Genomic DNA, 72,089 nt, shown 5'->3' with positions numbered 1-72,089 from the left:
CATGCTCCCATAAAGCTCTGTTTAACACCAAAGATCAAGTCAACATGACTACTTGCACTTGAAAACACCTACAACGTAAAAGTTCGACAAAAATAATAAAATGTACTGAAATGAACAGAAACAAAAATCTAAACAACCAATAATGTAGATAATCCTAACTAAAATGCTTCCTAATTAAAGACTAAATGCAATGCATCAAACAACCCCAAGGAGACGGGATTCTACTATTACATATGAATATGATCCCATCACTTGAAACTGATTTAACACCATTCTTCTTCCAAGAGAAAGAAGAGCAAGAACATCGCTTATTCTGCAACAACCTTCCTTTATGTTGGTTGTGGGGCACTCACAAGGTACTCAATGGTTACATGGCTGCTTGTGACCTCCCCTTATTTTTACACCTTTGATGTAAGGAATAAATGTTAGCAATTTTAGGTCATATATATATAATTAAATGAGTTAGATTCATTATTTTATTAGTCAAAATATTAAAATGGTCTAATCAATATATATAATTATGGCTAAGGACATATATGTTATAAAAGATTAATTGTGTAGATATCATTAATAAAGAGATGTGATACAAGAGGTTATGGTTGAGAAGTGATAGAACTTATAATTTTGAATTCTTTTTCTCTTTATCCCAACAGAAGAAAAAATTCAAAGAAGAACATAAAATTCTCTACATTTGAAAGATCATAAAACCAATTCCATCATGACTAATTCAGGTACCCTTCTGCATTTAATTTTCATTATGATTTTGACCATGAAAATACAATGAAGAAAAAACATGTGGTTAGAATTGATGATCGACTGTTAGAATCAAATTAATTTAATTGATTGAATCCCTATAATAAAACCTTTACACCCGAGATATATAGATATATGAGATCCATCTATATAAATATGATTATCTACATCCATAAAGCCATAGACATACCAATCTCATTTACCTCTCTTTCTTCTCTTGGATTTGCTTGTCCTCAAGCAATTACCATGAGCAAAAGCTTTTAGTCAAATGATTCATCAGACAAGCACATCATTATTCACATACAAGTCATCACTCCCAGCTCAGGGCTACTTGACACAAACTAGTAATAAGACAAAATGAAAATAATGTTCATAATAAAACAGGAAAATGCATGAACTTAAGGTTAGGCAACCCCAAACTTAAATCTTACATTGTCCCCAATGTAAATCAATAAGTAAGGGATTTGAACAAAGAACCTATCACTAAGGTGTAGGGGGGGGGGGGGGGGGGGGGGGGGGGAGCCCCGGGGGGGATTCCCTTTTGGGGGGGGACCCAAAAATTAAAAAATGGGGGGTTCCCCTTTTTAAAAAGGTTTGGAAGGGGGGGTTTTTCATCAGGAAATGATTCTCCTGCTTTTCTTCCATTACAGGATAAAAGCCTGAAGTTCTGCAAAGGTCACTTCCAAGTTTGGTGTAATAAGAGGAGTCTCTACCGCTTCTGGTATAATATCACCACCTTCTTCAGGGAACTTCCAAGTCTCATGATCTGGCAAAGAATATTCTCGCTTTGGCAACTGGTGAAGAATAAGCATCACCTCTTTGCCAATGGGAATGGCAAAGTAAAATAGTGCTTTGTCTTCCGCATATAGGGGCTTGACCCACTTGATGCAGCCCATGGAACGAACCGTGGCAAGGTCAATGGTGGTAGGGCCAGGTAGAGGCTTAAGCTAGTCTAGAAAGTGGTGATCATCATAAAACCTCGCAATAGAGATAATGAGACCTCCTTGCACAATGACAATGCTGGAACTATTAGCAAGTACTTGGAGGCGTCGAATAAGAAATGTGGTAGTGCCAATCTGGTCATCCGGGTGGGAGTAAGGAGTCAGCAAACCCCATAGTAGAACAAGATCAAGTGTAGAAATTTTACCATCATACCCACCAGTGTCAAGAATGGTTGATGAGATCAGATGATGCATGATCTGTATGGAAGGATGGAGAAAAGAAGAAGAGTTGCACCGAGATGTTTGCCACATAGGTCCCTACTTGTTTTGCCTATCCTTAGCCAAAATGTTTCAACATGATAACTAGGTGGATGTTCATGTCTCTTGCCTCCTAATTGTTTTAGTTGCACCATTTTATGACCATTCTCCAGTGAATTCCGCATAGGTGTGCTAGTGATGGGCATGCTCGTGCCACTTGCGTCACTTTTCACAATTTTGGTTTTTGTACCCCCTTTAATATCTTTAATTACTCCTTTATTCCAATAGTTCTTTTTTTTGGAAGAAGAAGAGTCTTGTTGCTGCACCTTCACTCCATGCAAAGTTACCTAGTGATAAAATAACAAGAAAAGAATAAAATAGAACTAGAAAAATAATAAAACAAAAACTAAATAACACATGTAAAACTCCAGTGATTGGGTTGTCTCCCAACAAGCGCTCTTTTAATGTCCTAAGCTGGACGTTGGATGACTCAGCTGCTTGATGTAGGGTTCAAAAGGACAACAACCGTTGCCTTCTCAATTTGCTCTTTGTTGAAGTACAACTTCAACATTGATTGTTAACCTTGAATAAGCTAGTTTCTTGGCTTCCAATCTCCACAACTCCATAAGGAAACACCTTCTGAACCTTAAAAGATCCAGACCACCTTGACTTTAACTTTCTAGGAAACAGTTTCAACAAGGTTTCCTTCTTTGAATTCCCTTTGGTGAATGTCAGTTATGCCATCTCTTGGTCTGCTCCTTGTAAATTCTGGCATTTTCATATGCATTCAAGATATTTTCATCTAATTCATTCAAATCAAGCTTCCACCTCTCACCAGCTGCTTTCAAGTCATAATTGAGAAGCTTCACTACCAACAAATCCTTGTGCTCAAGCTCAATTGGAAGACAACAAACTTACCATAAACCAATCAAAAGGGAGACATTATCAGAGTTTTGTAAGCTATGCAGTAACTGCATAAAGCATCACCAAGCTTCAAGGACCAATCTTTTCTTAATCAAAAAATAATCTTTTCAAGAATGGCCTTGATCTCTCTATTTGAGACTTCCACTTGCCCGCTTGTCTGAGGATGGTAAGGTGTAGTGTGAGTGACTCCATAATTCTTCAATATAAATTCAATTTGCCTCTCAATGAAATGAGAACCACCATTACTAATCACAGCTCGTGGGACCCCAAACATTGGTGAAATTATCTACTTGAACAGCTGGATCACAGTCTTTGCATCACAAGTTTGGGAGGGAATTTCCTCCATCCATTTTGACACATAATCAACTGCCACAAGTATATATTTAGATCCATAAGAAGGTGGGAAGGGTCCCATGCAGTCAATGCTCCAAACATCAAAAAGTTCCACCTCAAGAATTCCATTAAGGGGCATCTCATGCTTTTGTGATATGTTTCTAGTTGTCTGACATCTACCACAAGTAGTGGCAAACTTCCAAGTATCTCTAAACAAATCAGGCCAGTAGAAACTAACCTATAAAATCTTAGCAGCAGTCTAGGAGGTACCAACATGTCCTCCATAAGCATAACAATAGCATATTCAAGAATGAGGGACTTCTTCTTCAACAATGCACCTTCTATAAAATGCCATCATGACATCTCATATATAACCTTGGCTCATCCCAAACTACGTGCTTCAAGTCAGAGAAAAAAATTCTTCTTTTGTTGGTAAGAAAAGTCAGGATGGACAATCCACTAACAAGATAATTGACAAAGTCATCATACCATGGTGAGTTCTTTATAGACACAACTAGCAATTATTTATTTGGGAAGGAATCATCAACAAACAAGTCTTCTTTCGCACAACTAACAACTAAGTTTTCAGTCCCTTTTCTATTAAGAATTTGAAGGTCAAAGTAACTCTTGTAGGAGGAGAATCCACCTGAGGTGTTTACGATTTGCATCCTTTTTTCTTAGGAAATGCTTCAGTACAAAGTGATCAATATAAACAATCACTTTAAATAGAGTTTTTCTAACTTGTTGGTTCACTTGTTGGTTCACCTTTCAGTAACATGTATGAATTGTGGTAAAAGAGGAATCAAAAGACAAAATTAAAGAAAACCTTAAAATAATTAAATTAACATAGAACGGTTAACAAGGGTTAAGCCCTAATCCCAACATAAAGAGAACTACTCGCACATAATCATGAGCAATCCCAAAGAAAATATAAAAGAAAAGGAAAGAGTACCTATCAGAAAAGAGAAAAAATCTAAGAAAACTCGAAAGCTCTCCTAAGCTGTCAATACTCAAAGATGAAACCCTTCTATAAAGTTTTTCTAAGCTATTTAAAGATAACCCAAATACAATTAAAACGTAAAAACAAAAATAAAAACATAAGCTAATTGACACGTCTGGGCCAGATGTGGTAGCAAACTGGTAAAAAAAATAAGGGACTTGACAAGCCCGTGCATCAACTCAAAATTGCACTCTTTTCCTTCTAAAGAGGTCCCTGAAGGTCAAGTCTAATCTTAAAAGTCTAGCATGCAACAAAAAAAAAACTCTATTAAACACAAAAAATAATCAGCATGACTCTTGTACATTTGAAAATACCCACAATGTAACAAGTTGGATAAAAAAATAAAATGCAATGGAATGAACGAAACAAAGACCTAAAAACCATTAATGCAAATAATCCTAACTAAAATGTTTCCACTGAATGCAATGCATCATCTACCTTTGCAATTCAAATAAGTACGTACCGGTGCCTATGATAAATACAATCATGTAATTAGACATTTGTTATGCTTTATAAATTAAAAAGATCTTTACATATTTTTTTTAATTGAGATAGTGTTACACTTTTAATTATATTTTTATTTATTATTTTTCACGACTAATTTTAAAATCAAAGAAATATTTAGTTTTGTTAATTTTTTTATACAAATAATGACTTATAAAATATTTTATTTAGATTAAGTATAAGTGACGAGTATATATATATATATATTGGTACAGAAGTAAGTAGAGTATTTTTTTTTTTTTGGTAATGCAAGTACTTAGAGTATGATATAAATGCCAATGTTAGATAGGTGTGGTTACTAGTACAAATCCTTTTGGAGAAAGTAGCTGTGACTACAAGTGTTTTAAATATTGATTTAATTAAGTTTTTTAAATCTGTAATATATAGACTGGTTTTAGATTACTATTTAATTATGTTTTAAAAAAATTTAAGTAAATATTTGACAAAATATGAATGTTAGATAGTAATTTGAAAATAGCAATATTTCATGTATGAAAAATTTAATTAAGTCTTAAATATTCTACTAATTTATTCTCATTAGTCATTATTTCATTTCTAATTAGCACAATGACCACGTATTTTTCACAATATTTTTTATTTGAGACACTTGATATCTAAAATTTATTTTGGTCTTAGTTAATATTTGTAAAATCTCATTGAATTAGTCAATGGTTCAAAATTAAAAAAGTTCAACTGTAGTATCATTACTTCAGTGAATTTTACTAGATAATATTACGTTACAGTAGTTTCTCTACCAGGTGAAGTAATGCTACTTCAAATAAAAAATAAAAAAAGATGTAGTAATGCTACTCCATGAGTTATGTGAACAGTGAGCTTTGAATGAGAAAAAAAGAAGAAAAAAAGGTTATTTCAGTAAATTTATTTAAGAAAAGAAAAGAGGAAAGTCTATTTAGGGATGAATGGGCGATTAAGGTTACCATGTTGCGTTTTAGGTTACGGCCCAAATTTCTCGTAGGCGAAACAAAAATACAAAATAAAAAGTTATATTATGGCCCATGCAGGTCTCGAACCTGCGACCTTCGCGTTATTAGCACGACGCTCTAACCAACTGAGCTAATAGGCCAATTGATATTTAAGCTCTTGGTTATTATATGTATTGTAAAACAAATGGAAGTGACGATTAAAGGAACATATGAGACAGAAGAGTGAAGTAGCTGGTCTCGGAGTGGGTGCCGTGCTCCTCTGTGCCACCGTTGCTGCCACCAAAGTCGATGCTTTCTTCTCTTCTTCTCAGCGCAGGTTCTCTCTCTCTCCTCTTTTCTTTTTATTTATTATTTTTTACTTTATTCATTTTTCTTTTAGGGCCTTGCAAACACCGGTATCTTTAGGAGGTTAGTTAATAAGCTAAAAAGGAAAAATATTTATTATGTAAATTATAGAAGAGGTAAAAAAAATCCTGAGTAGCTTAATTTTTCGTTCCCGATAAAAACATTTCTTAAAGCAATGACAGTGGTTAAACTTTGTCTTTTTTTAAGTCTTGTGAGTTGTGACCCCCATTAGACATTGTTGGGTGATATGTGTTTCTTTGGCATTATTTTCACTCGCCCATGTATCAACTTGTCTCAAATGTTACCCAAATGCAATCAAAGCTGTTATAAGTTCAGCATTTTAATATCTATCTCACACTGATACTATTTATTATGACCATTCCTATGCAATATGCATCACTAGGTACTAAAGAATCTGCACCTTGTTTTAACTTTGCTTATCAAATGTTATGTCTATTTAATCTTTGGTCCATGGTGCATAAGCTAATAATCAAGCATGCCTAATCAAACTTGTTTCATGTTGCATGCTTTTTATGACTTATTCATTCTTTTTCTTTTTCATAACATCAAAGCAGGATGCAAAACATAAGTCCAGAACCTGCTTATTTCCCTACTTTCCCATTTCTGAAGGTTTTTTTTTATTCAGTGTATTAGGCCCTAGACCTACCTTTAGAGGGTAGAATTTGATTCACAAAATGTCAATTGCCAGAGAATCAACCTCTGCAAATTGTTACAACTTCTACAATTCAATGAATACATTTTCTAGTAATTGGTCATTTTGAGACATATTTGTCATATTTTCTCATTTAAAACCAATCTCCAAGGCCACCCTCTGAAATCAGATGTAATAGCTAGTGTTTTAATTCCAGGTTCTTTAATCTTTTGGGGTCAATAATTTTTTATCCCAAATAAATATCATGTGGTTTCTGAGTGCTAGAAGGGTCAATTTACTGTTAGTGATCTTCTTTCTTATCACAACTTAATGAAATAGTAAAGTTTCTCATTCCATTCCATCACAAAAGCAAAGAGGCAAAATGACAACTTTCTAACAAAAAATGCTGAATGGGCAAAATATAACAACATTATCCATCCAACAATGCTAAACCTCTGCCCTTGGATCCAAATATTTGGCCAGTCACTTGTAAGATTTTCCCACTACCCTGTTGATCTACCTGCATAAGAGGAGAATTTATGGTTTTACAGATTGATATTAATCATTTAATTTTATGAACTTTTGGATGTCATTGTTTTGTTTCAAATACTTGCAAGCTAATTTTACTTTTGAATATGCTAGCAAGGTTATGGAGAAGCACTTGTATACTTGTAAATTGAAATTTTGGCAAAATTGTGAAAAGTATGATCATAATTGTCATGGTTGACTAGTTATGTCTTCCATATGGTTAGGACTTGAGAGAATAACTCTAGCACTCTTTTATATCTTCTGTGCATGATTTCATCTCATCCTCAAGATGTTGGTGTTTTTTTGTTGTATGTACTTCAAATTCTGTATTTTTACTGGCTAGTAATTGAGTGCAATTTCAGCATCTTGTATTATCCTGTCTCTTTAAGTCCCCTTTATAACATTTCACTTGGTATTATTAAAAATCATGTGAAGATTCATCTGGGGCATGATGTTTTTAGTCTTTGTGCATTCTGCTTGCATATATTTATACCCAGCAAGTTATCAATATTGGTAAACTGCTTCAGTATTTGATTGTATGTCTTGGTGATATTGAACCTTTCACAGATCCTTGAATTATAATGCACTCATTATGAAGGGAAATGTGGTGGCTAGATTTTTACGCACAAAATGGTAGTTGTTGAAGAATAAAGAATTTATGATATTAAGATAAATACAACACTGTAGATTCTGTACATCACTTGTTTGCCTAAGATAAAAATAATTTGACAGTTGCATAACTGACCATATGTAAAGGGCCTCTAAAATTTTTTAAACATACTTTTTTAAATTTCTTTTATAAAGCTGAAAAAAATAAATTTCTTCTAATATTTAGCTTCACATTATCAGGTTAAAATGTCAATTACCCTCCTTTGTAATACTTAGGGTGTGTTTGGATTTCAGGTGAGGTGGTCCAAAAGTATATTTAAAAGTAAAATCAGTTTGGAGTCATATTTGATTACTTTTCAAAATTATGTTTGAGATTAAAATTGTCTGAAAATTCAGTTTTGAAAAAGCAAGATTTGGAATTCTTTTACAAACTTAAGTTTGACCAAAATTTAGATTTGTAAACTTTAATCAAAACATGTACTTACTTTGCATACCAAAACAATAACATTTGGTAACTTGCATGACTAGAATTTTTTATATGTAAAATTGTTACTTACATAAATACCTAACAAGTCGTCTCTAGACTCTAGTAGTTGTCGTGCATTGATTAATATACATTTGCTTAATAATAAAAACTAATATAAGCAAATCCCTTCAAATTTGTTCTCATAAGTAGAAGCTAATTATCAAGGGTCAAGAGTAAAAAGAAATGAAACTCACCCAAAACTTATATTGCTTATAAAGAAAAAAACATTAGTATTGCAATTTTCATACTACTAAGTAGCAAGCGATACAAAAAAATGATTCTTTTAGTATTCACTATAAAACACACTTCAATAACACGGTTTTCTTATTTTGTAACAAAAAAGATCAAAATAACTCTGGAACATGAAAGTACTGCACTCTCCAACGGGGAAACTCTCGTCACATTTAAGACCATCACCTCTCTTGATTTTGTAACCTGGGTAAAGATGTGGATAAAACTCTGCTTTAACCAACACCAAACTTTGACGTTTAGCCAACTTCTTGATGTTCTTCTTACTGAAAGGATGAGATGTCTTGTGGGTAATATGAATTTTTCCACCTTTATGAAGCATGTACTTAGCATTGTACAAAAATTCACTCACTAAATTCTTGTGAAGCATTTGATTGTAACATATGTATAATGTAGTGTGATATTGACTAAAAAAAAACTATATGTATAGATTACGACACATTTTTTCCATAATGGCGTGAATTTTTTTTCCATAACTATATATATAGATTACGAAACATTTTTTATCACGGCCTGGCGTGAATTTTTTTTCCATAACTATATATATAGATTACGAAACATTTTTTATCACGGCCTGGCGTGAAATTTTCAAAATTTTTGGCTTTTTTGGATCAAAGTCATGATTATTTTATCACAGTTTAGTGTCGTATTCAACGCCTATACCCATCACGACCGTGATGGATCTTCGTGGCCGTGATCAGCCCTGCAGTGCAATTTTTTATGAAACTTGAGCAAAGGTAAGTTTAAATGCAGTGCTACATGTCTAAAATAAAATGAATGCGATGCAAAAATAAAAGGATAATAACAATAGGTTGCCTCCTAGAAAGCGTTTGTTTTAGTCCTGAGCCTCACGTGTGAAACAAGAAATAAATCAACTAACCTCAAATGGGTTGATGATCCCTTTTGCGAAATGATCCTCTAGTATGATCATCCACTTCACAGCCAAGAACTTGAATAGTGCCGCCATCTCTCATATTCTTATCTCTTATACCCCTCCCATGGTGATCCTCTATGAAGTCTAAATAGGAGATACGATGCGGATATGATATGACACAGATACGGAGATACAGTAAATTTTTAAAATTAAAGATATGATACGTCTTGAATATGTTAATAAAATATATAAAAAGTTATATATAGTTTGAGCTTCCATTATTACATCTGTTCTTCCATTAATACCTCGGTAAGGTCTTTCTCCAAATTTACAGAAGTATCTTTGATCGTTAAGTGGCAAGGTACCTTATCAAATTTTAAGGGAAATTAATCCAATTATATGTATGCTTTACTGATTTTTTTTTTTTTTGTAGAATATAAGCTTAATTTTTGTAAAGTGAGAGGAGACTACGTCAATCATCTAGTAGTTAGTTACAAAACTCCTAAAACCCCATTAACATTTTTTAACATGTTGTTACAAATATCATCCATCCTTGCATTTGTTAGAAAAATCAGTTTTTAACTTTTTATTAAAAGAAAATAAATTTTATAATATATATTTCAACATAAATAATATAAATATAGATATAATGAGATATTATATAAAACATTAATTAAGTCAAAGTATATATTAAATTTTAAACTAGATTAAAACGAGTCAAAATATAATCCGAAAGAATCCACCTGTAAAATAAATCAAGCGTAATAATTTCTAAATCTAAAACTTGTGAGAGTGGATTAGCAGAACAGGTCCTTTGGAAGCAACACTCGAACAGAACAAAACAGTTCCTTCCTCACCAACGCACCTATCAAAATTACCACAGAGAGAAAATAATTGCTGTTACAGAAGGAGTTGAGTTGTGATTGGTGAAGAGGTAAGTTTTATTATGTTATAACACTTTCAACTTGGTATAGTGTTTTGCCAAGTAGTGTGGAGAAGAAAAGAAAATGGGTTTGAGCTTCGTAAGCGTGGAGAAGAAGAGAAGCAAATGGGTTTTGTGAAATAATAAAGCTTCTGCGTTTAAAAAATCATAAAAAAAGGGGTTAAACGTTGTAGCCGTATCCGAGCCGTATTGGAGTCGTGTCTAGCCTTAGAAAGTCGTATCTAAGCCGTATCCCAGCCGTATCTTGTATTTTAAAAAAAATAAAAAAAATTGGATACTCCTAGGATACGTATCCGTGGAGTATCGGTGTCGGATACGGGTACGACACCGATACTTTTCCTTTTTTCACGTATCCGGGCTTCACAGGTGATCCTTTAGAATGATGTTCCTTTTCAGAGGACCTTCCTTCCCCATAGTTGGACAAGGCTTGGCCACAATTGTCTTCATCTTGTTGGTGGCTTGCACAAAATTACAAGTAAGGGAAGATGAATTATTTGAATAACCAAACACACTGAAATTTTGCTCCTCATCACCTAGCCTCCAAATTAGTTTCCCTTGCTGGCATCAAACAAAGCTCCTCATGTATAGAGGAAGGGCCTTCCCAAAATAATTGGAATCTCTTCATCATCCTCCATGTACAGAATCACAAAATCAATTTGAAAAATGAATTTTCCAACTTTAACCATCAATTTCTCCACTATTCCTCACGGATAAGTAAGAGTTTTGTTTGCAAGCAAAAGAGAAATGTTAGTGGGTTGTGTGCTTGTAACCCCAACTTATAAACAGAATAAGGCATCGAATTAATGCTTGCACCCAGATCACATAAAGCTCTATCTATTTGCAAGCTGCTAATAGTATAAGGGACTGAAAAACTCCCAGGAACTTTAAGCTTAGGTGACAACTTCCTTAAAACCATAGTAGAGCACTCTTTGTTAAGGCCAATTGTAGCGAAGTTTGCCTGCCAACTTTCCTTTATTTGAAAAAATTTCTTTTAAATATTTGATGTACTTTGGAATTTGAGCAATTGTCTCAGTGAAAGGGATATTGATGTGCACCTTTTTAAGCATTTCAACAAATCTAGCTAACTTTCAATCCTCACTCTTGTTTTTCAAACTTTGTGGAAGGGAACACTTAAGGAGGTGTCAGTACCTCTTGGCTCTCTTCAGTAAGAGCCTTTTTTTTCTGGTGGTGGAGTGGTTTCTTCTTCTTCTTTTTAAACTTTGCCATAGGCCTTCCACTCTTAGTACTCACAACATTCACTTCCTCCTTAGGATTAGCTTTAGTCTGGGAAGGAAGTGTGCAAAAAGCTCTTTTAGATAGAAGGGCTTGTATGTTGGAGAGCTAAGTCACCATAAGCTTCATCTGTTGATCATTCTTAGTGATGTATTGCATCAACGTCTCTTGCATGTTGGGTCGCTTCTCCTCTTATAGATTTTGCAAGTGTGATGGCCAATACAAGTTTTGTTTTTTACCTTGCCTATAATTCTGCCCTTGATTGTAGGTGTTGTTGGAGTATTACTTATAACCTTTGTTTTTGCCTCCCACAAAGTTAAAATGGATAGAGATGCAAGACCAAACTAGAACAATCTCAGATTTTGTATAAAGCTAAAATGGATGCTTAGTCATGGCTCAAAGGTTTAAATAATGATTATAATTTTTCTGGAAATTAGTGTATACAATCAGATAAAGGGTTGAACACTTGTCAAAACACAAAACATAAACAATATATATCTATAAAAAAAAACTCACATTGTAATAGTTTTTATATTACCTTTTTTATTCTTAACTTCAACACTCTCCTTCAATAAACTCATTCAAGAGCTTTTACACCAAGTTTCAACAAGTTGAAAGCAATGCATTAAAATGAAACTCGCAAATTATAAAAATGCAAAATAAAAAATAAAAAAAAATCTTGAAAGTAGCAAAGAGCTACTAGAGAGACAAAAGAGGATGACATTCTTCTGTGAGATAAATGAACATAGACAAATTTAAATAGAGTCTAAGCAAATGGTAGTTAATAACCCATTAATTGCATAAAAAACAATCTAGTTTGATTCATATCATTTGGAATAAAATAGCCAACTCCTTTTTCTCTCCCAAATGTTACGAAAAAAGGTTGCATTAGTTGAGATGTGGTTGTAATCGGTGGGTGACAAAAATCAAGTTTGGGTGAAGAGACTTTAATTTGAAGAAAATCAAAGATCCAAATGTAAAACTCGTTGTGTGACAGAAATCAGGTTTGGGTGAAAGGCAGATAAGAGAAATCAAAGACCTATAAGTAAAAATTGATTTTACATGTACGTGGAAGCTACCCCTATCCTGATGGAGTGAATCGCATCCACTGGAGAAGCCAAACATCACGGCCAACTGAGTTTTCTACATTTGACCACGAAATACGCGCATTCAAAGGGTTTCGATGCAGTTTCAAACATGCACTAAGTAAATGTTAAAGTTACTAGAATGATTCACATTTAATTGTGACTAATTTTTTTTCAAAAGTAGAGCCTACCTAGCTTCTTCACCTCTGCTTATTCTTTATACAACTTTGGTTACTGGTTATTCTTTAAAAGTTTTACCTCTGCTTTTCTTTGGTTACTGGTTATTCAGCACTAATTTAGGCATTACTTTTTTTTGCAAAACACTGAACCTTGCTTATTGTATAATAGAAAGCTTAATCAGAATATTATGACTACTTATTCACCTAGGCATAGAAACAGTAAAGCCATAAAAAGCCAAAGAAAAGTATAGCCTTACTTATTCACCTACCTAGCTTCTACTTCTACCAAAGCAATAATCAAAACACTAACAGCATACAAACACTGTATTAACAAGACCAAGATTGATCAATGAAATACTCAGGGTTGTGAAATACCAACTTACTATTTGGTTGTAAAGGTTTATCTTCACCAGAAAAGCAATTCCCGTGGAATTAGCACTAGCAAGCAGTATTTACCTCTGCGTCACTTCATTTCTCCTACTTGCCTAAAAATAACACAAAGTAGTTTGTGTTATTTTCACTCCAAAATAGTTCGAATATAAAATAATCAGCTTCACGAACATCCAATTTTCGTAATTTCAACAAACATCACACAAAGTACTTTGTTTGCTTGTTTGTCTATTTTGAAAAAAAAAATAATGAAAAGCGAAAATAGGTAAAATCGTAAAAGAGGGACCAAAAAGAAATCTTACAACAAACTTAATTTGGTCGCGCAAGAATGGTGAGTCACGACAAGCTACGAGTGCGCCGCCGCGGACGGTGGGAGCTGAGTGATGATGCAAACTCAGGAAGGGAGACCTCAGTGACTGAGGAAGGTCTTCAGAGGTGTTGTTTGAGGCTAGATAGGGCGTGCGAGAGTCTTTTTCGAGGCTAGCTATGGCGCGTGAGAGTGTTGTTGGAGGGTATAGTGACGAAGGCTAGGGTTCGATGCACGTGAGTGTTGCTTGTAGCACATGAGTATAATGCTGTGCCAACCACGTCGTGTTGACAACACGAACGTCGTCGAAGATATGATTCACGAATTCAAAGATGGGTTTCTACATCACCATCTTTGTTTGCTATCTTTATAATTATCGAATTGCCACCGCTTATTATACAACATTGTTCTAGGCAGACCGAAGTTGTTAGTGTGTTAAAAAAACCAATATTTTTAGTAGTGTACGAATCAGTTAAGTAATGATTATTCACTTAAGTAACATATGTTGGAAGTGCACGTTCACCTCCACGTTCTTTTAATTAATTAATTTTATTATTTTTGAAAAAATTAGTTATTTTGAATCTGGTCCATTTTCCATCCACATTCATCCCATATCTTTGCAAAATATATTTGCAACCACCTTCAGTAACAAATCACGTACCCATCATCTCACGTACTGATAACTTCTTATCTCACGTCTGATAACTTCCTATCTCACGCTCTGATAACAAGTTGAGAGAGCTCTGTGATGGACAAACTCTATAAATAGGATGGGGTGCTCTCAGTTTTGTATCACCAAACCCACTTCTCTATTCAGAAAAAAATACACCATCTATTCAGAGTGAGTAAGGGTCTGGAAGAACAAAACTGTCTTTCAGGTTCATGTGTGAGCCGCTTCCCGTTCGATTTGCAATGGCTGGAGGTACGCTTGTAATTCCTTTTAATTTCCGCTGTTTGATCTAAATATGCTATTTAAATTTATTTGCATGTTTAGATCAGTGTATGTATATTTTTACATTTGGTATCAGAGCCTATTTGTACCTCTGTCTTGCTTATTGGGTCGTTCCTATGTGGAGTTTATTTTCTGAGTATATGGGTGTTATGTTTTAAGCCTCCTTAATTCAAAATAACATCAAAATTAGGAATGATGTGAGTTTTCTAATTTTTCTATGATTTAAAACGTATTTTTGGGTGTCTAAAATGCATATAATGTGTGGGTTTTTCGAAATTGAGGTAATAATATTTTTTTTTTTTTACCACTGCTGGAGGTTGAAGACGAAGTTGTGGGTTTTGTTTACTGTGTTGGAATTTTTAATATACATTTTAAATTAACAATATTAAACAAAGCATGACTTGGTCTAGTGGTAGATGTGATGTGTATTACCTCATTGTTTTGGGTTCGAATCTCGTTGCTGCCTTTGTTGTTTGTTTTCGTTTTAATTAATTAAAAGGAAGTATAAATGAAACGAAAACGCCTTATGCTGGTTTTGAACACTCACCCTACAAGCATGAAAGGACTCCCTTTGCCGCTAAGCTACTGCAATTTAATTGTTTATTAATTGCAGTTCACGTGTATTTATAACTTCTGAAGGATAAATCATTTATGCACAAACTGTTTAAAAATTGTTTGTCTCTTAAGTTATGTTGAACATGCAATATTATGTTAAATACTGGTATGCATTGGATTTAATCCTTTAAAGTTTATTACATGTTTAATGAATATACGTGCAATGTTATTTTGAATTGGTATACATGTAATTTTTTATGATTCAATATTGAGCACATTTGCATTATTAAGTATGTTTATGCAAGGATTATTTTTAATGTTAAGTGATTAATATAATTTTATTAAATTAGAGAATAGCCACAGCATCTTTAATTGAGTAAAATTATATACTAAATTTATAATCACATTAGAAATATTAATTGTGATTAATCATATGTAATGTGATGAAATCTACCCACAGGAATTTTGTTATATTTGTATGATTAATTAGGATAAAATATTAAATTATATTTCTTAATTTACCCACAGGAATTAAGGAAAAGAACATGATTTAATAGTTTTATCATAAAGTTGCATGATGAATCTAATTGAGTAGGACTTTAGCCCACAGGCAAGTTTTGTGTCACTAGATTCATATATTGAGACATAATTTGCATTGGCAAAACATGACATTTGTTTAGTCTCAAATTTTCTTAATGAGCATGTGTGTTTGTTTGCAGTTTCACAATCTATGAATATTTCTTGTGACCTTCCCATTTTGAAAGGTGATAATTATAAGGTTTGGAAGGAAAGAGTTCTCCTTCATTTGGGCTGGATGGATATTGACTATGCTATAAGGAAGGATGAGCCACCGGCTATTACTGAAACTAGCGAACCTGATGCTGTTGATCTTTATGAAAAGTGGGAGAGATCTAATCGTCTCTCCGTTATGTTCATAAAAACCAACATATCCGCTAGTATCCGGGGTTCAGTTGACCAGTATGATAAGGTCAGAGATCTGTTGAAAGCCATTGATGAACAGTTTACAACCTCTGAGAAGTCACTTGCTAGCACACTCATTATGCAATTCTCTTCCATTAAGCTTACTGGAACGAGAGGTGTGCGTGAACATATCATGCGCTTAAGGGACATAGTGGCTCAGTTGAAAACCTTGGAAGTTACCATGTCTGAATCCTTCCTGGTACATTTCATTTTGTGCACCCTACCTCAACAGTATACACCCTTCAAAATCTCCTACAACACACATAAGGATAAATGGTCTATTAATGAATTGATGACCATGTGTGTTCAAGAAGAGGAGAGATTGATAATGGAAGAGGGTGAGAAGGTAAATTTGACTACTTCTAATTCTGGAAAGGATAGGAAGAAGTCTGTAGGCACCAATAAAGGAAAGATTCCGACTCAACCAACAATTAAAAAGGAGTCAAAGTGTTTCTTCTGTAAAAAGAAAGGACACATGAAGAAGGACTGCCCCAAATTTAAAAGTTGGTTTGAGAAGAAAGGTACACCATTTGCCTTTGTTTGTTATGAATCTAATATGATTAATGTGAATCATAATACATGGTGGATTGACTCTGGTTCTACAATCCATGTTTCTAATACCTTGCAGGGTATGGAAAGCCTAAGGGAGCCAGTGGGAAGTGAGCAGTGCATCTACTCAGGGAGTAGGATGAGCTCACATGTAGAGGCCATTGGAACGTGCGTCTTAGTCTTAAGTAGTGGCTTTAAATTACATTTGGAGAAAGTTTTTTATGTTCCTAGTTTCTGTAAAAACTTAATTTCTGTTTCTAAACTTGCACCTTTGGGATTTTATTTTAATTTTACAAACTTTGGTTTTAATTTACTAAATAAATATGAAATTATTGGTTGTGGTCAATTGGTTGATGGTCTTTATTCGATTGAATTGCAAAATGACGCTACTTCTATGCACGTTTCTGTTGGGTTAAAACGATGTATTGTGAATGAAGAATCCTCTATGTTGTGGCACCAGAGATTAGGACATATCTCTATTGAAAGAATCAAGCGATTAGTAAATGAAGGAGTACTTAGTACTTTGGATTTCGCTGATTTTGAGACTTGTGTAGATTGCATTAAGGGTAAGCAAACTAACAAGTCTAAAAAGGGTGCAAAGAGGAGTTCTAATTTATTAGAAATCATACATACAGACATATGTTGTCCAGACATGGATGCAAATAGTCTGAAATACTTCATAACCTTTATAGATGATTATTCACGATATATGTATCTCTACTTACTTCATTCTAAGAATGAAGCTTTAGATGCCTTTAAAGTTTTTAAGGCTGAAGTTGAGAAACAATGTGGAAAACAAATTAAGATCGTGAGATCAGATAGAGGTGGGGAGTACTATGGTAGATACACAGAGGATGGACAAGCACCAGGTTCATTTGCGAAATTTCTTCAAGAACATGGGATTGTTGCCCAATACACTATGCCTGGTTCTCCGGATCAGAATGGTGTGGCAGAACGAAGAAATCGAACCTTATTAGACATGGTGAGAAGCATGAGGAGTAATGTAAAGCTTCCTCAATTTTTGTGGATTGATGCTCTTAAGACGGCTGCGTATATATTAAACCGAGTTCCAACCAAGGCTGTCTCAAAGACACCTTTTGAATTATTCAAGGGTTGGAAACCAAGTTTGCGACATATACGCGTTTGGGGATGCCCGTCTGAAGTAAGAATCTATAATCCACAAGAGAAGAAACTAGACCCTAAGACTATTACTGGGTATTTCATTGGATATGCTGAAAGGTCTAAAGGGTATAGGTTCTATTGTCCATCCCACAACACTAGGATTGTGGAATCAAGGAATGCAAAGTTTCTTGAAAATGACTTGATCAGTGGGAGTGATCAATTTCAGAACATTTCTTCTGAAAGGGATCACTGTGAAGCTGAACCTTCTGGGACAAGTAATAGGTTGGTAGTCATTCCCACCCCTCAAGTTAAAATGGGTGTTAGACAACCAGTGATTGAAGTTCCACAAGCTGTTGAAAGTGATCATGTAGATCGAGTTGTTTGTGAAGAACAACATGATGATATTGAACAAACTGGTGAAGAACCAGTTGAACAAGTTCCTCAGCAAGATGACCAAACAACATTAAGAAGATCTACTAGAATAAAAAAGACAGCAATTCCTAGTGATTATGTAGTGTACCTACAAGAATCAGACTACAACATTGGAGCCGAAAATGATCCTGAGACGTTTTCACAAGCCATGAGTTCTAAGGAATCAAATTTGTGGTATAATGCTATGAGGGATGAGATGGATTCTATGGCATCTAACCAAGTTTGGGATCTCGTTGAGTTGCCTGTTGGTGTAAAAGCCATCGGATGTAGATGGGTCTTCAAAACAAAGAAAGACTCAGAAGGCAACATTGAGAGACATAAGGCAAGACTTGTTGCTAAAGGATTCACTCAAAGAGAAGGAATCGATTATAGAGAGACCTTTTCCCCTGTATCTAAGAAAGACTCTCTTCGAGTAATTCTGGCATTAGTAGCTCATTTTGATCTTGAGCTGCATCAAATGGATGTGAAAACGGCGTTCCTGAATGGTGATCTAGAAGAAGAGGTTTACATGAAACAACCTGAGGGATTCTTATCTAGTGTTGGTGAGCACTTAGTCTGCAAGCTTAATAAGTCCATCTATGGATTGAAACAAGCCTCCCGCCAATGGTATTTAAAATTTCATGAGGTCATTTCTTCATTTAGCTTTGAAGAGAATGTCATGGATCACTGTATATACCAGAAGGTCAGTGGGAGTAAGATTTGTTTCCTTGTATTATACGTAGATGACATTCTGCTTGCGACTAATGATAAGGGTATGCTATATGAGGTGAAACAATTTCTCTCAAAGAACTTTGATATGAAGGATATGTGAGAGGCATCTTATGTCATAGGCATAAAGATCCATAGAGAAAGATCTCGAGGCATTTTAGGCTTGTCTCAAGAAACCTATATCAACAAAGTTTTAGAGAGATTTAATATGAAAGATTGTTCACCAAGTGTAGCTCCCATTGTGAAGGGTGACAAACTTTCTTTGAGTCAATGCCCCAAAAATGATTTTGAGCGGGAACACATGAAAAATATTCCATATGCTTCAGCAGTCGGAAGCCTTATGTATGCTCAGGTTTGCACTAGACCTTATATTGCATTCGCTGTTGGAGTTTTGGGAAGATATCAAAGTAATCCAGGTATTGACCACTGGAAAGCTGCAAAGAAAGTGATGAGATATCTTCAAGGAACAAAAGATTACATGCTCATGTACAGACAAACTGATTGTCTGGAAGTGATTGGCTACTCCGACTCAGACTTTGCTGGTTGCGTTGATTCACGAAGATCAACATCTGGTTATATTTTTATGTTAGCCAGTGGAGATGTATCTTGGAGAAGTGCCAAACAAACCTTGACTGCTACTTCCACTATGGAGGCTGAGTTCATTTCTTGTTTTGAGGCTACCTCGCATGGTGTATGGTTGAAGAGTTTCATATCTGGCCTTAGAGTTGTGGACTCTATTTCTAGGCCATTAAAGTTGTATTGTGACAACTTTGCTGCGGTGTTTATGGCTAAAAATAACAAAAGTGGAAGTCGAAGTAAGCACATCGACATCAAGTACTTAGCCATAAGAGAACGTGTTAAAGAAAAGAAAGTGGTCATTGAACACGTCAACACTGAGTTAATGATTGCTGATCCTTTAACTAAAGGCATGCCACCAAAGAATTTTAAGGATCATGTAGTACGAATGAGACTTGGTTCCATGATGTAATTTCATTGTACGTACATTTGTTATTTTCAATGAAACTCTTATTCAGTTAGATATTTTCTCATATCGTTTTGTGCACATATTTATTTATTTCGAGAAAAATCATTCGGTTTAGATATAGAATAAACATATGGTTTATTCATTAAGTTGAGAGCTAGTGTTGAGAGACTTGATATATTGTGGTACATGGAAGATACTACTCATCATCAGAGGACCTATCGCCATGACTCATATATTATGTTTCTTGTTACGGTTGATGTTGGGTTAAATGGACCAAGTGGGAGAATGTTGGAAGTGCACGTTCACCTCCACGTTCTTTTAATTAATTAATTTTATTATTTTTAAAAAAATTAGTTATTTTGAATCTGGTCCATTTTTCATCCACATTCATCCCATATCTTTGCAAAATATATTTGCAACCACCTTTAGTAACAAATCACGTACCCATCATCTCACGTACTGATAACTTCTTATCTCACGTCTGATAACTTCCTATCTCACGTTCTGATAACAAGTTGAGAGAGCTCTGTGATGGACAGACTCTATAAATAGGATGAGGTGCTCTCAGTTTTGTATCACCAAACCCACTTATCTATTCAGAAAAAAATACATCATCTATTCAGAGTGAGTAAGGGTCTGGAAGAACAAAACTGTCTTTCAGGTTCGTGTGTGAGCCGCTTCCCGTTCGATTTACAATGGCTGGAGGTACGCTTGTAATTCCTTTTAATTTCCGCTGTTTGATCTAAATATGCTATTTAAATTTATTTGCATGTTTAGATCAGTGTATGTATATTTTTACAACATACTGTCAAATCATTTGTTTTAATAAAAAAAAATTTGTTAAACAATATTATTTAACTTTAAGCAACTCATATAAATACATGTGTTGAAAATACTATTAAATATCTATAAATAACTTCCTTCCTAATTTAGATTATTAAAACGAACAATAATACATGGGCACATACACAATGTACGTATATACCTAATTAATAATTAATCTTTAAATAACTTCTCTTATCACATTATATCACTTAATTATTATATTTATACTTATCTTTCTTCTATTAATTTCTATCTCTAAGTGTCTAATAGCTCGTACAGATATTCGGCCATGCATTATTTTCCTACCAAAACAATCTTGTGTGTCACTACATATGAATATTAATTTGTAATAATTTGGCATTGTGAAGTGGGACACTTTTCAATTTAAATGAAATATTTGATAAGATACAATTCTTCTCCTCACTCATCAGTATCATTCATGGACAAGAAAACATATCATTAACTGCTTGTAAGGCGCAAATAGGTAAAATATATATAATTTAGGGTAAGAGATCATATGGTACAAACTAATTGGTTCTCAACAATATGTGGCTAGCTCTTACCTATGCACGGAAAATTCTTCTCTAGTTCCATACTTCCATTTGTCCTATGTCACAAAAACCACACTCCATGTGAAAAGCAAGGGTGTGAAAAGCAAGGGCAAGACCCCCCACGTGGTATTATTATTTGTTATGAAGATTGAAGGTGTATGATTGGATTTGGTTAAATTTATTTGAAAGATTGGGCAGTGGACCAAACGGAAGTGACCTTTGAGGTAGTTTGTTAGGCCATTATGGGGGGCAGGTGCTATTGCTCCACTGTAGCATAGGATATGGAGTTAGTGATTCCCTAGTAGTGGTAACTAGGCAAAGACAGAAGCATCTCATCAGAAGAAACCAGAGTTGGTTTTTATCAAACTTGGTAGGTTAATTGCTTACCTATAATTAAGAAACCGAGTTCTATGATGATGGTTAGACGATTTTTGCTTTTTAAAACAAAACTTAGATTTTTATAAGTACTTTAGATGTTTTTTTTTTAATTTTTATGGTTGTTATTTATTTTAAACGAATTTAAAACAGTATAATATGCATAACAATTATTACATATGTTATATTTTCATATTTTCATTTAAAAAAAAAAGAGTGAAAGTATTTATAAATCAGTACCTAAATCTTGTACTGTTTGTATACCCGACTCTTAATAAATGAGCCAATAGTAAATATACTTGAAACTGACTTATATCACATGCATATAAAGAGAGAAAAATCTGTGGTAAAATAAGTAATCAAATTAGGTAAAATAAAGCAAAATAAAATAATAAAAAGATAGTTTAATTAAAATATGTTATATGAATATATTTCTAAGAATAAATAAATAAATGTTGAGGATGTTTAGGCAGAAAAAGATCTCATATCTATAAAATTGACTAAAAATAGCTAAGTCTTCAATTGGGTAACCACCAAGAAGTCTGATACCAGTTATTGGGTTAATTGTTGCGAGCATTTTCTTTTTCAAAAAGAAAGATACAAAAAAAAAAATACCTAATGATGATCATTGTCAGTGGTTAATTGGATTCTTACCGTAGAAATATCCATTTGAATTAATAATTCATATCAAAATTTGGGTTATGTTTAGGCAAAAAGATTATAGTTACAAAATTGGCTATAAATAGTTGTCTTCAATTGGGTAACCTTGATCATGAAGTTTAATACTTGTTATTGGGTTAATTGTTGCAAGCATTTTAAAAAACTAAAATAAAATAAAATTACTCAATATGATTGGACATTGTCAGTGGTGTTGAATTTACCCAGTTTTTGGTGCCCCAAATCACCGCACAGTAACTCTTAGATTTGCTTTTGATGGCACGCGTCCAAAGCAGGTAAGCGTAGAAAATCCAATGGTTTCTGTTATCATGCACTCTCCATCCGACACGTGTACTCGAGTGGTGCAGGGTTTTCCATCAATCACTTTGTGTCACCTGGCACTGTGGACTGCAGCCAATGAAAAATCGACACGTTTCTTTTCTTTAATTTCTTAGTGCATCAGTTTTTCTTCATACGTACAGTCTGAGTACCCTTTGGAAATTGGGGAAATTTGGAATGGATTATGTAGTGCAGCCATAGTTGACCATAAAGCAAGGCTTACGCCAGTAGCACTGGTTAAAGCAATATTTCATTGTATATAAAATGTGATTTATTGAGTTTTTTATTTTTATTATAGTATTGCTATAAAATTATCCTGTTAAGTTATGATAATTTTTTTGAATAATAAATATATATAAGATAAATATTTTTCTTTCAGTGTATGATTTATTTAATATTTAAGAATCATTCAGAAATTAAATTCTAGAACTTAGATTATTTGATTAAAAAACATAAAAGATTTTATCACTTATGTTAATTATTAATAGTGTTTATTAAATTTAATTCTTACTTATATTGATATTGCTTTGAAAGTAAAAATATTTTTGAGCTCTCACAACTAAAATAGAAAAAATACACAAAATTATTCAATTATTGTTATCATATACTTTACTAAAAAAACGTTTGTTACTATAACATGTATTAAAGTTATAAATTTGTAATTTTTTAACATCATATATATTTTACTCTTTAAAGTAATATCTAAAATAGTTAGGTGAAACTATTAATTTTATCTAAAATAGTTTTTTCTTTCCTGAAGCTAAATTTTATATAACCTAATAATTGAATAGTATCATGTAATAGATAATATAGACCTTTGTAAATACGTAATTTAATAGTAAAAAATTAAACTTAGTGTCATCAAATTAAATTGTCTTAATATCCATATTCACATTAGGTGCAACCCTCGATTAACCTCGTATTTAATAAAAAATTTCATGAAATAAGTTTTATCAATCTAATAATTATAAGTTTTGACAAAATAAATCAAGTCTACAAAATTATATAAAATTAAAAACTAATTAATACTTTGTTACGTACTTCATTATAATATATAACATACTATTTAAACATATATAAATCTTTATTATAATAGTACGTATTGAAAAATTTTAAATTATCTAAAATTTAATATACTTAATTATCATGAAAACATTTAAATTATTTAATGTTTGAATTGGTTAATTAAATTTTTTATCTATAAAATGTTATTAAGGACATACATTTGTGTGTCAAAACTTACACACTATCCCTATATATGCTCACGTGTGTATATATTTATAAATAATTTGTGACTTTCCATTTGAAACTGGTGCACGTGTTAACAAAAGGTCCGTGCAATAGTTTTTTTTAAAAAGAAAGGAAGAAAATTAAAAGAAGGGAGAAGCATGGTTGGGACTCTCTCTTAGGCCACAAAATATGCAGCATATTTAACAAAGTTAGTTGGATTGGTGGATTTTAATGTGATCAAATAAAACCGTCTTCTTTTTCCTTATTTGGAATATAGGACCCTACCAATTCTAACATAAGTTGCCTCCTTTGGCATAAAATACAAGTGGATTGAATCACTCACCCGTAGCTAGCTGTGTACAATTAATCTTCTCATTTGACTTTAGGTGTTTTTGCAATAAAATTAACCTAAGTCACCTATCATTTATGGGTTCTGATCAAATCCAAATTTGACATTTCTTCATAGGGTGTGGTTTTGATCTAATAGCGGCACCACGGCTAAAAGAAAATGACAAAAAGCTAGTTGTGCAACACCTAAATTAATAGCTATAAGGACTAAATTAGACTGAGGTTGGTGTCATTTACACATTATATATGCATGTGGCAATGAAGAAAATTCGAAGATTATTTAATATTGTCTAAATCCATCTTGGTATTCATGGTTACAAACGTGGCTTAAGTTATAGAATACGATTTAAGTTTAACTAATTTTATTCATCGTAAATTAGAGAAGAACGTATTTGAAAATTGAAATTTTAATTTTTTGCTGAGTAATATTTTCATCACTATGGAGAAAATAGTACTTAATTAAAATAAGTGCTAATATGTCCCAAGTTTTATTAGCCTAATTTGCATAATGTTTGAAACCTTGATATTTAATTACAAAGTATCGATAGTGTAGATGTATTTTTTTTTAGGTTAAATGTTACTTTTTTATTCTTTATGTTTTGGTATTTTTATTTTTATTTTAATTATTAAGTTTTAAAAGTTTTATTTTAATATTTTATATTTTTAAAAATTTTATTTTAATTTTTTTTCGTTTTTCATTAACAATGTAAATGTATAAACTTTTAAATTTTATAATAATTAATTAAAATAATAACAATTAAAAATCATCACCATTTTTATTTATTTTAAAAATTATCAACCGTGATCCTCATTCACTTCCACTGCATGGCACCTTTGGCTACTCCCACCACTGCACCAACAACCACCACCAATATCATTCTGCCACCGTTGCTTCTCCTAACAGTTCAAAGCATAGCAGATCGATCTAGAAATCAAGAAAATGATATGATCAATATTTTCTTCAACACTTTTGTATGTACGCGCAACAGGTCAACGCAAAACTCTTCAGCCACGTAAGTGAATTTTTTGAATAGTATTTGCAGTAGAGAAACTAAAAAAAAAAAATCTTTTTTTTTCAATTTACAGAACTAAAAATTAAGATCAATATTAAATTTGGAGGACCAAAATCAAATTTACCCAAAATTTGAGAGGATAAACTATATTTAAATCGTTAAACTAATAAGATTTAAACTCAAATCAAGCATGTATTTGTGCAATTTAAACTAGCTAGTTGAATTTGTATTATCCTATTCATGTTGGGGCTAACATGTTCAGACAAAAGTTTTAATTAATTTTACATACGTATACATATCATCACAATTTTTTATACTAGGAAAATTGAAACACATGCACTTGACAAATGTGTTAACTTTCCAATTTGGTTGTCATTGACCAAAAACTAAATTGTAAAAGTTTAATTCCCATTCATTTACATTTTTAAATATTTGAATCATTGCATTTTCTTATAAAACAAAAAATACAAAGAAAAAGAATAGAATTAGCCAAGTCAGGGGGGTTGGCTCTCCCGGCACGTATTTAACCATATTAGGTTGACAAAATACCAGCTTGAAACATATTTAGACTTGATTTGGTCTAACATAAAAATGCCCTAAATTGAAGCGACCTGAGCCAAATTGGCCAAACCATTCGATTCCAAAGTCCTATTTAGAACTACACTCTCTGGAGAACCACCTTAAAAATCTAAAATGGCATGGCATGCATTCGATTAAAGTCCTCCATGAAGGTGATATGACGTACATGTTGGAGCCTTCTTTTTGGGATAAATGTATATGCTTAAAATCCAATTCATTGTATTATCAATTTTAATAAAGAAATGTTTTTTTATTTTATTATCATATTTATTATTTTATTAAATTATTAATTTGACAAGTTTTTATGATTAAAATTATAGACTTATTGTGATGATAGAGATTTTGATAATAAAAAATAAATAATTTATAATTTTAATATAATTTTTTTATGGTAAAATTATTGTGAATAAAACATCAATAATATAGATAGATCAATATATATGTAATGATTTTTATTGGATAAAAAATATTAAATCTCATTTGTTAAACTGCATATATAGATGATGTATATGTGAATATTATTATTGAACTGACTTAATTAAAAATTCCTAATGATAATATGATTAATATTATTTTGATATTCAATATAATAAAATTATCAAGAAGAAATATAATAATTTTTTTTGACATGAGATTATCATGTCTTAAGGCACTAGTTGAATGAATATTGAATATGATTAAATACTTATAAAATTAGTGATTAATCAAAAAGAAATTCATCAACTCTAATAAGTTTGAATTCAATGATAGAATTAAGACCTTGGTTAGGGCATTAAATGAAAGAAGAAAATATTTTTTTAAGTCATTCATTAATTAAATATAAAATGTTAACTTATTAGAGTTTGATAGTAATACTATACTCTAGAGTTAACTTTAAGATGTAAATGATAAAAGGAAATATTGCATCATTCTTCTATTGGTTCTTGAAGATAAAATATATTATTTCATGCTTTCCGGATGTTAAGGAATATTGCTAGACGCCTATCTTGAATAATAAATTAATTATGATTAATTTACTACCGATTTAATATTGAACTTACATAGTCACACACAAACAATTGTTTCAATCTTTGCAAAAGAAAATGATTTATTTAATAATTAAATTAGAGAATTTAATTTAATCAAATAAATATTTTAATGGAATATTATTATATTCTTGGCTAGCACCAAGAATATAATTAATATAAACAAAGACTATTATTTTATAAAAATGGAGGTTGTCCATAAAATAAGATTATACGCTACATATCATGTGATTAGTTATCATAACTAGTGATGTGATAATTTAGGAATTATCTTTGTTTATATAAAAAAAAGCTTCTTAAGATAAAAATATATGAGTTAGTTTTTATTTTTAAATATAAAGATAAAGATATATAAAATTATTTTAAATAAACTGTCATCTTTTTGAAAAAGACAAAAATCCATATTTGTTTAACTTTATAACTAGGAACATATATCCGAGCGCAAAGTGTTTCAGATACAAAACAAATTAAAAAAGTTCAAGCCTAATTTTTAGACATGAAAAATATAAAAAAGATTTACTTTTTAAAATTTCACTCACCAAGGAGTTGATAGCAAAGATTGATGTGCATACATATAAAGTCTTCACAATGTTGAAAAAAAATTTTGTTGCTTCAAGAATGTATGTTCGGATACACAAATTTATTTTTCTTTATTCATTATTGTTGTATATTTTTTAATACAAAATAAATCTTAAATTTTTGTTATAAGTAATAAAAACACTTCTACCTAACTATCCTCTCTAGATGCGATTATTCCTATGATTATTGTACCAAAAGGAGTGAACTACTTTCGTAACATATATTGATCATTGATCAATATTTACAATCTTATCAAGATTTTTTCTGGATTGGGAATTTTTAAATGATGTCCATGGGCGGAGCTACTTGGGGATGAAGGGAACCATGACCCCCAAACTTTTGAAAAATTATTTATATATAGATAGGTTTTCCTGGATGAGAAGAAATGTTAGTCTTTATCTGAGGGAAGATACGGTGGAAGATTTGATGTTATTGGTACAAGGCATGTGTATGTGTGATTAGTTCATTAGTGCATGCGACTAATGAGTGAATGCTTATTAGGATAAGTTTAGTATCTCCATTTATGATGTGTGAGACCATGGATGGGTGGCTCAAAAACATTCAGGGTCATGTATTTGTTGGTTTGTGAATTTACTCGTGTGATCCAAGATGCTTATATATAATGTGGGTATATATTATATAAGTATAAAAAAGAGACATTTTATATGAAAAGTAAAATAAAAATTAAACAAGCCATATAATCAATGATGAAGATTCATTAATTTAATTCCTATGTTGATATATTTTATTGTCGTTTATGAATTATTTTGAAAGAGTTTTCAATACTTAAGGATTATTTATTATTATTTTTAATACTTAAGAGTTTACTTTACAGACTATTTAGGAGAGAGAATAATTTAGATATGAAATTGATGATTTATTCTTGTTTTTTTCCTTCTTGATTCTTCTCGCACTTAACTTTTTTAAAATAAGATTATCTTTGCGCCTGATTTTAGAATGATGGGTCGAGCAAGTAGAAAATTATTGCATGATAAGTTATTTCAAGATTTTATTCACGAAAATGAAAATAAATGCTAGAAAATTTAGATCAAATTATAAAATAGAAAGTCTATGAATATATTTTTTTTATTCCAATCTTATTTTTGCCGCCTACAATTTTTTGATTCAAGCTCCGCCACAACGTACAATTAAGGAATATTGTTTGCTTGGCATAATAAGTGTTTTAATGTGATGATGAGTCTCTTAGCTTGTTGAGGTCAATCCCTTGGAAGGGTGAAGTTGCTAAATCCAGCTCTTCAAGATGATGGTTTTAAGAGAGGTGAAATACCAGAAACAAAAAAACAAAAAAAGATTACATGACGAGGTCTATAAACATGTATAGTGTATATTGTGATGAAGAAACAATAACCTAAATTAATACTTATGAAACTTCAATTGAATTTTTTCCTTGGAAGAATATATTGTGCTAATTTCTCTTATAAATTATTAAAGACACATTCTTTTAATTTAAAATTTATTTGTTATTTAGGTTATGATTTTTTTTCTTATACAGCATATATGCATAGGTTAAAAATAAAATAAATTATGTTAGAAAAAGAAAAAAATTATAATGATAATAGATAAAAAATTATCATATTTTGAAAATGACTTAAATATGTTTCTGGTAGTTAACATTTAAAAAAAAATTATCCTATAAGTTCATTCTCCCAATTTGAGTCCCTCTAAATTGACGTTTATTCTATTTTAGTTAATGTAATTTTTTTTTCATTTTTAATACTTGCAAGTTTGCATTTTTTTAATTTTAATTTTTTTAAGATTTTAATTTTTATAGTCCCCATAAATTCACAATTATGGGGATCATTAATGGAAATATAAATATATAAGGACTAAAAATGAACAAATATCTTATAGGGATCAAAATAGAAAAAATACACACTTTTTTCATTTTTTTAATTTTGATTTTTGTAAGATATTTTGTTCATTTTTAGTTTATGTAAATTTATATTTTTTAAATTTGATCTGAGTAAAATATTTTCTTCCATTTTAGTCCTTATGCGTTATAAGGACAAAAAATTAACAATTTTTTTTACAAGAATTAAAATTGAAAAAATAAAAAATTATATCAACCAAAATAATAGATATATTATAAAGTATATGATATATAAAATAGAGATAGTTACTTTTCAGAAAATTTTAATGAGGGTGTTAATGATGCTTTATTTCCTTTTCTTTTCTGAATGTAGGAAAAAAGATAAAACTTAAAAAAAATTCTTTATTATTCCAAATTCAGGTTTGAAACTTATTTAAATAACTTCTTTTTTTTTCTTTTAGTTAGCTTTTAAGCATTTGAAAACTTTCAATTTTTCATTTCGGTAAGTTATGCAATTGGCATATAAGATTAAAAAAAAAAGTTGTTTAATACTATTGTTCAATAAAAAAATTTGTAGTTGTATTTAACTAAATTACTTTTTTTTTTCAAATTTCAATATATTATTATCTTATTAATATTCTTTCTTATCTTATATAGTAAAAATCAATAAAGTTAAGAAAGAGGTTAAATCAATTATAAATCCTTATAAAAAATTAATAGCTTCCTGTAATTTTAAAATTATAAATGTGTATAATTAGCAAAAACCATTGGATTCACGAGGGGGACTTAACAAATATATAGATTGCATCCAGAAAGTTTTGTAAATATTTTTTTCCTTATATTTATAAGGATAAGTTATCATTTTGTTCCCTTAATCTATAAGTTAATAATAATTTAGTCTTTAAAAGTACAAAAATTATAATTTAATATTTGAACGTATAAAAAATACAACAATTGTACTATATTGTTAAGTTTGTGACATTATTTGTTATTAAGTTCTAATATTTAAATATCAATTTAATATTAAGTTACATTTTTTAAAATTAATTTGAGATTAAATTTTAAAATTTAGGGATAAAATTATTATTAAATTATATGTAAGATATAATTGCTATACTTTTTATCATTCAAAGACTAAATTAAAATATTGTTCTTTCAAGTACTAAGTTACCGCTTTAAACATTAGCGACCAAAATGTTCAATTACCCTATTTATAACTATATGATCCATAAGTTGTTTTAAATCATAGACACATACATTAATTTTAAAACTCTAAAAGAAAAAAAAATGCTAAAGTACCTACTTTGTGTTATATATCTACCTGATAAATTGAAACATAATATTAAACGAGTGAAGTACATTAAGTTAAAAAAAAATAAAAATAAACAAGAGCATGAATAATATGCGAAATAAAAAATAAAAAAATTGTTTCAATAGTCCCTCTTTAGTAAAAGAGATTGAAGCACCCAACCAACCAGTTAATAACTTAATATATAGGTTGCAAAAACAAAGAGATAAGGTACATTTACTCTTGTGTAATTTTGCAGTACACTACTCAATATTAATATATTCATTTTGTTCATAAAAAATGAATGAAGTCATTCAAGGTTTCAATCAAAAGATCAAGCGCATGAATAATAAGCGGAATTAAAAAAAAAAATTGTTCAACATAATCGTGAAAGAATTCAGTAAATTCTTCTAACATCTGTAAGTTATTTAGAGATTAATATAACACGTTTATATAACCTGGTTAAATAAAAAAGAGACCGAGATAGAACTTAGAAGATCAAGAGAGAAGTCTACCTTAAATAGTTAAGATTATGTACAGTAAGGGATCGATGAATGTATGAAAGGGGAGATTGATTTTTCTTACATAATTATTTAAATATTTAAGTTCTAATAAATAATTATTTAATAAATAATAAATTTTAAAAATAGGTATTATTAGTTTTATGAATAAAATTAGAGATATGATTTATTACTAAGAAAATTTTAAGCAAATATCAATTAAAAACATATTTTTCTTATATATTTCCTTTTATTAATACACAAAGGATCTTAAAAAAAAAGTCATATATACATACATATATATATATATATCCGCCCCAGTAGAAGTTATACATGTATTAACTTTACTAACTATTTAAATGGTATTATATATGATAAATAAATGGGATCTAACACAAATTTTAAGAGAAGTTTTATTCTTTAAATGAGTTATATGTTAGTTTTTTTCTTAATATATGTGGTGTTTTTGTTAACAATAGGATTTTTTGTTTACTTTATAAAACTTAATAACAAATAATAACTTTTTAGTGAACCTAAAATTTGAGTTTCGGTTACATTAACTTTGGACGATCCCAAATAAATTTATTGATTTTTATAATAATTACTTCAAAAAAAAATTTATAAAAATAATTTTTATAAAATTGATTGAGAAGTTCATATCCATTAAATATTTTTATCATTGAAAAAATAAAAAAAAAATTACTCCTTTTGCCTGTTAAAATCATATTCAGAATTTTTTTTCCCCTTTTTATAAGTCCATTTTCTAATTTGTAGATACATTAATTATTTTTTTTCTTACATATCCTTATTTAATTATTTTCTCTTCAAACATTAATCAAAAATAAATTAAGTGAATAAAGAGATAAAAAAATAAAATATGATAAAAAAATAAAATATTACAAATAATTGATAAGTTTAATATAATTAACTAAATAAATTATTTTTTAAGAGTTATAAATTAATACATATACAATAAGATATTAGTTTCACATTTGATGAAGGGGTTTGGTATACGAGCTGGCCATTCTCCATGTGACTATTGAATGACACATCTTACTGTCAGAGTCGTGACAACATAGACTTTTTTTGTTAATTAGGGGTAAAATTTTATCTAATTTTCTAATAGAAGTATATTTTAAAAAATTATTCAAAACGGGATAAATCGTAATAAGTGTTATGACTTTTAACTTAGAAGTTGTAACACCTGTTACAACTTTTTATTTTTTTAATTGAAATCATAAAATTATTTACGACTTCAGTTTAAATTATATTTTTTTTACGACTTTAAAGTCATAAATTTTTTTCAAATTGAAGTCATAAAATTATTTACGACTTCATTAATTTAAATTTTTTTTTTGGTTTAATGACTTTAAAGTCGTAAAATTATTTTTAAATTTTTTTTAAAGGTTTACTACTTTGAAGTCGTAAACGGTTTTTTTTTAAACTTATTTTTTTCTATTCCTAAGCATGTTTTTGTTTTGTTAACCTATTTTTTTTCTTTTCATAAATATGTTTTTTTTAATTTACAACTGTTTACGGTTTTATTTTTATTTTAAATAAAAAAAATAAATGAATATATATAAATATATAATAAATAATATTAAGTTGACTTAGTTATTAGTATATTTTTTATGATTTTATTTGATATGTTATTATTTTATTTTAATGTTTTATTATTTAAAACATGTTATATATATTTTTAATATAGTTTACTTTAAATGTTTTTTATTTAAAGTTTAAATAATCTATCAATAAAAATACATAAAAAATTAAAATGAGATATTAAAAATTTGAAAGACTTTAGTTTAAAAATTAATTATATTTAAATAAAAATTACATATTTATTAAACTAATGATGAGATGATGTCCCACAGGGAGTTCTTTTAGATATGCATCTCGGTCTCTCATCTTGTTGGACTGAATTTGTTTGTATTTGTCTCTCATCTTGTTGGACTGGATTTGTTTGTGTTTGTTGTCCTCTTGGTCTATGGTCTCTACCTCCTCTTATTCTAGGATGCTCACGTGTAATTGTGCGTTGCTGTTGAGGAACATGATCACCACTGTTGTCATCATCTTTATCGTTGTTATTGTTGTTATCCTCATCCTTGTCCTCATCTTCGTGACCCATGTCACGTATTTGAATAGGTAATGATGGACGATAACAAGAACTTGATGGTGCTAGATTATATGCAAGTGGTGGAGTGTTGAAAGTGGTGGCAAACATTTGTGAGGAGCCATAAAAAACATTTGAGGTAGAAGGGACTTGAAATGAGTATTGAGGTATATATGATTAAAACTCTAGTGGTTGAAAACTTTGTTAACATCCTTGAGATGCATGACCAGAAAAACTTGTTGATTGATACTGTGCTTGTGATAGATGATGTTGGGACATAAATCCAAGGACATGCACTGGAAGTACATTGGGTTTTGCATATGATTGATGTTGGTGATTGAATCAAAACAAGCAGCTGTGAATGTCATTAAACAATTTCATTTTATGCATTCATTTAATTTTGATGTGGTCGAGAACAAGAGTGACAAATATGTTGTCATGTGTAATCAATATGGTAATGGATGTTATTGGAGGGCAAGAGTATCGTTCAGCAAAATACGCAAAAGGTTGGAGTTGAAGAAATTAAACTGTATTTACACCTGCACAAATTCTACCATATCACAAGATCATGTTAGGTTAGATTCTTCTGTAATTGCCCATAATATTGTTCATTTAGTGAAAACAAATCCGAGTATCAAAATCAAAACCTTGATTGTAGACATGCATCAACGGTTTGGTTACACTGTTTCATACAAAAAAGCATGGACAACTAAACAGAAATCCCTTGAAATGACATTTGGAAGTTGGGAACAATCATACAGTTACCTGCCTGTATGATTAACAGCTGCTCAACACTTTGTACCAGATACCATAGTAAAATACAAAACTTCATCTTCAATGGAGGAAGGTGACAATGATCTTCCTAGGGTGATTCTTAATCATGTATTTTGGGCGTTTAATCCGTGCATTGAAGGCTTCAAATATTGCAAGCCACTTGTACAAGTAGATGAGACATTTTTAATTGGCAAATATCGTGGTACTTTATTGACTGTCATCGGACAAGATGGTAGTAGGAACAATTTTTCACTTGCTTTTGCAATTGTTGAGAGCGAGACTAAAGAAGCTTGGATGTGGTTCTTGCATTATTTGCAAAGATATATTACACCGCAACCAAATTTGTGTATTATATCAAACAGGGAAACCAGTTTGCTAGCAGCTTTACAATTCGAATGCGTTGGCTGGAATGGACCAGATGTTTCGTCTGTGTATTGCATTCGCCACATTGCATCAAATTTCAACAAACAGTTTAAAAATGTTGACTTAAAAAAACAAGTCATAAATATGAATATGTTTCTTCCTATTTCATGCATCATATTCTTGCTTTATTACATGTTCACTAAATTTATTACTCATTGTTCTATCTTTTCGCATAGGGTATGAGATGAGGAATCTACAATTTGAGGCTAAGTTGCTTGCTATGCGAGCAGAGTTTCCACAAACAGCAGATTGGTTGGATCAAATTCCTAAGAGTAAATGGACTCAGGTCTACAATGAAGGAAAACAATATGGTCATATGACTACCAACCTTGCTGAATGTATGAATTCTATTTTGAAATGAGCCCGAGCATTACCTATTACTGCCTTAGTCAATGAAACATTTAATAAAATAAATGATTCACTTGTTACTAACGGCATCAAAATCATGAATATGATAAAGACAGGACATAGGTACCTCGAAGACATATATGTCATGATGCAAGAAAATCAACACATTGCTACCTCGCATTATGTTCGCATGCATGTTCTAGAAACATGAGAGTTTGAGGTTCAAGAAATTGCAAATACGCTACTTGGTCGACGAGCAATGACATACACTATCAAATTGAATGAATAGTCGTGTGATTATGGACAATTTCAACCACTTCGACTACCTTGCTCGCATGCAATTGCAGTGTGTGTTTTTTGCAATTTAAATTATGATGACTTTGTTGATCCTGTATACAAGTTGGAAAACATTTTAAAAGTTTATCAACATCATTTTCATTCCCTTGGAAGTGAAGCCACATGACCTCAATATTTAGGTTCGCATTTTATGTCTGATCCTTCGAAACGACGATAGACATCAGGCAGGTTGGCCACTACTCGAATACATAATGAGATGGAAGAACCACTTCTAAATAGGCCTAAAAAATGCTCATTAAGTAGAAGTGAAGGACATAATCAGACTAACTGTCTATACAAATAAGTACATGATTAAAATAACTTATAATTTTTATGTTTTTCTTTCATTTGTATTGTGTGTTTTATATTAATGTATTAATTATGTTGTTTTTAACTTTTATTGATACATTATTTAAACTTTAAATAAAAAACATTTAAAGTAAATTATATAAAAAATATATATAACATGTTTTAAATAATAAAACATTAAAATAAAATAATAACGTATCAAATAAAATCATAAAAATATACTAATAAATAAGTCAACTTAATATTATTTATTATATATTTAAATATATATATATATATATATATATATATATATATATAATTTTTTTATTTAAAATAAAAATAAAACCGTAAACAATTTAAATTAAAAAAACACAGGTTAACAAAACAAAAACAAGTTTTCCAAATGAAAAAAAGCAAAAAAATATTTTACGACTTTAAAGTCATAAAATAAATTTTTTTTTTAATGAAATCGTAAATAATTTTATAACTTTGATTTAAAGTAAAAAAAAATTACGACTTTAAAATCTTAAAAAAAATAAAATTTAAACTGAAGTTGTAAATAATTTTACGACTTCAATTAAAAAAAAATAAAAAGTCATATCAGATGTTACGACTTTTGAGTTAGAAGTCATAACATCTGTTATAACTTATCCCATTTTGGATAATTTTTCAAAATATACACCTTATTGGAAAATTGGGTAAAATTTTACCCCTAATTGATAAAAAAGTCAACGATATAATTTCCCATTTAGATTCCAACCATTAACAGATTTTTAATTGATGAATAGTATAAATTTTTATAGTTGCTCCTTATAAATTAATAACTTGAAAAAATAATGATATTTAATGGAATCTGATTAAAATTTTGAAAAACAAAATATAAGAACTCTGTCAACAGCTTTTAAATTAGAGATTTATCTTAAAACTCAATAAAATTATAATATATGGATCGATCTAAATTAGTAAATTCTGAATAGTACTAATGTAACCTTAATACTATTATTATCCATGCCTATCTGAAAGACTAAATTCCCGTTTTGCATGCTAGAAAATGAAAGCCAGTGATAAAGTGACACGTGGGGGTCCAGTTTAAGGTATCTGACGACGTTCTTGCAGTGCTCTACTAACGTGAACACAGTGGAAAAAAATGACAGAATTTTCTTAATATCATCCACAGTTAAAGACAGCTGTCTCCACGCGCCCGTGTATTAGAGGCGTCCCACAAGCCAATAGGTTATAATGAGCGTGTTTCATACGCGCTATAAGTGAGAACGGGAAAATATTTTTTGCCAAAAATACCTTAACCCAGTAAAGCATGATAAAAAGAAACTTGTATGAAACAGGAAACTCGGACCAACCCTAGCAAGATGCACTCCATTTAATGGTGGAGATTGGAACAAAGAGAAAAATAGAAAAAGAAAAAAAGTGAACATCTGAGGATAAAAAAGCCAAGTTTGATAGACACAACTGTGTTGTTGTTGTTGTTGATGATGTTTGCTTTGTTCTCTTTCTCTCTCCTCAAATTTTTTCCTCTCTCTCTAGGGTTCCAAGAGTGTCTTGAACTACTCCAGAACCCTCTCTTGTTTTTCACAAATTTGGGTTTAGTAGAGTACTGACCCAGAAAAGAAGGTTCAACAGGTACCTAAGAGAGGGGATAGAAAGAAAAAAATAGAAACTGTACGTATAAAAGAAGAAAGAAACAAAGATATAAGGAAAAAGGGAAAATATTTTGAATAAGGAAGATATAAGGCAATATATAAAAATATTAGTATTTGATAATAATTAGGTGTAGAAATATTATGGGGAGGGGAAGAGTGGAACTCAAAAGGATAGAGAACAAGATAAACAGGCAGGTAACGTTTGCAAAGAGGAGAAATGGGCTTCTCAAGAAAGCCTATGAGCTTTCTGTTCTCTGTGATGCTGAGGTTGCCCTCATCATCTTCTCTACCCGCGGCAAGCTTTATGAATTCTGTAGCACCAACAGGTATGTGTTATTTTTGTTTGTTTTAATTATTTGCACTCATAATCATATAAAAATTCGAATGAGTTTCTCTAATCTTTGTTTTATATATTTAAGTGTGAATATATTTAAGATCTACTTGCTTGGCTCTCCTTTGATTTGCTTATATTTGAGATTTGAGGTGACTATTTTTTTTTGGAAAAAAATACCCTTTTTTGCTGTTTTATTATTTCTCCACATGACTTCTTGAATCTTATTTCGTAGTGTGAGTTTGTGGATTTTGTAAGTTCTACTGGCTTGAGAAGAATTTTCATATTTCTTTTTTCCTATGAGCTGGAGTTGAAGTAATTAATTAATCTTTCAACTTTGATATGATCTTTTGAATGTAAGATTGTAAGATCTGGTGATGTAGATCATGATCTGGAAAATATGTGTGATGTTTTGTTTTCTTGTACGGATTTTGTTGATTGATTTCCCTTCCTTTTTTGTTTTCTTTTCCCCCCTCCAGGTTTTAGTGATTTTTGCTTAATTTTATGTAATTTTTTCCTCCATGGATTCTTTTTATTAAACAACAAGGCTAATAGATCTGTTTTATTTTTTATTTTTTAACTGGCCTGATTTTTGTTTAATTTCTTTGTATTATATTTTTTTTGTTTTTTTGTTTTTGCTTTCTTGTTATTTTTTTCTTTAAAGTCTGGCTATATCTATGTATGTGAGTTGTTGACCAAGATGTGTAGCAGCAGTACTTGATTGTCCTGAAATGAAGTTCTTATGACAACATTGAACACATCTTAAGTCCAATGAAGCAAGGACGGAATGTAAGCGTCCAGTGTGTTGCACCGAAAACAAATAAACACTATTTGGTTACTCTAAAACAAATAAGTTTGACATTTGGAAAGCAATAAAGGATGTTTTTATTTCATCATCAGCTTACCACTGTGTATCTGTGTACGGGACTTTTTTTGTCTGAAATTGCTGCATTTAATATAGTTAGTATTTCTTTTTCTTAAATAAAGGGGAACGATATTATATCTAATAAGTAATAACTATCTAAGCATATGAACATCTGGTGAATATAAATATAATATCATTTTAGTATTTTCCATGTAAAAGTTCTATTAATTTTTCTCTTCACTTTAATTCATATTAACTAATTAACTAATTATACTTTCTCCTCCAATCCCTCTAGTTTTTATGCTTGAGTTGAAATTGATGACTAGTTGTTGTCTTACAATCTTGTATTATATATCCCTTATTATTAAAGCCAAGTACTTTAGTAATGAATTTGTTAGTACTGAAATTTGAAAGGACAAACATGAGATAGGTGTGCCCTTACAAGTCTATCTCATTGAAGTTCAATGCTGAGAGAGTAAGTTGGTTATGCTGGACATTTAATGGCAATAAATTAAATTAATTCTATTCACTTTCCTTAATTTTTGTTTTCCCTATCCTCTCGTGGGGAATACGGCAGAATGATTTGTTGTTGAAATAAATTCTCACATCGACATGTTCTTAACATATTTATTAGATCATTTATATATTTTAAGACAATTGAACAACATTGTATTTTCAAAGGTTATTTTCTCATCAATATGATCATATTACTGCATGAGTGTTATATGAGATTGTTTCTATGTGTTATAAAAAGCCAGTATGAAGAATGCAGATATTTATCTCAAAGGTTGGAAGATCACAGCTTGGCTAGTAAATGAGTTGACAAAGAAAAAATCTGCCTAACTTGGGATTTAACCCTAGAAAAGATTTATTGACAATTAGAGATTAATTACATAGCAGCATTGCAATTATTTTTTATTCAAATAATGTGTAACCGGCCTCTAAAACATATGAATATGAATATCTAACACCAGCTGTTGTATAAGTAATGCTATTTATGGATTTATCTCTTTTAGTTATGATGTGGTTTAGTTAAGAAGCGCAGATATGGGGTCATGTACGAATTTGTGTTTAACTGTATTAACTAGAACAAATGTGTAAATGTCATTCTTCATGTTGTATATTCTAGTGCTTTCTAGTTTAGTCTTTCTTATATAATTATTTTAGCATGTTGATCATCAAAAAGAGTAAATTACACTTTTAAAATACATGAGTGGTATATTTATTTATCTTGCCATGCATCATAACAGTCCTAGAGCTGCTTAACATGTGGAAACTATATTATGTTCAATCAATAACCAGTCACCAACTCCATCTGATATAGTAATATGTTAATGCTTTTTTGTTTCTTCCAATATGTAGTTTGATTTTCTAGCTTCCCATTGTATTGCTTCAGAAGATCATGCTAATATACTGCTTATATTTGATACTTATAGGAAATATTTGGTTCGATGCCAGACATAGTTCACTTTTTTCTTCCTTTTAATCAGATTATATTCTCAATTCTACATATAATATCTGCAGCACTAAAGAAACATTACGTGTTTATTTTCCGCTTGCTTTAATTATATATTTCTATTATCTTCAACATTTAGTGGAACTTTTGCCGTGATTTGTGGTGTTACCTTCCATTTTTCTCCAAATTTACCCAAGAAATCAAGGTCCTCATACATCTAACACAACATTATATTAGAGTCTATATATAGACCATTAATAACTAGTCACTCTGATATAGATGATTAATAAAATATAAATGCATAGATAAAGTATATTAATTGCTGATGTTGATTTTGTGTCATTAAAGTTTTTTGTTTTTGTTTGTTTTGGGTCGGCAAAAAATAGTGTCATAAGAGGAGCAAATTCTAACTTTTGGGCCTCCAATAAAATTGGCACCGCATTTTAAATGTAACGTAGGCCTATTATTCCTGCACGTACTTTAACAATTTCAGCCTACACCCTTTGAAAATTCCGAATTAGATAATCTGGAATGTAAAATCTTCGTTCCGAATTATCCTCTTGTAAATTTCGGATTAGATAACCCAGAATGTGAAACACCTTTTGGTATGGTTATCCATACACCATCACCAATTTTATTAGTTCTTCCTTTCTCTCCTTCTTGAATCTGCAGCATGCTCAAAACACTTGAAAGGTACCAAAAGTGCAGCTATGGTGCAGTTGAAGTCAGCAAACCTGGCAAAGAGCTTGAGGTACGTAGTAATGCCATTGTTTATAACATTATAGAAATATAACATCTTTTAAAAATTTCACTTAGGAAAGTCTTATTATATCGCTAGAACTTTGATTGCCAACTTAAAATAAAATATATCTTATTTAAATTAATTCCACTTTGTTATATTTCATTTGTCATTTGCTTTTGTATAGCAGAGCAGCTACCGTGAGTACTTGAAGCTGAAAGCAAGATTTGAATCTCTTCAAAGGACCCAAAGGTGAATTTCATATAAAAGTATTTAAAAAAAATACACAAAACTCCTGATAAAATCAGTTCTATATTAAAAACTTGTAACCTGGCTTTCACTATTCTTTTTAAACTTTTTGAGAAAATTTTCATAATTTTCTTGCAGTCAGTAAATTATTCATCATGATTGAATACCATTTGCATCAGCAGTGTTTTCATTAAGACCATGCATGCAATTGTTCCATGCTGCAGGAACCTTCTTGGTGAAGACTTGGGCCCACTAAATACCAAAGATCTTGAGCAGCTTGAGCGGCAACTGGATTCATCTCTCAAGCAAGTGAGGTCCACAAAGGTGATAAAATATCAATGTTTCATTTTTTTTTTCCTTCAGAAAATTATACATAGAAAGCTCATCAATGTTGTACTTGTTGCATTGACCCTGGCCACATAACTAATGTAGTTTTCTCCATGTGATTTCACATCTTTCTCTTAGATATTTTCTATATATAAAAGTAAACTTGGCATTAGTTCTTCTGGATTAGGAGTTCAAAGTTCAAATAGTTGAGTAACAAAGTTAATGAATTACTGTTAGCGAAAATGGACACCAACAGGATTTTCTGTTCATTGTATCTAACATTTTTATAAGCCAAGAAGATGATAGTGTCAAGAAATTGCATGTATTTTCTTGATTGAATTTTTTTCTTCACATGGTTTCAAATGCCAATTTACGAGTCTGAAGTTCCATTATTGGAAAGCTGATTATGATTCCTATTTTCTGACACTATGTGGAACATTACTTTGCAGACTCAGTTCATGCTGGACCAGTTAGCTGATCTTCAGAATAAGGTAGTTAGCATAATTATAGAGTATAGAGTAAATCAACTTTGTGTGTGTCTAACACTTTCAAGCTATTGTTTGATACAGGAGCATATGCTGGTAGAAGCAAACAGATCTTTGACCATGAAGGTAACAAACATCATACCATTTCCCACGAAGTTCATCCCACAATAAGCAAAATTGGCAATATGACATCTCGCTCAGTGTGATAATTTTTTAGTTATATTTATTCCTATAAATCCATTTAGAAGCACAACCTTGCATCTTAATTCTTGGCATATCAGATTGGAATTGGATATTTGGAAGTTAAAGTTTTCTAGTAAATAGTTCTTAGATTAGTCTAAGAACTGAATTCACAAAATGAATTTCTTCAAACAAAATAAATAAAAACCTTATCAGAAGTTCCTCATTTTCTCCACTTGGCTAACCATATAAAACCAGTATGATTATGGATTGATATTATTGTTGTTGTTGTCCTGTTGCATAATATGATTGTGCACTTGTTTTTAATATAATATGGAAAAACTATTCAATAGTGTCTAATGTAACCTTATATCTTTTATTCTTCTAATCAAAATTATGGTCCTCTAATGATGATTTGATTCATGACTACTTTATTGGCAGCTGGAAGAAATCAATTCAAGAAACCAGTATAGGCAAACATGGGAAGCTGGTGAGCAAAGTATGTCATATGGTACACAAAATGCTCACTCCCAAGGCTTTTTCCAGCCTTTGGAGTGCAACCCCACATTGCAGATAGGGTAATCTATAAGCCACTTTCTTGTATTTTTTAGCTGAATGTGGTGATTTGAATTATATTATAATGCTTGTCCCTTGGTACAGTTCTGACTACAGGTACAACCCTGAAGCCTCAGAGCAGCAGCTAGCTGCCACAACTCAAGCTCAACAAGTCAATGGATTTATTCCTGGATGGATGCTTTGACCTAAGCTCTCAGTATTTTGGATGGCTACATAAATAAAATTAGCAAACACCTAAGACCAAAGTCAAAATGCCTCTTGCTGTTGGAAATGTGTAAATGCTGCTTGTTCTTTAGTTATTTATTTGTTTTGGCATAAAAACAGCAGTGACTGACTTAAAACTATTAAAACTTTAGCCATAGTCATAGGATGTGGCATGAAGGTTATAGTATTTTGAATATCTTTGGAGGACAAGTTTTATCTGACTGAATGACCTGTTAATGTCATTTTTCTTTTGCAATCACTTTCTAATCTGGCTGCATTAAGAATTGTTTTTAAACTTGCATTCATTAGTAGAGCATTAATTGCACTATGATATGACAATATTGTAAAGTATACTGAGGCTATGGCAATGCCACTTGAATTTATTTCAAGGGTGACTACAAAGAAGAGAAAACCTTGATAAGGTTATAGATAAAGTAGGAAGACAGTCTAAAACTCCCCTCCCCACCCAACCAGACCATCACCACAAAAAAAAAAAAAAACTTTTGAATCTTGATAAAATATGTTTCAATACATTTGCACTTTTAAGTCCTCGGAGATATGATCCCTGGCCCTTCCACTATATATAAAAGTATCACATGCCCTCAATTGTAATGTTGATGTCAAATGGTCAATTTATTGTTTTGTTTGTATATCTCAACTAGCAACCTTAGAACTCTGATTGTAGTAAAATATAAGCATCAGTGTATCTGTACACATGAAATATTATGAAGAGATATTAAAGGGTCTTCCCGTCCCCGGGCCTGAGGCATAAGAAGGAAGCTGCTATCTAGGACCTAGCCATTGTTGAGGATTTTGAAGAAAGAAGTTACACAAGTATGATCCTAAGTTTTTTCAGAATCCACTTTAATATGTAGCCTTAAGAAAATTTTGGTTAGAATTCTTTAGTGGAATGAATTAGCTAAAGAGACAATAAGACTACTTTGTACTTAGAAGTGAGATTATGAACAATAATTGGTTTCTTTCTATTTTCGTCGATCTTGGTTAGTGCCTTGCAGCCAAGTGCAGTTGATCTAAATTGAGTTAACAAATTCGAGTGTGTACCCCCCTTTGGTACAAGTACCAATGAAGTGTACTCTATGTAATCTTGTACACTATACAGTGACACTCCTAAATATTCTTGATGAACTTGAGATTTTTTATCCTCTAGAACTTTGGTACAAGTACTAATGAAGTGTACTTTATGTAATCCTGTACCTATACAGTGACACTCCTAAATATTCTTGATGAACTTGGAGATTTTTTATCCTCTAGAACTTCCCATTCAGTTTCATAAAATTATGGCCTGAAAACCTTTTTTCTCTCATCCAAATATCCCTTATTTCAGAGCAGGAAACCATAGTGATACCATCAAGTAATGTAAACCATATACATTATCAGTATAAAAGACTTTATAATATGAATTAACTAGAAATTATTTTAGATATGATTTTTAAAATAATTATTACAAAAATAAATAATATTTTATTAGATAACAATTCATGATTGCATGACACTAAATTTCCTTACATTATTAATATATTCTAATTAAATTCTTATAAGAATTGTAATTATTCTATTCATTTTAGAGGTTACTAGTGTTGTTAATTAATTCAACACAAATTCTATAACATGTTTAGTGAACTTTGAAGCACAAAAGTCACTTGATCCTGTCATAAATATATACTACAGTTCATTTTGAATTAATTTGAATATAAATTCAACTCCATCCAATATAAAAAAGCGTTTTGAATTGGATTGAATTATTTTGTATTTATATCTGTACTTTAATTAGTCAAAACACAATAAATAAATCTTATTTTATTATCCTTTTTACATTCTTTTTTAACTAAAAGTTATTTTTATATAATAAAAAAATCTATAATTAAAGAAAAACACAAGACACAATAACAATGTTAAATTAATCTAAAACTAATGAACTTTTAAACACATTAAAAGAGTAAGATGTATCCCTTAAAAATAAGAAAATGTAATTTTGAAAATAAAATCATATAAAAGTTATGTTTAAAATTTTCATATATAAAATTTCACACACGTTATATACCTAATTGCAAAAGTTTGTGCAAAAAGTACACACGTTTAGGATAACAATTTCAATTCAAATAAAAATGGTTCAGCATTGTGACTTATGTAATTTCATTTTGCAGGAAAGTGGGTCGGGACTCGAAGTGGGTTAGTTGGAGATGTGAAAAATGAGAATAGAAAGAAGAGGGCATTGAGGACCACAAGAAGTGTTCATGTCTCCTCCATCCATTCGTTTTCTCCCACTACTCTTGTTTTGTTTGTCCTTTGAAGTTTTTCATTCGTCTGCAAAGTATAATCATTTTTTAGCTTTTTGGGTAAAGGCATCACACAAAACTTCTTATCATTGATTTGATACTCAACTTTAAACAATATGGTGCCAATCAATTGAACACCTCATTGATTAAGTTGTTGGCTGAATAATGTTCATCTCATTCAATGTTCTTACGTGCTTAATCAATCTTTAATTAGAGAGGATTGGACACATTTTTTTTTTAATATTTCTATTATTAGTTGAAGTTGATTGAAATACACACAATTTAGAAGATCTCATTTGTTATTTAATGAGTTTTACTTATTATTTTTGTATTTTTCAATAAAGTTCAACAAATAATTAAATATGTATCCAAAAAGGTGTTAGAAAATATGTTGTTGACATTCTTTTTAATTAGATTACCTGTGTGTCATGGTTGAACATTTCAGAAAATAAACTTCGATCAAATTTGAAGACATCAATATTAACTTTTGCTTCTTTTTTTCAAAGAATTTGACAATCCCCCCCCCGCTTCACCCTTTTAAATCCAAGATATCCTTCAATCAAGAATTATACAATAATACTACACTGACATCTCTGTAGTTTCGTGAGATTACATAAAATTTCCTATGTTTTAACCCTACACTGATATTTCTTAATTATTTGAAAAACATTATATACGTAGAATTTGAATACCCATATACTATACAATACAATTTGTAGATTACTTTTAGATCTTATTATTGGACTTGTTCTTACAATGAAAAAGTGAAATACCTAAAAGGAAAATACTTTTTTGCCCCCATTTCAAAATTCCTCACCCTTCCCTCTTCTTCCTTTCGTTACTGGTGCCTTCCCTCACCTTCTTGGCACCCCTCCCTTTGCCTCCCCTTTTGTGGCTCAAAACCTCTCCTAAACCTTCCCTTCCCAAACTCTTCATTCTCTCCTAACAAAAGAGAAAAAGTTGAGGCGGAAAAAAAAGATGATAGAAAAAGAGAATGAAAAAAATATATCAAACGATAAAGTGATATATGATTATTCTTCTTTTCATTCTGACTCTTTGTTTGTTTGTGAAATTTTTTTCCTCTAGGGATTTCAAAAAGAGGTTCCAAGTGAAGAATGCCAAATTCCAAAATCTAACTCTTTGTTTGATGATGAAGTCTCCCATGTGAAAAAGATTGAAGATGAAGTTTTAATGGATGAATGTAAGACTCTATTTCTTCTAAGTTGAATGATGAGCTTATTTCTTATTGTAATTTTGTTTATTGTCTTACTATGCAAACTCTTTTATTCTAATGCCTAAGAAAGAACTCTACATTAAGGATCAATGGACAATATAATTTGGAGTTGATGCACATGAGAAACAAGGCAATTGGGAGAAGAAGAGTTTGGATCATCTCGTCTCTAGACCTAGTGTTTTGATTGATATACAACATGTGTTAATTATTTATTTGTGTAACACCTTTCATTAAAAAAATAACACATGCTAAAAGAATATAAAATCTTAAAATTATAATAATAAGAAAATATCTCTTGTATATAAATAAAGTCAAATAAATAAATCTTTACATATATAAAAATATTAATCCTCAAAATATAGGCATCTAAACTAAATGAACATTAAAAATATAATCAATATAGACTGTTATTAATTGGAAAATCATTTACTCTTAGAACACTAACTAAATTGGTTTTTAGACAATCTTCTTATTGACCTTTTAAACTATTCACAAAGGCATGTATTGTGTTGTGTAGCCTGATATAGCAATGTCCTATAAGCAAGCTAGTGTAACTTTTCCATTATTGGGATGATATGCATGCATCCATTTCTGGAACCTGTTGTGATTCTGCTCAGCCTTTAGGCCCCTTCCATATATATATATATATATATATATATATATATATATATATATATATATATATATATATATATATATATATATATTTCTTTTGATAAATCTTATGTTCAAGTTGACAAGCACTTTGAGCAATGGTGGCCTTTGATTTCGTCTTTATTATAGAATGATAAACTTATAGTTATTCATTATTCTTACTTATTTTGTATACTTGTGTCAAAAACCTTGTATTTTGACAAGATAATGAAGCCGTAAAACTAAATTTGTTCATTTTCAGGGTTAAGTTAATTTTTAGAATTAGAAATATTTGATAAATTATAAAATGACATATAAATCATGTTTATACATTTTCTAGTATTTTTGTTAGATAGTCACATTTGACTAAAATTTTAAAATAAATAACATAAAATTAATGTACTTAAGGTAATGATGAAAGAAAAAAAAACTAGGAAGTTATAAACTCAAATTCTACTACAAGTAGCGTTGAAAATGTTATGATTTTTTTTAAAATAAAAAGAAAAATAAATGTGACAATTTAAGATTAGATAAATTAGTAAACAATTCTTTTATATATCAAATAAACACTTTTAATTCGGTCAATCGATGGATGGGTCAAAACTTTGATTTTAAAAATTAGAGACTAAATTTGTGTAATTATAAAAAGAGAACAAATACAAATTTATTTAATATATAATAATAATAATAATAATAATAATAATAATAATAATAATAATAATAATGATTATAATAATAATAAATTGTTCTATGATGTCACGTAGCAATTTTATATTCATTTCCTCTATAATAATAAAAAAACTATATTATTTTTATTTTTTGAGGGCGAGCCCTGGTGCAGCGGTAAAGTTGTGCCTTGGTGACTTGTTGGTCATGGGTTCGAATCCGGAAACAATGGGTTCGAATCCAGAAACAACCTCTTTGCATATGCAAGGGTAAGGCTGTGTACTAATTAAAATTTATTTAAACAATTTTTCTTTATCTATTATTTCTATTATCTGCTATAATTATCTTTAACCAATCCAATATATTATATTAATATTTTTTAAAAAATAATCTAATATTTTAAAATAATTTAATTTATTTTTTTACTTACTAAAAGATATATTTTATTTTCATGAACCTCATGATGCTAACTGTTTTCAATTTTCATATCTTTCATAGTAATGATAACAAATCCGAAAACGTTTCTTAGGTGAACAATTAATGTGTTTGATTTGTATTTTTATTTTCTGATTTCATTTTCTGAAAACTGTTTTTATTTTCAAAAGATTAGAATTCTGAAAATATGTTTAGTTTGACTTCTTGTTTTTTGCTTTCAAGAAATAAAAAACATGTGAAAATGTTTTCAAATAATCTAACCAAACGTATTTCCACCCAGCAGTTTTGTTGGTACATGCAGCATAATATGAGGTCCATAGGATTTTTTTCTTTTAGAATATAGTTTTGAAATTAATTTAAAATTAATGGTCCAATCAAGAATCAAATATGTGACTTTCGTGTTATTAGCACAACACTCTAATGAACTGAGATAATAAACCAATTATGTTATAAATTAATTAATGTCGCTATATATAATATTAAAATATCTAATGTATATTTAATACAGATGTAAATTTACATAATAAATTTTGAGATAATTAGTTTTTATCTAATAATTAATTTGTTTACATATATAAATTATAAATAAAAATCATAAATTTAATAAAAATTTACATATGTAAAAAATACCAAATTTATTTAGTTATGAATTACTATAATAAACATCTAAATACATCATTCAATTAAATATCATATTTATTTATTTTTCAATTACTATAATAAACATCCAAATATATTATTCAATTAAATATCAAATTACTTTAAATATTATTTACTGTAATAAAAATCTAAGTACAAAATCCAATTAAATATTAAAATTTTTAAATTATCAAATTTTGTAAATAAAATAATATAAAGAAAAATTATAATTTTAAAAAATATTTAAAACATACGCATTAATATATTTTTTTCATTTTGTAAGCAGAGCCCCAAAAGCCTTACGAGATTAGTATGCTATAAGTTCAGCCTCATTCTTTGTTACTCACCTCCTGTGGCTGTGTTCAAAGATACATCAAGAATATTTCTTCTCTTCAACACAAACTCAATTTCTTCTTCCACTCAATTTCTCTCTCTCTTCTTCTTTAATTCTCACACAAAACCAAGAAACCAAGAAACCAAGAAACCGGACAGAGAGAAGGAGAAAGAGAAAGAGAAAGAGAACGATCACTGCATCAGTTCTCATATGCAGACCCTTCATCGCCGTCTTCTCCACGCCTTAAACCTTGGCACCAGATCTCAACTTGCACCCCCCATCCCACCCAGTCACTTCCCTCCAGGTCCTTATTCCGTGAAATTTTCTTTAAATTTTCTATCTTTTTTACTTCCGACATAGTGGGCACCCTTCTACCCATCATTTAATTTTCTATCTCGTTGGTTCAAAGTGATTGAACTGTGTTTTTCGTTTCATGGGTTTTTCTTTTGGTCCTGGGTCTGAGACCGCGGTGTCCCCTAACCCATTGGTCAGAGAATTATCTGCTCGCGGTGTGTGGTGTGTGGCTGCTGCTGTCACAAGAGAATTTTGCACATGGTGAGAAACGAACATGGTTCTCCAGTTAAATAAATCGTTTTCACCCACTCATGTGAATGCAGCAGGGCGTTACACCGTTGTGCCAACCCTTCGGGTTTTTAGTTTCATGGGTTGTTGTTGTTGTTGTGAATCTTTTTGAATCTCTCTCTCTCTTTTTTACAGACATTTTGATGAGAAGACAAATAGATGGAAAAATGTGCTATGATCAATTGGTGCGCTCTTGATTCATTATCAGGAGATGCACATGCAGCACGTCATGCTATTGTTAAGGTGCATTGTTTACATGCTTATTTATTTATTTATTTCGGGCTTTAACCGTAGTTAATAGAACATGTGAACCTGAATTTGGAGTTTCATGCTAGTTCATTAGAGTTCTAAATCATACATGACTGTATTTACTTGAAAAGATTGAAAAACTTAGCGAATTTTTTTTATGAATTTGCTTCAGTCAATTGCACTCAGCATACTTAGGAAGTTAGGATAATATTTACATCAGGGGAATTACCTACAATGACTTATTACATTACAATTCAATTGCAAATAAATAGAAGAAAGAATTTCCTAAGGGGCCATTTGGTTTGAGATTTCACCTTGTTCCCTGTTTTCTGATGTATATACAAGAAAAAGTGAAAATAGAAAACAATAAAAAGTCATTTTTTACTGTACTAACTTTTGAAATCAGTAAATAAAGTGAAAACAGAAAATAATAACAGAAAATATTTTCTCAAGGCAAACATATACTTTTTGAAACTGGTTACTAATGTAATACTATGTGAATTCCAACATATATATTTATGTAGAATGGTTTGATATAAATTAGTTGGTCTGATATTTTCAATAACATTGAAATATGTACTTCCCTACGTTGCTTTACTTCTTTAGGAACCTGTTGCCGATATTTTGGGAGCGCATTATTATGGGTTCTTCAATGCAAAAGTGAGGCTTTGTTAAGCATGGCATCAGATGTGGCAGTAAAGGTAATTAGTTTTATACCCAATTCATTATTGCAATTTCATATGTTGGATCTTGTCTAATGTCTGTCATCCTTGCTATCTTCACATCAAGTAGAAGTTGCAACACCCTGTGCTATTGCTTTGAATTTGGTAATCTCAAATTTGAGTGCTACAAGTGAGAAGGCAGTTATGGAAGCATTGAAAGAAACAGAGACTTCCGTGTGTATTGTTGGAAATAGAAAAGATTTTGCTGAAGGTGCAAAAAACATTGAATATTTTGACGAGACGACTTTGCTTTTGAGCACAATACTGTGGCGCTGGCCTCCTTCTAGGTCACCTGTTGGTAATGATGTTATACTTATGAAAGTATTAGCAAACATCCATACAACGACAGATAGTTCTATTAAACTTACACTTTTAAAGCTGTACACATCTTTATGTATTAAAATATCCCTCCACCTTCCACTACAAACTAAAACTTTTCCTTATTATCACCCATTCTCAAGTATTTACGCTAACTAACTTCTATTTTGTTACCAGCTTTATGTGATTCTGTAGCTAGAAAACGTATAGAGGATGGAGAAGTATTTCCACAAATGTTTGTGCAGGCGATGGGAAAATCAGACCCCCATGCTGTTCGGATAGAGGTGTTTAGGCTTGCTCAATGTCTATAGGTAATATTTAATTGTTCTCTAAGATGATCACTGTAATATAATGTATTACTCCTGATAAAGATTGGTTTTATCTGTTCAGAGATCCCAAGAGAATTGTTTAAAAGTGGTTGGTTTGTGTGGTGAAGCTCTTGTTGATGCAATAATTTGTGGGATGAAAGAAACTGGGCTGAGTTCTAAATAAATTGGGAACAACCATGGGTCTTTGTCAGGGGAAGCATGCCAGTCGGCTCTAATTACTCGCTGGGCGGGTGATCATCATATCAAGTTTTGGAAACAAGGAATTGATAGAATTCTCCTTAATCTTCCTGATTGAAAATATTCAAGACCAATTGTCTAAACCTGTCTTGTCATTGAAAAAACAAATATCCATGGTAAAAGAGGGATTAAAAGCCAATTATCATCTTGGTCTTGGGAGTTATCTATGAGACATTCTTGGGTGGCTTACTATTCACTGTGGAGAAAATTTAAACCCTCATACTCATGGAAGTGAGCTCTGCATCAACTTACTAATTACTTGTGCATTGTAAATTGTATTCTTTCCATTATAATTTCTTGATGGATTTATCATGTGTATACATGTTGATGTTATAATATATATCCTATGCCTCAGTTTCTTACTAATACTGTTGAATGTTGATTATATTTCTGAAATTTTATAGGTGAACTTTTATTTCACCTTCATTGTGTTGATGGTCTCCAACTATACTAATTCTAATTTCTCCTTTGTCTATAGCTTGAGTTTTGTGGATACACTTGAAAAATGGTGCCGAATATGTCAAAAGGATATTGCTGATCCTTTTCAAGGCGAACCAGTATCAAGGGCTGTTCTCGTGATGATTCATTCTCCACGTAATTCTATCTCCTCGCATGCTAGATTCTTATTATTAGATGTACTGAATGCGAAAGGCTTGTCATGCTTGAAAAGCTTAATTTAATACATACTCTGGATTATACAGCATCCCTATAAAGCTATGGATCATTTGATAAACTTCAACTGGTTATTAACTTAATTGGGTTGACTTGTCTTTCAAGTTTACCAGAGTATCAAAGATGTATCATATAGAGCAAAGGGATAAAGGCAATTGCTCTTCTTGTGAAACGATGCTTGATTCAAATTCATACTATAAAATCTGGATGCTATTATCGCTTTGAGAATTAAGGGTTTTGATGCTATTATTGCTTGAATTTTATCCCAATTAAATTCATACTAAAAAGTTGGGATGACGGTTTTGACACAATTCTTGTATGAATTTGATTCATACTATAAAATCGAGATGATATGCTTTGAGAATTGACGATTTTTATTCAATTATTGTATGAATTTGATTCATACTATAAAATCGAGGTGGTTTGCGTTGAGAATTGACGGTTTGGATGCGGTTGTTGTATGAATTTTTATCCAAATTCATACTAGAAAATTGGGATGGTATGCTTTGAGAATTGACAGATTTGACGAAATTATTGTATGAATTTTTATCCAAATTCATACTAGAAAATTGGGATGATATGCTTTGAGAATTATGATTTTGATGCAATTATTGTATGAATTTTAATTCAAATTCATACTATAAAATCTGGATGGTATTATTGAGGGATTTGATGCTATTATTGTATGAATTTTATTCAAATTCATAGAAAAAATTGGGATGGTATTTTTATCAAAGAGGAGTAGAACATCGGTCACAAGGTGTGAGATGTTGTAGCCCTCAAGAGTTACAGACACCTGAACAACCAACTAACAAAATACACCACATAAGTAAGCACTAGAGACGCCCATGTGCTTTCTGTTTGCTGTCATCCTCTCTGTTTGTCTGTTGGGGGTTGTCATATATCAGAACTTGTGAATTATGTTTCAGCCTCCTTTTCATTTTATTAATAAAACTTATCTTTGCCTTCAAAATTTTTTTTATTCAAATTTGTACTAAAAAATATGAACGGTATTATTGATGGATTTGATGCTATTATTGTATGAATTTTAGCCAAATTCATACTAGAAAATTGGGATGCTATGCTTTGAGAATTGACTTGACGATTTTGATGCAATTATTGTATGATTATACTATAAAATTGGTATGATATGCTTTGAGAATTGACAGTTTTGATGCAATTATTGTATGAATGTGATTCACACTATAAAACCAGAATGGTATTCTCTGAGAATTGACCAAAATGTGCAATTATTCTTTGGCAAACTGGTTTCTGTTTCAGCTGTATGCGTTTAGGTGCACTTCCTAGTGCTGTTGAATGTTGATGGATAACTACAATGTGGGAGAGCATCTAATTTGGAGCCATATTCGATGGTATTAGATTATAGCTGCTTGCATGGTTAGTCTTGTAGCATGTATGAATGTAGTTATGTGGGACATGCTGTTATGGAGTGAATGTATGTCTGTTTTATATATCAGATTTTTATAGCAGCAGGACTGGAGGCTATCAGGTTCAGATTATTATGTGTGAGCAAAGTTTCGGGGAAGGCTACTGTTATTGCTGCAATAGTTGTCAGGTATACAAAGAAATATGCCGATGGGGGATATACAATCTCTGGTATGCAGGTGTGCAAGATCTTATGCCCAAATATGTTTTTGCAGTGGGGGACATTCATAAGGCCTTTCACGAGTTTTTAATGGAAGGTTAGGGTGCTAAGATTTGCCATTTGTGTAAGTATGAATGTCTTGGTGATGGTACAAAGTCAGGTGGTCTTATGCAGACAGAACTTTTTTGAAACTGATAATGTTAGGTGGCAATGCATGGGAGTAATTGAACAGTTTTAGCAAATAGTGGATATGGGGGGATAGTATGATCATATGTGAAGCAATTAAGATGGGACTGCTTGCTGTATTATGGGTAAGTTTTGGTCAGGGTAGACTAGTAATGCTGCAACTTTATGTATTTGCAGAGCAGTTTTTAACATAACTTCTGTTAAATCTGCCTACATCTACTATTAATGAAGCTTATTTTGCCTTTAAAGAAAATGATGAAACCAAGGTTAGCAATACTAAAAGACCTTTGGCTGGAAAGTGACTCCATTTTGGTAGTGCTGACTTTTTCTAATCATACTTTGGTCCCTTGGTCTATTAGAAACAGATGGTTAAATTGTATAGAGTTAACGAAAAATATGCTTTTTGTAGTAGGTCACATCTATAGAGAGGACAATATTTGTGCAGACAAACTAGCCCGTTTTGCTTCTTCTCTAAATGATTTTTGCTGGTTGAATTCTGCTCCTATTTTCATTGCAGCGGAATTGAATGGGAATAGAATAGGTTTGCCTAACTATAGATTCTCTTGATTTCCCTCCCATGGGTTTGGGTTTGGTTCATGCCCCCCATGGTCTTCTGTATTTTCTTCATCTTTTGCAATGAATTTCTTGGTTAGTGGCTGGGGGATCTTTAGTGTTTGGGGTGCCAACCTAGTCGGGATTGCAAGCTCTAGGGTGAAGTTAGCTAACCTTGGTTTATTAAAAAAAAATACTATAAAATAGGGATGTAATGCCTAAAATCGATGTTCAAAATGCAATTGTCATGTGAATCTTCATTCAAATTCGTATTGTAAAAGGAGATTGTCGGCTTGAGAATTGAAGATCTTAAATGTAATTGCAGTATGCGTTTTTATTCAGATTCATATAATCAAACTTGGATGATATGCTTCAGACGTATTCAGGAAATCTCTAATCTGTTGGGATTCAAGGTTAGCAATGCTCCTTTTGATTACCTTCAAAGGAAATCCAAGGAAAATATCATCTAAGGCCTATTGCAGATAAAATAAAAAACCTCAGCCTGGAAAGGGAAGTTTCTCTCTTTGATGGGTATGGTGCAACTTGTGAAATCTGTCATAGAAGGAACCTTGATGTATCCTTTCGGTTATACCAATGGCCGGAAGCTTTAATTAATGAGCTGGTAAAGCATATTCGAAATTTCATCTGGTCAGGTGATAGCAAGCACATGAAGCTGATCATGGTCTCTTGGATGAAAATGTGTAGGTCTCTGAGTGAAGGAGGTCCTGGCCTAAGGTCTCTCAAAGTTATTAACAAAGCTTCCATCTTGTCTCTGACTTGGAAGTTCATTTCTTCAGCAGATCATTGGGCCGAGCTGATGAGAGCAAGGGTTCTCAAAGATGGTTTTCAGGTGTGTAGTTATACCAAATCATCTCTGTGGTCAGGGATCAAACAATTTTGGAACACAGTCTGCACATTGGTTGATTTGAAATGGCAAAAAAAACAACTTCTGGAGGCAAAAATGGATCTATAAGCCTATTGCCACAGCCCTGAATATTCCAGCTAATCTCCAGAGTAATCTGCAAGCCACAGTTGCAGACTTCATCCAGCATGATCATTGGTTAGTGCCTGATTGGCTGCAGCCAGCATAAACACCACATATTGCCTGTCAATTTGTCATGTTTAGATTGTGTGGCTGTCAATTTGGCTGAATAGGAGTGGGGGAAGCATTTAGTGCTATTCATTGCTCTTGGGAAGATTATATGACCCTTATGGTTGGCTCATTCTAGAATCCAGACTAGCTCCTTATCCCATTTAAGCAAGCATGCAAACACAAAAATATTTCATAATTTGTCCATTTCTTTTCTAATTGATTAAATATGGCAGTTTTAATTCAACAAACCTTTTGAACCTATGACCTGTTTTAATAACAGTTTGACTAAGAAATTTTGTTTGTGATCAACTTTTAACCTTAACAATGACAAAAAAGAATTATATCATTTATTTATTTCTATTTATTATATGATTTATGATATTTATATTTTTAAAAAATTTCTTGTTTCTTTTTTTATTTAATTCTAAATCATTCAACATATTATTTTTTTTTAAAAAAAAGTGTTTTACATGCAACATAATAAATCAAAGTTCGAATCTACCTTATACGATGTGTCAACATTTATTGACCAGTCATGTCTAAGAAAGAATTGTGTTTGGAGGAGCAAAATTTTTGGAAACAAAAAAATAAAAAATATTGAGTGGTTCGGTTTATTCATTTGTCTATTTTTTCTATTCTTTCCGTCTGTCCACAAATACATAGTTGGCTAGGAGGTGAATTGTGGCGGTGTTCAAAGATCCATCAAGAGCATTTCTTCCCTTCAACACAAACTCAATTTCTTCTTCCACTCAATTTCTCCTCTCTCTTTCTTCAATTCTCACACAAAACAAAGAAACCATGAAATCCGACAGAGAGAAGGAGAAAGAAAAAGAGAACAATCGCTGCATCAGTTCTCATATGCAGATCAAACAAATTTTTCCGGTAAAATCAATTCACGTGAACCACTTTCAAACTAGTTTTAGGTCAAAACCAATTTCAAACCATTAGGAGTATCGAAGGAATTGCACCGATTATATAGTAATATAATATTTGCAATGGGTAGAACATAACACATGCTTACAAATTGGTCTTAATCTTAAATAGTAAATTATATATTCATTAATTCAATGATATATATACAGTATAAAAAACACATTCTCAAGAATTCATATCATGAGGGTTTGGAAAAAATTATTTTACTCACCTCTTGAAGTAAGAAATTTGTGTTTTTTGTTATTTGAAAGAATTTTCTCGCTCTCTTTCTTTTCGGTCCTTACCCAATCCACTAATACATACCGTTTATGTGTGATTACAAGAGAAATAATTATATATCCTTATATAAGAATATTGTAATAATTTGAAATTTGATTAATCAATATTTCTCTTTTATCAATCATCTTTAATTGTAATTATTTTTAACCAATCCAATATATTATTATACTAATATTTTTTTTTAAAATAAAAATAACAATCTAATATTTTAAAAAAATTAATTTATTTTTTTAATTACTAAAAGATATATTTTATTTTCATGAACCTCATAATCTTAACTGTTTTTTATTTTCATATCTTTTACAGTAATAATAATAGATAGGTGAACAAAATTAACTACCACTTCTTCAAGAATGTGTATTCTTGAATATTCTTTTTCTAAAACAAGGTACCCTTTTAACTCCCTCTTATTTATGCAATTCTTAGAATTCAGAGTAATTAATGTGATTTTATTTTTTTTTATTATGATTGAGCTTAGGAATCAATTACTCCGCCACTGACTGCGCACTGGTTTCCTGCCTAAAACAAAGGGAAAGGGTTCCCTTTTATATTTTTTGTGGCTCGAGGCAAAGGAACAACACTCTTACGTGCCTTTGCTTCTTTCTTTCTTTTCATCTAGCAAATTTATAGATATTCATTCTGCAGTGACCCTTTCTCTCTCTCTCTTTTTCTTGCATTACTACCTTCCCCTCCTTACAATTTTCACGAACCTTTTTATTGCTCCCATTTCTCTCTCTCTGCATTCTTTCTTGCTGATAAAGCAACTCTTTTTCCTTTCTTTTCATCTAGCAAATTCATAGATATTCATTCTGCAGTGACCCTTTCTCTCTCTCTTTTTCTCGCATTACTGCATTCTCCTCCTTACCATTTTCACAAACCTTTTTATTGTTCCCATTTCTCTCTCTCTCCATTCTTTCTTGCTGATAAAGCAACTCTTTTTTCCAAATTCTTTCTTCTTCAGTTTCATTCCAATCCTCACAAGAGTCTCTGCATTCTTGATTTCACAAGAACATACCCTCTCTGCAAGAACCCATTTTTCACTTTTCCAGCTTCTTATATTCGGATTCTCTGGAGTGAAAATGTTCCATGCGCTATTCTATTCCAATTTCCAAGTGGTAATAAACCTTCTCTGTTCCCCTCCTTTCCTTTTTTATTTTCTTCTTAATGATGATGAAATTAAAATGTGAAACAGCAAATCGCGGTTGAAGTTAACAAACGCAAGAAAAGGAGCGCGGTGCGGAGATTTTTCAAGAAAGACATGGCCGACCTTCTTGGGAGTTCCCTTGATTACAATGCATATGGAAGGGTATTTTTTTCCTTGCTATCATGTGTCCTTCACAATATTTGGAAAGAAATGTATTAGGTTCTTAAATATTCAAATTTAATTTCTCTTATCCAATCACAAGGAATTGCTGCAAGTGATTCAAGAAAGTATTTAATGGACTAATTCAAATAACTTGATAGCCTATTGAAAAAAAATGCCTTTTTTTTCCTTGCTATCTGTTTTTTTTTTTTTTTTAAATTGGTTACTAATGTAATACTATGTGAATTCCAACATATATATTTATGTAGAATGGTTTGATATAAATTAGTTGGTCTGGTATTTTCAATAACATTGAAATATGTACTTCCCTAAGTTGCTTTACTTCTTTAGGAACCAGTTGCCGATGTTTTGGGAGCCCATTATTATGGGTTGTTCAATGCAAAAGTGAGGCTTTGTTAAGCATGGCATCAGATGTGGCAGTAAAGGTAATTAGTTTTATACCCAATTCATTATTGCAATTCCGTATGTTGGATCTTGTCTATTGTCTGTCATCCTTGCTATCTTCACATCAGGTAGAAGTTGCAACACCCTGTGCTATTGCTTTTGAATTTGGTAATCTCAAATTTGAGTGCTACAAGTGAGAAGGCAGTTATGGAAGCATTGAAAGAAACAGAGACTTCCATGCGTATTGTTGGAAATAGAAAAGATTTTGCTGAAGGTGCAAAAAAAATTGAATATTTTGAAGAGACAACTTTTCTTTTGAGCACAATAATGTGGCGCTGGCCTCCTTCTGGGTTCCCTGTTGGTAATGATGTTATACTTATGAAAGTCTTAGCAAACATCCATACAAGGACAGATAAAGCAACTCTTCTTTCCAAGCTCTTCTTCTTCAGTTCCATTCCATTCCTCACAAGAGTCTCTGCATTCTTGATTTCACAAGAACATACCCTCTCTGCAAGAACCCGTTTTTCACTTTTCTAGCTTCGTATATTCGGATTCTCGGGAGTGAAAATGTTCGATGCGCTATTCTATTCCAAGTGGTAATAAACCTTCCTGTTTCCCTCCTTTCCTTTTTTATTTTCTTCTTAAAATAACAATAATGATGATGAAATTAAAATGTGAAACAGCAAATCGCGGTTGAAGTTAACAAACGCAAGAAAAGGACGCGGTGCAGAGATTTCTCAAGAAAGACATGGCCGACCTTCTTGGAGTTCCCTTGATTACAATGCATATGGAAGGGTATTTTTTTCCTTGCTATCTGTTTCTTCATGTGTCTTTCACAATATTTGGAAAGAAATGTATTAGGTTCTTAATCATTCAAATTTAATTTCTCTTATTCAATCACAAGGAATTGCTGCAAGTGACTCAAGAAAGTATTTAATGGAATAATTCAAATAACTTGATAGCCTATTGAAAAAAAATGCCTAGCAATGAACAACTTCCTGCACTGAATCTTGTGATTGGATCAAGGAAAATTTGCATTGGATCTAAATACAATTCTTTTCATATAATGAGGGTATTAGTTATTTGAATTGATAGCTGAGAATTTGATCTTTTTGCATTATATTACTTTTAAAATTTAATTCCAAATATGACTGCATTTATTATTTTAGAGGAAATAAATATGAAATTGTTATATGACATCACATCATACAATGAATGTTTAAAATTATAAATATAAATATTTTTTTATATTATAATTTGAGTTTATAACTTCCTTATTTTTTTTTCTTTCATCATTACCTTCGGTACATTAATGTTTTTATGTTATCTGTTTTTAAATTTTAGTCAAATTTTGTTTCTGACAAGAATTCTAGGAATTGTATAAATATGTTTTATACATCATTTTATAATTTATTAATAAATTTATCAAATATTTATAATTCTTAAAATTAACTTAACCCAGAAAATGAACCAATTTAATTAGTTCTATGGCTTCATTGTCTTGTCATAAATTGTAAATATAAATAAGTGATTGAAATCTCAAAAATTCATCCAAAATTTCAAAACTAAATATTGAATCCCCGGGCGGAGTGACCTTGGATTAACCAAAGAATCATCAAATCTAAGCTGATTGGGTCGTCTTCACGAGAGAGCTCCGGGATGGGCCGACAAATAATAATAATAATGATAATAATCTGGCATACTGGGACGCACATGCCTAGTTCTCCTCCTCCCCATTTTTGGTCCCTTGTCATGTTGCAGAAGATGAGGAGGGATTGTTTCTTATTGTAATGCATTAAGAGTCAATCCATTGTCCTTTGTTTTTCTTTATTTGCAAGTTTAGTTTGTTGGTGTTGCTTCTTTGGTTTCTTTGAGTGCTTTTCCTCGAGTCTACCATTGTAGTAAGTGTTTTAGGGTCTTAAAGAGTGTTACCATCGAGTGGTGGTTTGAGCGTCTCCGCCTGACTCATCTTGGTATCGGCTTCTTTTTTTAAGGAACAAGAGATTTTTTTGGTTTCATAAACTTGAAAAAACCAATACTAAGATGGGTAAGCTAGAGGCCTCTCAAACCACCACTCGAGAATAACAGTCTTTCATATTCTAAAACTTGTGGAACTGCAATAGAGAAAAAACAGTCAGGGAAACCAATGATGCAACACCAACAAACCAAACTTGCAGAAGAAGAAGAAAGGACAATGATTGGGCTCTTAATGCATTACACTGAGAACCAATCTCCTCCTCATCCTCTGCGATATGAATATGACAAGGGATCAGAAATGTTAAGAGGACAGCGGGGGTTTGTGTGTCCTAGCTTGTTTGTCGACTCCTCTTATAGCTCTCAGAAAGATAATCCAACCAACTTAGCTTAATAGGCATCACATTTTTTATTTTTACTTGTTTTTTTTTTACTGTTTGATCATTCTATGGTTAATTCCAACTCACACTCCCCACATGGGATTCAATATTTAGTTTTTATTGCTCCCATTTCTCTCTCTCTTGCTACATTTTTTCTTGCTGATATGGCAACTCTTTATTCCAAGCACTTTCTTCTTGAGTTTCATTTCATTCCTCACAAGAGTCTCTGCATTCTTGATTTCACAAGAACATACCCACTCTGCAAGAACCCGTTTTTTCACTTTTCCAGCTTCATACTCTGGACCCCATATATCCACTGGAAAGATAGATGTTTTCATAAACATATACCAAAGACCAAAGTTTTAAAATTTGAAAATTCACTATCGTTTATAAACTTACAATGTACCAACAACTCTTTGTGTTTTCTTCTAATACTCTTACTCCAAATATTCGAAGCCATGCCAAAGTCAGATATTTTACATTCATCTCGTGATCAAGCAATATATTGCTTGCCTTTAGGTCTTGATGTATCACTTTTAGTCTCGAATACTTGGGAAGGTATAGAAGTTATTGAGCAATGCCTCCAATGATGTTCAACTGTTCTTCTCACTCTTGCAAATTCTTTCTAGCTGAATCTGTTTTGAAGTAAGGTTGCCTTGTTAATATGCTACATGCTAACATCTTTACCTTAACAGAAGATAAAACAAAAGCCAAACAAATAGGTAGAAGTCTAAGCTCTTGTTAGGCATGTACTCATAGATCAATATTCTTTCATCTCTCTGGATGCAGAACCCTAAAAGCTTTATCAAGTTCGTGTGCTGGAGTTTGGCCATGAGTTTGGCTTCATTCGTAAACTCCATTAGCCCCTGTTCCGAACCTTTAGAAAGTCGCTTTATTGCCACTTCTTGCTGATCACTTAGCGTTCCCTGAAGGTGTCACTATATCAGTTCTTATTCTGATAGTTTCAAATTTAAGCAAGCAAATTAATTCTTGTGCAGATATATTATATAGTTTAAAATTACCTTATAAACAGGACCAAAACCACCCTATCCTAACTTATATTTGGCACTTTCTTATCAACATGATTTAGTAGAACAAACTTCAATACGTGTTGATGCTAGTGAAAGTAACTTTTGTATCCAAGTAAACATACATATAACTTTTTTTCCTCCACATATACCCTTGTATTTGAGCAAAATGAGGCAGACATACGATGTTGTTTCGTCCTGTGCCATTGCAGAGGGGAGTGAAGGGTTTTTTTTTTTTTTTTATAAAAGGGGAGTGTAAGTTTTGAATCTTGCAGATAGAAGGGGAACTTATATATTCATGATATATATAAATGTATGTTAATTAAATCAAGCAACAAATTACAGCACTGCCAAATGCTTTGGAAAATCACATGCTGCTGCCCATTCATTGCATGCACCGCCAATGTGCTTTCTTAACCAATCTAACCATTTTTATAGAATAAGATGAGTTGTTTCATGTTTGTTGTCCATATTTGATAAATAGAAAATAAATGATTCGGGGAACTTACGGAATTAGGAATCATAAATCATACACAGAAAGGTCATGTTTTCTGTTCATTGAATTTACATAAGGATGATGCTTGAAAAGTACTATTATCCGTAGAATAAGATTTTCCTTTTCCTACTAATGCATTTTTTTTTCATTTGCACATGCCTCAGTAAATAAAGTGAAAACAGAAAATAATAAAAAGTGAGATTTCATAAGGATGCTTAAATAGAAGAAAGAATTTCCTAAGGGGCCATTTGGTTTGAGATTTCACCTTGTTCCCTGTTTTCTGATGTATATACAAGAAAAAGTAAAATAGAAAACAATAAAAAGTCATTTTTTACTGTACTAACTTTTGAAATCAGTAAATAAAGTGAAAACAGAAAAATATTTTCTCAAGGCAAACATATACTTTTTGAAACTGGTTACTAATGTAATACTATGTGAATTCCAACATATATATTTATGTAGAATGGTTTGATATAAATTAGTTGTCTGATATTTTCAATAACATTGAAATATGTACTTCCCTACGTTGCTTTACTTCTTTGGAACCTGTTGCCGATATTTTGGGAGCGCATTATTATGGGTTTTCAATGCAAAAGTGAGGCTTTGTTAAGCATGGCATCAGATGTGGCAGTAAAGGTAATTAGTTTTATACCCAATTCATTATTGCAATTCCATATGTTGGATCTTGTTATTGTCTGTCATCCTTGCTATCTTCACATCAAGTAGAAGTTGCAACACCCTGTGCTATTGCTTTGAATTTGGTAATCTCAAATTTGAGTGCTACAAGTGAGAAGGCAGTTATGGAAGCATTGAAAGAAACAGAGACTTCCATGCGTATTGTTGGAAATAGAAAAGATTTTGCTGAAGGTGCAAAAAAAATTGAATATTTTGAAGAGACGACTTTGCTTTTGAGCACAATACTGTGGCGCTGGCCTCCTTCTAGGTTCCCTGTTGGTAATGATGTTATACTTATGAAAGTCTTAGCAAACATCCATACAAGGACAGATAGTTCTATTAAACTTACACTTTTAAAGCTGTACACATCTTTATGTATTAAAATATCCCTCCACCTTCCACTACAAACAAAAACTTTTCCTTATTATCATCCATTCTCAAGTATTTAGGCTAGCTAACGTCTATTTTGTTACCAGCTTTATGTGATTCTGTAGCAAGAAAACTTATAGAGGATGGAGAGGTATTTCCACAAATGTTTGTGCTTGCTCAATGTCTATTGGTAATATTTAATTGTTCTCTAAGATGATCACTGTAATATAATGTATTACTCCTGATAAAGATTGGTTTTATCTGTTCAGAGATCCCAAGCGAATTGTTTAAAAGTGGTTGGTTTGTGTGGTGAAGCTCTTGTTGATGCAATAATTTGTGGGATGACAGAAACTGGGCTTAGTTCTAAATAAATTGGGAACAACCATGGGTCTTTGTCAGTGGAAGCATGCCAGTCGGCTCTAATTACTCGCTGGGCGGGTGATCATCATATCAAGTTTTGGAAACAAGGAATTGATAGAATTCTCCTTAATCCTCCTGATTGAAAATATTCAAGACCAATTGTCTAAACCTGTCTTGTCATTGAAAAAACAAATATCCATGGTAAAAGAGGGATTAAAAGCCAATTATCATCTTGGTCTTGGGAGTTATCTATGACTATGAGACATTCTTGGTGGCTTACTATTCACTGTGGAGAAAATTTAAACCCTCATACTCATGGAAGTGAGCTCTGCATCAACTTACTAATTACTGTGCATTGTAAATTGTATTCTTTCCATTATAATTTCTTGATGGATTTATCATGTGTATACATGTTGATGTTATAATATATATCCTATGCCTCAGTTTCTTACTAATACTGTTGAATGTTGATTATATTTCTGAAATTTTATAGGTGAACTTTTATTTCACCTTCATTGTGTTGATGGTCTCCAACTATACTAATTCTAATTTCTCCTTTGTCTATAGCTTGAGTTTTGTGGATACACTTGAAAAATGGTGCCGAATATGTCAAAAGGATATTGCTGATCCTTTTCAAGGCGAACCAGTATCAAGGGCTGTTCTCGTGATGATCCATTCTCCACGTAATTCTATCTCCTCGCATGCTAGATTCTTATTATTAGATGTACTGAATGCGAAAGGCTTGTCATGCTTGAAAAGCTTAATTTAATACATACTCTGGATTATACAGCATCCTATAAAGCTATGGATCATTTGATAAACTTCAACTGGTTATTAACTTAATTGGGTTGACTTGTCTTTCAAGTTTACCAGAGTATCAAAGATGTATCATATAGAGCAAAGGGATAAAGGCAATTGCTCTTCTTGTGAAACGATGCTTGATTCAAATTCATACTATAAAATCTGGATGCTATTATCGCTTTGAGAATTAAGGGTTTTGATGCTATTATTGCTTGAATTTTATCCCAATTAAATTCATACTAAAAAGTTGGGATGACGGTTTTGACACAATTCTTGTATGAATTTGATTCATACTATAAAATCGAGATGATATGCTTTGAGAATTGACGATTTTTATTCAATTATTGTATGAATTTGATTCATACTATAAAATCGAGGTGGTTTGCGTTGAGAATTGACGGTTTGGATGCGGTTGTTGTATGAATTTTTATCCAAATTCATACTAGAAAATTGGGATGGTATGCTTTGAGAATTGACAGTTTGTATGAATTTTTATCCAAATTCATACTAGAAAATTGGAATGATATGCTTTGAGAATTATGGTTTTGATGCAATTATTGTATGGATTTTAATTCAAATTCATACTATAAAATCTGGATGGTATTATTGAGGGATTTGATGCTATTATTGTATGAATTTTATTCAAATTCATAGAAAAAATTGGGATGGTATTTTTATAAAAGAGGAGTTGAACAACGGTCACAAGGTGAGATGTTGTAGTCCTCAAGAGTTACAGACACCAGGACAACCAACTAACAAAATACACCACATAAGTAAGCACTAGGGACGCCCATGTGCAACTTTTCAACCAAACAGATTATCTCTCCTAGTGCCACAGTCAACACAGTATCATTCCTACCGCCAAACAGCAACAAAGCCCCCAACAAGAAAATTGGGTATGAGAATTGACGATTTTGATGCAATTATTGGAATCATACTATAAAATTGGGATGGTATGCTTTTAGAATTAACAATTTTGATGCCCATTATAGTATGAATTTTTGTTCAAATTCGTACTACAAAATCAGGATGGTCATGGAGTTGGATTAAGGCTAAATTCAAAAGAGTATATTTCTCTTTCTATCAGTGGCAGATGCAGATGCTTATGTATGAAAGATGTCGCGGGAGTTAGGCTTGATGGAAGGCCAACCACTGGCAACCTCTGTTTTTGCCGTGGGTTTTTCGATGTTCTGATAATATGTTCATCGCAGTATACATATGTTGACTTGTATGTGGGGTTTTAGTACTCTGTTCTGCTGGGTTGGTTTTGTTTGTTAGGTTGCCTCTTACAAGACTTTTTGTTTGTTGTCATCCTCTCTGTTTGTCTGTTGAGGGTTGTCATATATCAGACCTTGTGAATTATGTTTCAGCCTCCTTTTCATTTTATTAATAAAACTTATCTTTGCCTTCAATTTTTTTTTATTCAAATTTGTACTAAAAAATCTTAACGGTATTATCACTTTGATAATTGATGGATTTGATGCTATTATTGTATGAATTTTAGCCAAATTCATACTAGAAAATTGGAATGCTATGCTTTGAGAATTGACTTGAGGATTTTAATGCAATTATTGTATGATTTTTATATTCAATTTGATATTATAAAATTGGTATGATATGCTTAGAGAACTGACAGTTTTGATGCAATTATTGTATGAATGCGATTCATACTATAAAACCAGAATGGTATGCTCTGAGAATTGACCAAAATGTGCAATTATTCTTTGGCAAACTGGTTTCTGTTTCAGCTGTATGCGTTTAGGTGCACTTCCTAGGGCTGTTGAATGTTGATGGATAGCTACAATGTGGGAGAGCATCTAATTTGGAGCCATATTCGATGGTATTAGATTATAGCTGCTTGCATGGTTAGTCTTGTAGCATGTATGAATGTAGTTATGCGGGACATGCTGCTATGGAGTGAATGTATGTCTGTTTTATATATCAGATGTTTATAGCAGCAGGACTGAAGGCTATCAGATTCGGATTATTATGTGTGAGCAAAGTTTCGGGGAAGGCTACTGTTATTGCTGCAATAGCTGTCAGGTATACAAAGAAATATGCCGATGGGGGATATACAATCTCTGGTATGCAGGTGTGCTAGATTTATTGAGATGGTGGTTTAAAGCTTGATTGAGTAGGGAGCTTCATGTTAGCATTTAGTGAGCCCTAGAACATAAGAAATCTATATAGGAGTTCTCTAGGAACTTGTTTTTGTTTGATAGGGTTTCCTTGAGAGTCCATAATAGGATTTCCATACTCTTCAAGTATAACAACTCCTTCTAAAATGAAGATGAAGTTGGGTATGTAGAAAAGAATGGCATGTGATAGGGGTGTTGGTTGTCTAAGGTTTGTGGCTGGTTGATGGAAGGTTCAATTTAAGAATGGGCTTGTGTTTAGTTAAGTGAAGGTTCTGGTTGTGAAATGGTTTGTGTTTGGTCTTGAGGTTGGATGATGGATGCTGACAAAAAATTAGTAGTGTCAGGTTCATTACAAGGAAACTTTGACTTCCCTTGGGAATTAAAGAATTCATTTTGGTAATCTAAAGAAGGACAATATCATCAAAAGAAGCTTCATTTAAAGTTTTAGGAAGAAAAGGTGAATAGTTCAATAAGGATTAATTTATTTATCCCACTAAGGGTACCCATCTCGCCTTAAAACTCAGCTTTATCTATTAGTGATAAAGAAATTTGGGGGGTGGGGGAAGAGGGGTATGGAAGACATGTGCATGACATTGCACATATATTGCTCAAAAGGTTTGCATAGTTGCCTAACTATTTAGATGAAGCTGAATTGGAGCCACATTTAATGCATTCAAAACGTCACACTTAAACTCGTCAAATGGGATTGCTAGGTCGAGATTCCAAAATAGCATCTCATACATGCAGGTGAACTTTGACAAGGTAAAGCCTTTAAGAGTACATGTTTGGATGTTGAACATGGCTTGACGATCACTATAGCTTTCCTTGTTGAATGCATAAAGGACACCATCCTTTACAATTTGACTACAAACTCTTTTGTTTAAAACTTCGAGAAGTATGTATCGACTTCTCCTTTGACTTAAGTGTATCCGAGGAGAGAAATATCAAGCACTGGGTCCTTTTTGACTTAAACCTTCCTTTTGTGCTTTCTATACTCGAATACTTGATAGTTTGTGGCCAAAGATAACTTGTCATCAAAACTTTACCTCTTCCTCAAGAATAACCTGTTGAAATATAAACTTGATTTGGGCCCAAATTAATTATTTGGTTCCTTGGACTTAGTTATTTTGGGCTTAAGTAATTATGAGTCATGTTTCTAGAGAATTCTTGTAGTGTTTGGAGTGTCTAGATATTTCTTATAGTTGTAATATTCTCTAGAATACTCTTTGGATCTCTAGAGTTGAGAACTCTCTAGAATTAGTGTGTCTAGAGTTCTCCTTAGAGTAGTATAAATAGAGATGTAATCCTACACATTTGTATGAAGCAAAAATACAAAGTTCTCTCCTCCATAAAGAATTCTCCTTCCTATCAAGTTTCTATTCAAAGTCTCCAATATTCCTAAACACTTTTCCTAAACATAAAAGCCTTATTTCCAACAAAGTGGTATCAGAGCTTCAAGATCCTCAAAAGATGGCGAATGGAGGTTTTCCTTTCCAAATGCCGATGCTCACAAAGAACAACTATGATAATTGGAGTATCAAGATGAAGGCGCTACTAGGAGCTCAAGATGTGTGGGATATCGTAGAGAATGGCTTCGAGAAGCAAGATGAAGCCTCGCTAAGCCAAGGTGTAAAGGAGACGTTGAAGGAGTCAAGAAAGAGAGACAAGAAAGCTCTCTTTCTCATTTATCAATCGGTGGATGAAGATACATTTGAGAAGATATCCAACGCAACGACGGCCAAAGAAGCATGGGATAAGCTTCAAACTTGCAACAAAGGAGTTGAGCAGGTAAAAAAGATTCGTCTTCAAACTCTTAGAGGTGACTTTGAGCGTTTGTTTATGGAGGAGTCTGAGTCAATTTCTGATTATTTTTCTCGAGTATTGGCCGTAGTCAATAAACTTAAAAGAAATGGTGAAGATGTTGATGAGGTGAAGGTCATGGAAAAAATACTTCGAACTTTAAATCCAAGTTTTGACTTCATTGTTATCAACATTGAAGAAAACAAGGATTTAAAGACCATGACTATTGAGCAACTCATGGGTTCCTTACAAGCATACGAAGAAAAACAAAAGAGAAAAATTAAACAAAAGGAGGCTACGGAGCAACTACTACAACTCAACGTAAAGGAAGCAAACTATGCAAATTACAAGAGCCAAAGAGGACGAGGTCGTGGCCAAGATCGTGGACGTGGACGAGGACATGGAGGAGAAGGAAGAGGTGGTTACAACAACCACTCCAACAAATTCAACAATGGAGAAAGAAGTTGGAATCCACAAGTAACAAGAGGTCGTGGAAGAGGAAATTCATGGTCGAGGTATGACAAATCACAAATCAAGTGCTTCAATTGCAACAAGATTGGTCACTATGCATCCGAGTGTAGATTCTCGAAGAAGGTTGAAGAGAAAGTTAACTTTGTAGAAGAAAAAGGCGGAGAAGAAGAAACTTTGCTACTCGCGTGCCAAAACAAATTTGAAGAGAAAAGAAACAAGTGGTACCTCGACACCGGCGCAAGCAACCACATGTGCGGCGATAAAAGCATGTTCGTGGAGATCAATGAAGCAGCAACTGGCGATGTCTCATTTGGAGACGACTCAAAGATACCAGTCAAAGGCAAAGGTAAAATTCTCATACGTTTGAAGAATGGGAGTCATCAATTCATATCCAATGTCTACTATGTGCCTAACATGAAGAATAATATTTTGAGCTTGGGACAATTATTAGAGAAAGGCTATGACATCCATTTGAAAGAACATAGTCTTTTCTTAAGAGATTGTAGACATAACTTGATTGCTAAGGTGCCTATGTCAAAGAATAGAATGTTCCTCTTGAACATTCAAAATGATGTGGCAAAGTGTCTCAAGGCTTGCTATACCGACTCTTCGTGGCTATGGCATCTACGGTTCGGACACCTCAACTTTGACGGTCTAGAACGTTTAGCGAAGAAGGAGATGGTGAGAGGCTTGCCTAGCATCAACCACCCAGACCAACTTTGCGAAGGATGTCTAATTGGGAAGCAATTTCGTAAAAGTTTTCCAAAGGAATCAACAACAAGAGCAACAAAGCTGCTAGAGCTCATACACACCGATGTCTGTGGACCAATCAAACCCAATTCATTTGATAAGAATAAGTACTTTCTCCTCTTTATTGATGATTATTCCAGAAAAACCTGGGTTTATTTCTTGAAGGAGAAATCAGAAGTGTTTGAAAACTTTAAGAAGTTCAAAGCCCTCGTGGAGAAAGAAAGTGGTCTTTCCATCAAGGCCATGAGATCTGATCGAGGAGGAGAGTTCACTTCAAATAAGTTCAACAAATATTGTGAAGACCATGGAATCCGTCGCCCACTGACAGTGCCAAGATCGCCACAACAAAATGGAGTAGCAGAGAGAAAGAACAGGACCATACTTAACATGGTGCGAAGCATGCTCAAGAGCAAGAAGATGCCGAAGGAGTTTTGGGCTGAAGCAGTGGCATGTGCAGTTTACCTAACAAATTGTTCTCCAACAAGAAGCGTGCATGAGAAGACACCACAAGAAGCATGGAGTGGAAGGAAGCCCGAGATCTCTCACCTCAAAGTGTTTGGAAGCATTGCCTATACCCATGTTCCAGACGAAAAGAGGACAAAGCTCGATGATAAAAGTGAGAAGTACGTGTTTGTGGGTTACGACTCAAGATCCAAGGGGTACAAGCTCTATAATCCAAATAGTAGAAAGATCGTCATAAGTCACGACGTGGAGTTCGATGAAGAAGATTGTTGGGATTGGAGTGTTCAAGAAGATAAGTATGATTTTCTTCCGTATTTTGAAGAAGATGATGAAATTGAACAACCAATCATAGAGGAACATATTACACCACCTGCCTCACCGACACCAAGGCTGGATGAAACAAGTTCAAGTGAGAGGACACCGCGACTAAGGAGCATTGAAGAGATTTATGAGGTAACCAAAAACCTAAACGACATTAACCTCTTTTGTCTTTTTGGTGATTGTGAGCCTCTAAGCTATCAAGAAGCGGCGGAAAACATAAAGTGGAAAGACGCCATGGACGAAGAAATCAAGTCAATCACGAAGAATGATACGTGGGAACTTACTACACTTCCACGAGGACACAAAGCAATCAGAGTAAGATGTGTGTACAAGGCAAAGAAGAATGCTAAAGGAGAAGTGGAGAGATACAAAGCAAGATTGGTGGCTAAAGGCTATAGTCAAAGACAAGGAATTGACTATGATGAGGTATTTGCTCCTGTTGCTCATCTTGAAACTATTAGACTGATCATTTCTTTGGCAGCCCAAAATAAATGGAAGATCTATCAAATGGATGTGAAGTCAGCCTTCTTGAATGGTTTTCTCGAAGAAGAAGTCTATATTGAGCAACCACTGGGCTATGAAGTAAAAGGGCAAGAAGAAAAAGTCTTGAAGTTGAAGAAGGTGTTGTACGGTCTCAAGCAAGCACTGAGAGCTTGGAATGTTCGAATCGACAAGTACTTTCAAGACAAGAACTTCATCAAGTGTCCATATGAGCATGCACTCTATATCAAAGCGCAAAGTGGAGATATTTTGATTGTGTGTTTGTATGTAGATGACTTGATCTTTACAGGGAACAATCCAAGCATGTTCGAAGAGTTCAAGAAAGATATGTCAAATGAATTTGAGATGACGGATATGGGGCTCATGGCATATTATCTCGGCATCGAAGTAAAACAAGAAGACAAAGGAATTTTCATCACCCAAGAAGGCTATGCCAAAGAAGTCCTTAAGAAGTTCAAGATGGATGACACCAATCCAGTTGGCACCCCGATGGAATGTGGCAGCAAGTTGAGCAAGCATGAAAAAGGAGAGAATGTGGATCCAACTCTTTACAAAAGTTTGGTTGGAAGTTTACGTTACTTGACATGTACAAGGTTGGATATTCTCTATGTTGTAGGAGTAGTAAGTTGCTACATGGAAGCTCCAACCACAACTCACTTCAAGGCGGCAAAGAGAATCCTTCGATACATCAAAGGTACAACAAACTTTGGCTTGCACTATTACTCTTTTGACAATTATGACATTGTTGGCTATAGTGATAGCGATTGGAGTGGAGACTTGGATGATAGAAAGAACACTACTGGTTTTGTGTTCTTTATGGGAGATACTGCTTTCACTTGGATGTCAAAGAAGCAACCAATAGTTACACTATCAACTTGTGAAGCCGAGTATGTCGTTGCCACATCATGCGTTTGTCATGCAATTTGGCTAAGGAACTTGTTGAAAGAGTTAAAAATGCCACAAGAAGAACCTATGGAAATATGTGTTGACAATAAATCAGCACTCGCTTTGGCAAAGAATCCAGTCTTTCATGAAAGAAGTAAGCACATCGACACCCGTTACCACTTCATAAGAGAATGCATTGAGAAGAAGGAGGTAAAGTTGAAGTATGTGATGTCTCAAGATCAAGCTGCCGACATTTTCACAAAGCCACTCAAGTTGGAAACTTTCGTGAAGCTAAGGAGTATGCTTGGAGTCACAAATCAAGTTTAAGGGGGGATGTTGAAATATAAACTTGATTTGGGCCCAAATTAATTATTTGGTTCCTTGGACTTAGTTATTTTGGGCTTAAGTAATTATGGGTCATGTTTCTAGAGAATTCTTGTAGTGTTTGGAGTGTCTAGATATTTCTTATAGTTGTAATATTCTCTAGAATACTCTTTGGATCTCTAGAGTTGAGAACTCTCTAGAATTAGTGTGTCTAGAGTTCTCCTTAGAGTAGTATAAATAGAGATGTAATCCTACACATTTGTATGAAGCAAAAATACAAAGTTCTCTCCTCCA

At 32.0% G+C, this 72,089-nt stretch overlaps 1 protein-coding gene, 4 long non-coding RNA genes, 1 other non-coding gene and 1 pseudogene across 10 annotated transcripts; 6 read left to right on the top strand and 1 right to left on the bottom strand.

Moving 5' to 3' along the window:
* Positions 1-5,463: 5,463 nt before the first annotated feature.
* LOC102669937 (uncharacterized) lies at positions 5,464-6,771 on the top strand. Its single transcript, XR_417429.4, has 2 exons — positions 5,464-5,973; positions 6,578-6,771. It is a non-coding gene; the product is annotated as an uncharacterized lncRNA (long non-coding RNA).
* Positions 5,724-5,797, bottom strand: TRNAI-AAU (transfer RNA isoleucine (anticodon AAU)). Its single transcript has one exon. It is a non-coding gene; the product is annotated as a tRNA-Ile (tRNA).
* A 29,928-nt stretch (positions 6,772-36,699) lies between the features above and the next one.
* Positions 36,700-42,612, top strand: LOC100785322 (agamous-like MADS-box protein MADS2). Of its 2 annotated transcripts, none has more exons than XM_006593640.4 (8): positions 36,700-37,270; positions 40,269-40,347; positions 40,523-40,587; positions 40,809-40,908; positions 41,361-41,402; positions 41,481-41,522; positions 42,018-42,154; positions 42,237-42,612. In XM_006593640.4, exons 1-8 carry the CDS (start codon positions 37,086-37,088, stop codon positions 42,334-42,336), a joined length of 750 nt encoding a protein of 249 aa, XP_006593703.1. In that variant the 5' UTR covers positions 36,700-37,085; the 3' UTR covers positions 42,337-42,612. The 2 variants fall into 2 exon arrangements, with proteins under 2 accessions (XP_006593703.1, XP_003544012.1); XM_003543964.5 differs by having other exon boundaries at positions 36,701-37,270; positions 40,526-40,587.
* A 5,931-nt stretch (positions 42,613-48,543) lies between these two features.
* LOC100527332 (uncharacterized) lies at positions 48,544-53,743 on the top strand. Of its 4 annotated transcripts, XR_005888113.1 has the most exons (8): positions 48,596-49,149; positions 49,312-49,419; positions 50,032-50,126; positions 50,218-50,445; positions 50,643-50,776; positions 50,856-51,262; positions 51,510-53,279; positions 53,365-53,743. It is a non-coding gene; the product is annotated as an uncharacterized lncRNA (long non-coding RNA). The 4 variants fall into 4 exon arrangements; XR_005888112.1 differs by having other exon boundaries at positions 48,544-49,149; positions 51,510-53,743; XR_417432.4 differs by having other exon boundaries at positions 48,599-49,149; positions 50,837-51,262; positions 51,510-53,743.
* Positions 53,744-56,866: 3,123 nt separating this feature from the next.
* LOC100807234 (uncharacterized) lies at positions 56,867-59,828 on the top strand. The gene is made up of 5 exons (XR_005888114.1): positions 56,867-57,467; positions 57,545-57,658; positions 58,007-58,101; positions 58,189-58,656; positions 58,744-59,828. It is a non-coding gene; the product is annotated as an uncharacterized lncRNA (long non-coding RNA).
* Positions 59,829-62,514: 2,686 nt separating this feature from the next.
* Positions 62,515-64,131, top strand: LOC102659359 (BTB/POZ domain-containing protein At1g04390-like; annotated as a pseudogene).
* Positions 62,633-63,265, top strand: LOC121173376 (uncharacterized). The gene is made up of 2 exons (XR_005888115.1): positions 62,633-63,172; positions 63,233-63,265. It is a non-coding gene; the product is annotated as an uncharacterized lncRNA (long non-coding RNA).
* Positions 64,132-72,089: the final 7,958 nt, after the last annotated feature.

Source organism: Glycine max, chromosome 13, assembly GCF_000004515.6.
Source record: "Glycine max cultivar Williams 82 chromosome 13, Glycine_max_v4.0, whole genome shotgun sequence".
In the NCBI taxonomy this organism is placed as follows: Eukaryota; Viridiplantae; Streptophyta; class Magnoliopsida; order Fabales; family Fabaceae; genus Glycine; species Glycine max.
This window is presented reverse-complemented; position numbering and strand designations above follow the sequence as displayed.

Excerpts from the sequence above, each read along its gene's own strand:
- LOC100785322 (XM_006593640.4), top strand. The coding sequence starts at position 37,086 with ATGGGGAGGGGAAGAGTGGAACTCAAAAGGATAGAGAACAAGATAAAC. Across the intron at positions 41,403-41,480 it reads TAGCTGATCTTCAGAATAAG|GAGCATATGCTGGTAGAAGC; the intron begins GTAGTTAGCATA and ends TGTTTGATACAG. Across the intron at positions 42,155-42,236 it reads AACCCCACATTGCAGATAGG|TTCTGACTACAGGTACAACC; the intron begins GTAATCTATAAG and ends CCCTTGGTACAG.